This window comes from Gouania willdenowi, chromosome 14 (assembly GCF_900634775.1).
Source record: "Gouania willdenowi chromosome 14, fGouWil2.1, whole genome shotgun sequence".
Lineage (NCBI taxonomy): Eukaryota > Metazoa > Chordata > Actinopteri > Blenniiformes > Gobiesocidae > Gouania > Gouania willdenowi.
The window spans coordinates 9,754,243-9,826,331 of record NC_041057.1 but is presented as its reverse complement, the minus strand read 5'-3'; the positions used below and the strand labels follow the sequence as shown (position 1 = coordinate 9,826,331).

Below are 72,089 nucleotides of genomic sequence, written 5' to 3'. Positions count from 1 at the left end.
TCTGAGCATTAATCAAACCGTAATCTGCCTTTGCTGCCTGTGCATGTACATTTTCACACTTGTATCTTGCACCTTAAGGGGGAAGGTCACACATTTTGACACTTTGAATGTTTGCATTTAGCATGAAAGAGAGGGGAATGTATCTGGGAAGCAATTGAAGCAAATCTGATTGAACTCGCATTAGCATCGGGCGAATTCTCATCAATCAATGACGTCTTGCTGAGCATGTAACTAAAGGCCATCCATCGCCTGAGGACTGAGATGATTTATTTTTAAGGTTAAGGGTGAATAATTAAATATAAACCTCTTCAAACCGTTAACCTTTTTTTAATACTCATAGTTTGTCCTTTAACTTATCACAATCATGTATATCAAATCCAGTGCTTATCCAAAGATTTGTTGTGACATTTCTACAAAATCCTTATTATGGATGACTATCTGAATTAAAACGGTCTTGTGCGTACAGGGAATTTGCTTTGGTGTTTTAATCGCATCAATAAAACAAATGTCAAAATATTTGGTATTTAGTATGAATAATAAATTATAATTATAATGACAGGCAGACAGTGATATGGAGGAGTAGTACGGTGGACATCGTGAGGGTTTAGTTGTGATGGCTTACAGGCTTTGGTCAGAGGGTGTGTCCTGATCTTAGCTGCACACGTTAGTGGTTGAATAGCAGCCGATCACGGTCAGAGTAGATGACTCGCTGCAGGATGGGGAAATGAAGCAGCAATATAATATGTTTTTCATTGGGCACACATGAATCTGATTGTGTCATCATGCAGCATTGCAGAAGAAATAGTTCCTTGTCAGGTGTGTTAGAGCAGAAACATCCAAAGCCTGCAGGATTTAAGCTCTCGAGGATTGTTTGGATGGCCACCAGGCCTTTTGATGGATGACTTTACAACACAAGGACACACATTTAGTCTCATGATAAAATGAAAGAATCAAATTCAGAGATGACATTATGTTGGACTGTGGAAGGAAATCGGCGCACACACACGTACATGATCCATGCATAGGCCTTTGAAACAGCTCTAGTTTTTTATTTACCTTTGTTTCAAAATAATTTATTATTGTAATATTACAGTGCAACTCATGCTGCATTTGATTGCAGCCCGAAATCAGAATGATGTTTTAACAAAAATGGTGGCGCACACCGTTATGTGTAAACAGTCTCTTTCTCCTCAACTTTTACTTTTGTGTCATCTAGTTTGGAATTTGTGTTACTGAAAGTGTGTAAGTAGTGATGGCCGTATAGTTCAATCCATTCTTTCTACTGTCTTTGGTTCAATGATGCATGCAGGATTTTCTTTGGTGCGTTCAAGTCATACTTAACGTGTATAATGTTTCTCTCCGTCCTTAGCCTCAATGAGCTAATATATTTCCCCAAGAGGTATTTTTGCTCCTCGAAAGATAGAAAAATAGACCAGCTTACTGTGGCCAGTCATGTTTTCCGAGCTTAGTCAATAAAACATATTTACCTCGGAGGTTGAAATCGACGACGCAGATTTTTCTGGTGTCACGTGTGTGTAACCGTACTGAGATTGTAAGACAATACGCAGCAGTCACGTACTAAGATTGTACCCGTGGTGGAATTTACTTTGAATATATACTTTGAAATTGAATGAACAATCTCAGGACAGCGGAAGTAGCAAAAATGTTCCAGTAGTGAGCATGCTCAGATACAATCTCAGTACGTGACACCGGGTTACGAGTGCAATCAAACGCAGTGTAAACCCCCAGGTTTTTTTTCTGATCTGCCACTCGGGGGTATTTTAAAAAATGCCTTGATTATAAGCGTTGCTCCTCAAGCAGTTAAGACACGCCCAGTCACAGCAGCCCCGCCCCCACACCGCTGCACAGTTCTGCATGAAGCTGTACATCAATGCTCACTGAGGGCCGTGAGAGGAGGAGACCTAGTTCCTCCTCCCATTTTTTATAAAAAGGGGCGGGAAACAAAAAAAGCAATTAGAAAAATAACCATGCTTTTATATGACTTATTCAACTCTAAACATACTTTCACACTTAGCCTGGGCATGACCTTTTCAACTCAATACAAATATTAAAAAAAATGAAAACAAACGAACATTGTGGTGTGTAGTTGATATTGTGGATTTTATTTTATTTTATCTGAGACACCCGCCCCCGCCTCCCCTTGCATAGCCTTCATACCCTCGACGATACATCTTGTGACATTTTAATATCTCTATCGTGTCGCACGATATATCATCCCACCTTTACAATCAAACTTTATGAAAGCACCTTCTAAACATGTAAGGTCATATTGAAACGTATATAATATAGGTAGTGGTAGGTTTCTTATTAATGTGAAAGTGAAGAGATTAAATATTCACCATGAGCCTGAAATATATATTTATTTCCAGAAAACCTGATTTCTACATGTTAAGTGAAAAAAGAGTTTATGCTTTCTTAACATAAAGTCAGCCAGGCAGCGGTTGGATGAGTAGAACCAGGAATATTTCGATGAAAGTAGGACTTTCTGAGGGGATCCTCGCCGCTGCTCTGGGAATGCCTCAGGAAATGTCTGGGAAGCACATTTTGGCTCTGGTTCTGTGACCTGGACGTCACATTCCTATCTAATGCCTACTTCTAAATTTAACCAAAGATACATACGTAATGTGCTTCGGTCATGTGTTTGTGTTTGTGAATTATTCCCTCAAGCTGTGACTCAACTCTGTGCTCGGGTGACTCACTGTGACCCGAGGGAGCTGCCAGTGGAGGAGATAGTGAAGGCACGCAACCACGGGCCTTTAGGAAGAGGGATCAGCTTTCCTCGACTAGACAGGTCTGACACTGGAGCAATGTCACCCCAGGGAGCTCAGACTATAGGCCAGCTATAAGGACAGGGTTGAATGGAGCCATCAACCTGCATTTGAAGTGTGAATTTATAATGTGAAGTTGTTGTAAGATAAGTGGCAAAAATATCATTATTGTGACCAATTTTTGTTTGTTGTGAAATGTCGAATAATTTTAAAGAAAATTTTGGAAAGATTTAGAGTTTTTTTTTTTAAACAATCTGGGATTAGAAATGACTTCACTGGAAAACTGGCCAATACTGTGCAGTTTAATTTATTGTTTGAGTTTGATAGTTTAAGACATTGCTTATAAACTTATTGGAGGTTCTAAACCCTGCAAGCTTCATCAGTGCATTCACCGAACCAAAAACGCATGCATTTTACACAAAAAGATATTTAATATTAATGCTTTTCATTTTAATCATTTTAAATTTAAAATGTAATATCGTAATTTGTCTTTCAACCAGTTTATCATCAAAATGTATTTTGTTATAATATTTGACTGTGTGTAAAACAAATCTAGGTTAAGAACCACTGATTTAAATATTTTGGTAATTTACACAATGTTTTATGCTTTCTCTTGTCGTTTTCTCCTCTGGGCCAAACTGGATGCTCTAAAGGGCCGGATCTGGCCCTCAGGCCTTGAGTTTGACACATGCTCTAACTAATCCATGGTTTCAGTTTCACTCTAGTTTTACTACAGGGCATTAAACACATGTAGATCTTTAAGAAGTACTTCATCAAATGTACTAAAAATATATTGTTCAATTTTTCACAAGAAACTTAGACAGTTTTTAATGCTTTACGATGGATTTGATGTATTTCTAACTGCTTCTGTATTTCATTAATTCATATTTCTACATAAATCATTCAGATTAGGATTATACGATCAAATTTACTTTCTCGTCAAATGCATTACATTTCTTATCTGCATTTAGCCCATCCCTGATGAGCAGCAGCCACAGTGTAATAGCCCCACAGCGGATTCAAACCTACAACCCTCCGGGTACAAACCTGCTTCTTCAAACACTAAACCACCACTGCCCTCAGTAGAAGAAATGATATTTTCTAAGCAGCTTTCTCACCACGTTTGACTTTGACCACAGGGTCAGTTCACAGCACAAGGTTAAGTGCTTCCTTTGCTGTGATTGGGGGAACTGGTATTACATTGTGTCACTCTCGTGCACACGCCCCATCAATCTTGTGAAAGCTTACTGCCACATTTAATCTTGAGCCCAAACTGCGACGCATGGTAATAGCGTCGGCTCGATTTATCAGGTTTTGATTATGTCTGATAGTCATTCTGAGATGTGAGGGGACTGCAGCTGATGTTTGCCTCTGTCGTGTTTCATTAATACTCGACAATATTGAACAGTGACGACAGAAAAGCTAACATGTGACAGGAATTCCTGAAGAAGTGACAAAAGAAGATGGAAAAGAAAAGAACAAGCTTCAAATTATATAAAACTCATAGAATTCTGAAATCGCAGCTGAAAGAATTAATTTAAGTATAAAGAACTTATTAAATAAGCACTGTTTGAAAGCTTTCCTGTGTGCTTTTAATCAACATTAGCCAGACTTTATTGGCAGCATAACCCAGAGCGACCAACTGTTCTAATTTCACAGATTTAGTCACAGTAAAATAGTCAGTGTGAGAGATTAGAGAATTAAACATGGCAACACCTGCGGCTTTTTCTCTCTGCAGGGCCAGGACGCTGAATAAGGAACAGGATAATATTCCTATGGTCTGTAAAGTTCTGAAGGTTTGCACCATCGCTGAATTCTCCAGCACAAAAGGAGCAGAATGACTTCAGTGAAGGCAGGTTGAAGGTGTTAATGACTACTTATAGAGTAAAGTGTGGAGTTCCTCCCACAGTCTAAAAAAAAACTGTTTTCTAAACTCTATTTATGCAACAGACCAGTGTCCGTCTCAGATTCAGACTCCGATTGGCTTTCATCATGTGAAACAGTCGCAGGAATTCAATATTTTCAACTCTTGCAAAAGTACGGATATGCATAAAATAAGGTGCGCGCTCACACGGCTAAACATCTTGACGTGTGAATCGGACCGCACCGCCACACAGGAAAGATTTTGCATCTGGGAAGCATCTATCCATTGACTTTGTATGTAATCTGGACGTACTGACATTTTGTGATGCATCCGTTGTGAACGCAGCATTATGTCGTAAGTGATTTTTTTCCATCGCATACATTTTTCCTGTTACCTCTTCCCATTGTGACAATGTTAAAGTGAGACTCTTAAGCCAGTTTCTTGTAATGTTTTTTTTTGCTCGCCAACAACATAACTTTGTAGAGATACATATCCTCGGCTTGTATAGCTGAGTGTGGTGGTAGTCCAAGGTACATCGATTGAGGGACATTGGGAATCCCATAGACAAAGATTTCCTCTATTACTTTTGCAATGTTTACCTAGAGAGGTTGGGACAAGTCCAAAATACATGGGAATGGTTGGCATTCATTCTGCCACAAAGCCTCCAGCAATGTTGAGGGCTTTTGAGCTGCTTACTTTTGATATGAGGTGTAATAAAAAAAAACCTGACTATGTTCTTCCAGCCAAATTCTCTCCATTGTCTTGAGCTGGTGTGTTGTAATAAACAAATAGTGCCATTCATCCTCTGACAATTTGAGTTTTACTTCAGATTCCCAATTTGTTTTATATACAATGAGTCAGTACCATCACAGCTTTGCAGACATTTATACAGTCTAGATACAATTTTTGAAGGTAATTTCCACCAGCTTTAGTCCTTCTCTCCAAATCATAAAAATACCGTAACTGGAAATACCTAAACAATTCAGAGTTGTCCAAGCCAAATTCCCTCTTAACTTCCTCAAAAGATTTAAACACTGTCCCTTTGGTTAGCGTGCACACTGCAGTGATTCCCTTTTCAATCCACCTTCTAAATGTACTGTCCAGTTGACCACTTCTGAAATCAGGAGAACAAGACGGCCATATCAAAAATTTACAATCACCTTCATTTTTTCAGTGTCCCTCCAAAACTTAATAGTTGTTTTGACTATGGGATTCACCTCTTTTAACTGTTTATTAGTTTTGTCGCAAAGTCGTGATTGAGGTTGGGACAAAGGGATATAGTTCATTTCAATGTGTTTCCATTTGGAATAATACTTTGGTCAGCACCAATATACACAATACCTCAGTTGGGCAGCTAAAAAATATTTTTTGAAATTCTTAAGGGCGAGCCCCCCTTTCATTTTCTCAAGCTGAAGCATTTTAAACCGAACACTTGGTTTTGCTCCTTTTCATACAAATCTACTGACTTGCTTATCCCATTTAGCAAACTGAGAGTTGTGTATTAGAACCGGTAGGGAGATAAATACTGTAAATACAATTATCTTTATCACCTCTGTCCTGGAGCTAAAATCTAAAATTAGGTTTGTCCATTTTGTCAGATCACTCTGTATTACCTCATTAATTTTACTGTAGTTAGCTTTGTATAATGTACCGAGTTCTCGTGTCATATAAATCCCTAAATATTTATTTTGTTCAGAATCCCATTTAAGTTTGTATTTTTCCCTGATTGGTTCAGCTGACTATAATTAATACAGTCAGATTTTTCTCCAAAATCTTTTAAGATGTTTAAAAGTGTAGAGAATGTGTGATCAGGATTTTGAAGATATTACGTCATCTGCAAAAAGAACTAATCTGTGTTTTTCATTAGACACTATTACTCCTTTGAGCTCTGTTGTTTGTTGCATGTACTGGGCCAGAGACTCAATAAACAGGGCAAAGAGGGAGGGGCTTAAACAGCATCCCTGCCTGCTTTCCCTGAAGAGCTCAAAGCTGTCAAAAAATATATAGTTCCAGCTGACTTTATCAAAGGCCTTTTCGGCATCAACGCTTACTAAGGCTCAGTGACGTGTTGTGAGCACTAGGGTCGGGTGGGCAGGGCGTTGCAAATCGAGACAACCAATGAAATTTCATATGTTTCTGCTGGCAAGTGTTAATCTAATAAAATCAAGCTCGTCAAACACCATTGAAGAAACTTGAACAATTATTTAATATAGCCTCCATACTCTCCCAACAAGATATATCTCATGACATGGCAGCAGATCTGTTGTTTGTGTTGGAAACACAACAACAACAACGACAACAACAACAACAACCCCGCCCACTAGCTAGAGAACGTAGTATCGGCGGCCACGTGATATCAATTCACTAATGCACTGTGAAGGTATGTATAGCATTTAGCATAGCACGGTTACGCCCAAAGGCTGTATAGCGATCTTCCTTTATACGTAAATGGTTTTCATCTTGGGGAACTGACTGCTCATGCGCAAACACATAAAAACACGCTATGGGGCCAGAGGCAGAGCAGCAATGTGCTTTTACGAGGGGGTGTGGCCTCCTCCTGCCTTACAGCGGAGTGAGACTGTGCCGCGTCTCTGCCGTACCAGGAAATAGTGATGTTTAGTGATTTGGGCTATGAAACGCACAAAATGCTGACATTTTCAAACTTATAGGCACTATAGGCTATCGGAAATAAATAAATCATTTATAATCATATTATAATTAAATATAGGGTAGGCACTGTCTACTTTGCCTTCCCTGACTGCACGTCACTGCTAAGGCTGTTGGAAGATTGTGTTTTTTAAGCTCAATTATGTGTAAGGTACGTCGTATGTTGCCTTGGCGCCACTTAATAAATCTAGTGTGTCCTTCTCTATTAAATCAGGGAGGAAAGACTCTTTTCTTTTTGCTATAATGGAGGTAAATATTTCATAATCAACATTTAAGATGGAAATGGGGCGGTACGATTCACAGTATTCACAATTTTTTTTCCCTCTTCTATAATGATGATAGCCTCCCTCCATGATGGGGGACACTTTGCATGTTTCAGGATTTAACTGAATGAGTCCAACAGTAAGGGAGTCAAGTCGTCTTTAAATACCATGTACCATTCATTGGGGAAACCATCGCTCCCGGGGCTTTTATTGCTTTTTAATCTACTGATTGCCTTATCAAGTTCTACCTTGGTAAAGGGTCTAGATAACGTCTCGTTCTGAGTAGTTCCTATGGAGGGGAGATCTAAATTAGTCAAATAATCTTCCATTTTGCTTTCATCTACTTGTTCCGAATGGTCATACAAAGTTTTCTAATAAGTTAGAAAAGTATTAATTAATTTTTCCTTCTCTAGTAGATAGATCCTTGATATTGTTAATTGAATTTCTCATTTGTTGTGATCTTAGACGTCTTGCCAATAATTTTGTTGCCTTCAGGCCTGATTCATAAACTTTTTGTTTTGTAAACCTCATTTTCTTTTTAATCTCTTCTTTTGCAAAGTCTGACAGTTGATTTCTCATCTTTTATGCATTCAGCCAATGATTCACTTTTTTCTGATTCCTGTTTTATTAGCATTCAGATGTTTTTCTAATTTAGCCTGATTTAGTCTTTTCATTTTATGCATATGTGCTGTTCTTGATTTCAATTTACCTCGCATAACAGCTTCTATAGTGTCCCATATAATTATTGGTTCTATTTGGTCATAGGGTTAGACCAAACTGTATCCTAGTTTAGGTGGAGACCTTTGCATATGAAGTAAAGGGGGTCCACTTTTGCCTAGGGTACCGAAAGACCTAAAGCAAGGTCGTACTCGTGACACTTTACTAGTAAAGTGTACTTGAGCACCAGTGAACCAAAATTAAGTACATGTACTACTATTTTGAGCACTAATAGAGCTTAACTTATGTTGATTAACATTACATTTTAGTTGCCCGTAAAGTTCATGCTGTATTAAGCTTTTGATTCCATAGAAACGGACTCTGTCTCGTCGTCGTGCAGATGTTGTTACGCCGCACTGGATTTTTGCTGTTCTATGTAACCCACATACAAACTCAGCAAACACATTTTGTCATTTTTAGCTCTCCTCAGTTGGATTACATTGCTATGCAAGTTTGACACAACATCAACCACTGTTCACTTAAAATCATCTCTGTGGTGTTTTAAAAGTACAAGTGCTTCCACGATGGCTTGTTTTTCGTTTTCCAAACCACCAGAGGCTTAATTAGCATCTAGAAATAAAGGGCTTTTCAAAATAAAAAACACAAGAGGGAGTCTTCCAACAAACTCGATGAGGATGTTTGGGACGTTTTTGCTTGACAGATTTTTCAACCTGTAAATGCACACTTGACTTGTTTGCAGTGATGCAGCCTTATTTTCCCTTCATCAGGGATGCGGCTCTATTTTAACTAAAATAAATGCATTTGGACAGAATATGTAGGTGTCATATACATTTCCTTATTGAAATGCATATTTGGTAGTTTATTTTTTATTTTCGTGTTACTACTATTTTAAGTTTTAAAAACTCTTGGTTAACTATGATTTTTGTCATTGATCTCAATCCTTGTTGTTGGTTAAACACACATTTTAGTGTGCATATGCATTTATTGTGCATTGACCTTTCTTGCACCAATGTCTTCCCTCTTTCTCTATAATACTGTGTAAAAAATCTTCCATTTTCCATTTTTATGATGCCGTTTTATTTATCTGCTACTGAAACACTGCAAATGTCCCCTTTGTGGGACTAATAAAGGTTATTTTTATCTATACATGATGTGCATCCAGTGGCTAAACTCTCTATTCATTTAAATATGATTAAAAATCCTAATGTTTGATCCTGTTTGATATTATGATAAGGATTTGTGATCCAGATTAGAGGAAACTTTTGTCAGGTGAAAGTCAAAGCTTTGAAGGGAAATTTAAAACATTGGTTTTAAAAGCTGAAACCTAAACATTAGTTTTGGGCAAAGTCTACTAAAAAAACATTTGCAGTGTGTTTAAAAACAAACCATTGGGAGATCATCCCAATAAACACATGAACAGATTATTCTAGACCTATCTGTTGGATCTGTAATCACTGTGAAGCGTTCCAGCCCAGTGTAAAGCTGCTAAGCAGGCAGTTAAAGTTAAAAGGGGTAAAGCTGGGTGGTAATTTACAAAGCATGAATGTCAGGGGTCTCCACAGGCTTTAAAGTCTTTGCTAATTACTGAAGTGAAAAAAGCAAATCAAATCTCCTCTCATTTGTCTTTTACTCGCCCTCAATCTCCCAATTTGTTCTCCTCTGCCTTTTGGCTGTGAGTGATTTTTAAACATTGTTATGGGACTTGAAGATTATCTTTTAAACCAGGCGGTAATCAAACCAAAGCAAAGTATTCGCACTAGGGGTGGGAACCTCCGGGTACCTCACGATACGGTACGATGCGCGAAACAAAGCTCACAATAACGATTATCTCATGATATGACGATATTGCGATTATCGATATATTGGTCAGAAATCAATCTACGATAATCTATGACATTAAGAAAAAGACAAACAAACATGTGGATATATTTATCGGGCGTTGAAAAACCTGAACTGCAAAAAAAGGAAGGCTGCTGCTGATACAGGGGAAAATGTAGGTGAAAGAGGATCCGAAAAGCAGAAGAAATTGAGGAGTTTTATTACTAAATGGATGTCGGGTCGTGAGTGGCTGGTATTTCACCCTTTATAATGTGCACTATATAGTTTGTGGGGAGTGGGATTTGTTTACATTAAGCATGCATGCTCGTAAGAAAAATTCTCTACAGTACATGTAAATCTTAGTATTGATTATTTCTATTCTTTCTAACTTCAAACAGTGTTCCAGGGATCCAATTTACATCTTGAGTTAAGTTTGTTTATTAAGTTATGAGAATATACTTTATTATAGGTTCACTACTCTGACACACCCAAAGTTACATATTACACCTTTTAGGCATTATTGTTACAACACTGTTTTTAAATTAAATGTTTATTTTTTTTTACCATTTTAATGTATTTCTGCAATCAACTAAAATAAAAACTATTTAAAGAAACATGAATGCTTAAATCTATTGTGTGGCGCAAAATGTAGTTTATTTTCGCTGGAAAAATACTGGAAAATCTGTTTGGCTGGTAACTTTAGTAATCTACTAGCTATGCTGGCTGGTGATCTAAAAAGTTCATTTAAAGCCCTGTACGTAACCATGCCTCAGTTATTGTGCTCACACAGGAAACTAGGCCCCCCACCCAAAAAGGGAAAGAGTGAAAACAGATCATTTGGTGCAGAAAGCGTAGAAATCCTCCACATGTTTAAGGACGAGCTTACGCAGACATCAGTCGGTCACTCATCAGTGCTGAGCGCCAACACTCCAGGCAAAGTCTAAATTAATGTGAAAGGTCAGATTCATTTCTGGCTGACATTTTTCCCTTCCCTGTGTGTGCATCATTGATTGAATAGTTCAAAAGTCCTTAAATGTCACCTCTAATGAAGTCTACTGGAGTATATTGATATATCATGTATCATTATCAAGTTATTTTATTTTACTCGTGGATTTGAAAAGAGATCCCTCATCATTCCTGTCACGCTGAAATGGAGCGTTGGTTTCCTCAAATCATAGATTTCCTCACATAACTTGTTATCAATTAGTTATTTATCCCATAATGCGATGCCTGATCCAGACTAATGTGCCTTGAGGCCTTCAGAATCTGCAGGACTTTTATCCAATCAAATTTTGAGTTGCCAACACTAGAGCAGTGATTCTCAACTGGTGGGTCGGGACCCAAAAGTGGGATCGCAGACAGCTGGTCAAAAATAAATAAATACTTTATGTTGCATGTTGGACTTTTATTTTGAAAGAAACTTTTTGTTTGACAGGCATGCTGTAAAATGCATGTTGCACAGGAAAATTAATAGATTCTGCAGGTGTCTTTTCAACAGGTTTTTTTTGAAAAACTAAATTTGGTTGGTTGAATTCTAAAAAAATGTGGGTCCCAGGGTGAGACCAGTTGAGAACCCCTGCACTAGAGTTCACCAGCTGGAAGATTAACATTGTTTTACGTCCTATTTAGAAACTGTGTTAGAAATTTGTCTTTATTATCTACTGGAAGTTTTTTTTAATCAAGTCATTAAGAACTTTTTCTAATAGGAAACATTTATTTAAAAAAAAAAAAAAGTGTTTCCTAACCGGGGGTACGTGTACCACGAGGAGTACTTGATAATTTTCACTCTGCAGGGGATATATGGAGATATTTATGTATATATGTGTGGCAGGATGTGAAGACGACACATTAAAGGTCAAACTCATACACGTCAATCTTGTACTCCTGCTAGATTTTGACAAACTTTATTTCCAAATACATTAAGCAAATATTTGCACTGATGGACAAGATGAAATGGACACTAGAAAAAAGTTTATTCCTTTGTTTTAGAGTTAAACACTAATTGTATCGAAATCAATTTGATCATCATTTAGGGAACCCAATTTTGATATCAAGAATTTCTGGCGACCCCAATGACATTTTTTTTTCTTTTATAATTAGTTTTTGATCATGTTTGTTATACTGTATTACAAATACTGAGTAGCCAGGATTAGTGACAAGTTGTGCCACCTCAGATATACAGTATTGTTTTTACTGCATTTTATTTGAACTAGATTTATATTTGGCAAAGTGAAAGTATAAAATATAGTTGTTTAAGATTATGTTTTAATTTGAAAAAAAATAATAATTTAAAAATCAGTATTTATTTTAAATTTTTTTGTCAATGACTAGACATTTCAGGCAACCCGATTGAAACTCCGAGTGGAGCAGAATTTACAAAAAAGTAAATCTCTTTAGAGGTTGAACCATGGTGGTAATTTACCAGTAATCACCAGAAATAAACAACACTAAATAAGGGTAAACCGTACTATGTTGACATGTATGAGTTACTATGATGTTCAAGCTGCATAAGAAAGTTCAGAGGAACATGAGTCATGTGAGTGTATTTTAAAAGTTAAGTTTAAAAAAAAAATGTAAACTAAAATAAAATCACTCAGGGGTCACATGTGATAAAAAAGACAAAAAAAAAAAAGGTTGGTGTAGTTGATGTAGGGGTTCTCAACCTTGGGGTCAGGACCCCGTTTTGGGTCACGAGACACTGGGAGGGGGTCGCCAGATGCCTTCAAGAAACTAAAAATAATTTTTGAACTATTTCAGCCAATTTTTGCAGCGACACTAAACTTGCCATTTTTTGACATTTTCATCACGTTTCGTCACATTTTTGCTCCTTTTAATACATTTTTGCTACAATATTCCCGTTTCTGCCACTTCTCCATCAAATTTAATTTCCTTTTCTCCACATTTTTTCCATTGTCAAGACATTTTTGACTTCTATTGTCACTTTCAACCTTTACCCATTTTTGGCCACTTTAATTAGCAACTTCTAATCAATTTCTATCGTTTTGAAAATTCCAATTTCACCAACTTTTCCAACTTTTTTGATGACTTTTAACCCCGTTTATTTCTGATTAAAACGAGGATTTACATCTTTAAGATGACTATATACTATGGCGCAAATTATAATAAACTTCCTGGATAACAGTGGATATTATTCAGATAAATAAATAAATGTGGTTATTACAGATTCATAGAACAATGGACCATCATTTTGCTGACTTTATGGATGGACCCTAAACATCTCTCCCCTTTATTCCCCCTTATAGATGGCCCTGTCTCCACATAACTGCTCTTCAATATTGATGTCTGTGTTCAACCACCTTCGGGTACAGTGGGGGGTCCCCAGTCTCTGGCACTTTTATTTTGGGGGTCTTCTTGAGAACCACTGCTGTCGAGGATAATGACACTTGCCTGTCAATGTTGTACCCATTAGTTGTAAATTCCTATAGAAGGTTAATTGGTTTGAGATTGTCTGGTTGTGATAACTCACTGCGTTTTGCATGAGCAGCTGGTATTTCAGCTGGGATAACGGAGTGGTGTCGTGTTTTTATCTTCTGAATTTCTCACAGAGATTAATTCAGGGGGTTGAAGTCCTCAAAAGTGAGCCAAGTGCATCAAGCATTATTCAGGGTAAACTATGTGCATGCTCTGCACTCAGTGAGACGCTTGTACCTCAGCTGATGAAAGGCTGGGCTTTGATGGCACAGTGCTGCCATGCGTTACAGACGCTTGTGTAATAATCAGAGGGATTCACTGACTGTCCTCTGCAGCTGCTACATGTGCCCATTGGATGGAGAGGTGCTAGTGCAGTGGTTCATCACACAAAACGCCGCTCCATTTCACTCGCCTGAAACCAGACAGAACCAGAGTAATTTGGAAAAAAAAAATGGAAAAGAAAAAAAAAAGTCCTCCTTTGAATAGAAATATATGCTTCTGATGGGAGTTATATAATACCTCAGCTAATGATGTTTGTGGTCTCACACAATAAACATAAACCAACCCTGTAGTTTTGAAAAATCTAGTGCATTATCACAGTATGGGTGCGATATGCTATACAGCCTAATGAAACATAACGCCGACTTGCCAATTATTCTGGATAGGTGCCACTAACAAACAAATACACTGTGTATTCTCACATATCTATGAGAAACAGCAGAAAAAAATGTATTAGTCTTTTTTTTCTGGTCATTTTAAGAAAAACTGTTGGCAGACACTGAGCCTTGGCCTCCTATGACTTTGGCCGAGGCTAATTCTTTCTTCCTAGATCACATTTAATAAATACTGTATGCAAGCTGGCAGCATTACAGACACAGCAGACGTCACTTATTGTCTTTAGCTGTTAAACATCATCTGAAATCTGTTAAAACATGAAGGAAACAGTGGGCAGATGTTGAAAATAATGTATAATAATAAAAATAATAATAATAACTAGGCAAGACCTGTATTCACAAGGTGAATACGTATTTGGCAATTGAAAAGTGAAACTGCAAAATGTGTGAGAAAAAAATTCTATATCATAAAACTGGTTAAAAGTACACATTTGTTTTTTTTTTGTTTTTGTAGGAGCCCGGCCCGTCCGCACTGCGGGCCACCGGAGAGGGTAGATGGCACTGCGGGCCCCAGGGACGCGCCGAGCAACACAACTGGAGACCCCCCACGGCACCCCCCGAACCATACCGGCCATACGGAGCGCGGCGGGACCCCCCCCCCCAGGCGGACACGTTTCTGAAATGTAAGAATTGTTCATGTGAAAAACATCTTATTGTGTGTATTTTGTTGATGAGTAATGTCTCTTTTACGAATTAAATTGGAAATAATAATGCAGGAACTGACCTTGACCTTAAATATGACCTTGAGCGAAAGTCATGGTCAAACATTGAAAGGAAATGTTGCTCAATGTAGCACTGTATTTCAATTTATGGCCAAGTTATAGGGAAATTTGTTTTTTTTAATTTTTATTCTGACGTCATGAACTTTGACCCCTACCGTTCTTTTTACTGGTGGGTCGTACAGTTTTAGTCCAATGAAATCAAATACTTTTCATAAATGTAAGCATCAAATAAATAAAATAAATATTCATAGACATATGGAACATTTAGGTTTTTGACCTTGACCTTGACTTTTTGGCTCCAAAAAAGGTTGACTGCACATCCTTGACATTGTCATTAGTGCTTCATTTATAGCCTAGGAGGAGTTTTAGGACTAAGGAGTTGTGGAAGAAGAATAATAATAACTCCTATTAGAACAATATATTTGAAGATGTTCAATTGCCAAATGAATAGATCAGCCATAAGATGAGCAGCTATGTAGAGCAAATAACAGGTGATCTTTAGCAAAGAGTTAAGTTTGTCCTCATGGATGTGTTGTTTGATCATTGAATCTTCATTCAGAAAAAAATATAAAAGAATGGTTCACCAAAAAATAAATCAATTTAGTTTGAAATGCAATTGTATTTTTCTTTGATTAATTTGGTTGATTTTTATTTTCTGTTTCTTAATTTAAAAATGAAAATCTTGCTTTTTGCTTTTAACATCCTTTTCCAAACAGAAAATCCAATGACCAAAACATACACTGACCTCTCAATATGGGGGAAAATGGACGTGAACATGAAGTTTTGGGGCGCGTTCATCAGAAAATTGTTGATGGTTGCATGTTAGGGTATCTCTAGAACTGCAAGTATTTGATCTTTTTCTAGCACTAAATCAGTTGTTAATTAATTATTAAATTATTAAAGCACCGTTTGGTTGAAAGTAAGTTTGTGTCTTTAAAAAAACATCTTTAGGAAGAAGAGCATGCTTGGTACCAGGTTTTATTTTTAGTTTTTTACACAGAATATTGTATAATCACCCAAACGTTGCCCAGTCTTCACTGGCAGAACTATACTAATAATAATAATAATAATAATAATAATAATAATACACTTGTGTGCAGACCTTTTCAGTTACAATGGGATGGAACCTGATGAGCATGATTATTTTTTAATAATATGTAAACATATGAACATATTGTTAATATGTGATAATATATATATATATAGAGAGAGTAATTACTATTGCAACAACACATCAGCCTCATGACTGTCTAAAACCAGCTCACGTTTTCTTTTAGTGGGTGATAATGTTAAAATATGAACAATATGTTGATATGATACATATGATAATATTAGTGGGTACATGTTAATATATTGCAAGAATCTTGTTGGAATTATTACACGGATGCCAAGGAAACATCAAAGCAATCGGCAGACGCCTCTGACGAAGACTGGCAGTTGTGAGTCAAAACATGTCAAAGTGGATTTCCTGATGAACAGTTTTCTGAATAAATGAAACCATAACATAATATTTAAAAACTCTCCCAAAGTCATTTTTTGCCATTTTAAAATTGAACCCATGTAGAAACAAGACCTAATTGTGACAGTTAATTAAATATTTACAAGAAAAGTTATTTTGATACGTTTCGTGATAATCATCCTTTGACAGCAGTAGCACTATTAACTATAGACTAAACCGTATTAACATTAAAACATGTTGACTTTAGTTTTAATCAACACTTGCTCTTGACAGGGACAATACGCTGCGTGGCTTTTGTTGTAAACCCTTCTCCGTCCTATTACTGCTGATGTGTTGCTTCAATTTGCAGTGAAATAACTAAAGCGTGGCATTGTGAGCTCCTGAGGACACTCAAAGAGAGATGTTTAACCCAAATGCTGAATCAATGCTCTTTAACTTTCAGTTTGGTGTCTCGCCAAGGGACACTTTGGACGTTAACAAACTAGATAGCCATGGGAAAAATCCTCCAGATTGGTGGACGAGTGCACGTATAAGAACATAGAGAGACGCAGAAAATGAAAATCTATCACCAAATACCAAACACAACTGAATAAGTTAAAGAACAGAAGCTTTACGCACCGACATGTGTCCGACTGGCAACCATTTTTATTGAAAAATTCCACAGCTATGTGCAATTCCCTGATGATAAGGACTTCTTTCATGACATTTATATAATATTATGTAGACCAAAACAGAATTGCAGAATAGATCGGTTTCTAATTTTTACAATAATCAAATATACACAGATGTCATACAATACATAACAAAGTGCAAATGGGAGTCATCTGAAATGAACATTATCATAGGCTCTGTAATCCCAGTGCTTGTTTTCATATTTTCTGCAGAACATAAACAATAGAAAATGATTGCATCTGCAAAACCACCCCAGGTTTTTATAAATAAGTTACCACGTCAGTACAGCCAAAAAAAACCAAACCTAGATGTAAATGTACAAATTACAAAAAAAAAAAAAAAGAATCTTTGTAAATAAATTCGTCATGCAACCCCAGTCCCTCCCATTAACCAGTACCAGTATATATATATCTGAGGACGGTTCTGAGGCATCATGAAAAATCTGCCATCTTTAAAAAATAAATAAATAAATAAAAAAAGCCACAACATGCTTAGAGATATATTCGAGCTGTCCCTGATACAGGAGTTGTATATTTGTGTATTATGCGGTTCAGATGCTTTTGGTTGAGTATCATACGACGTTTGCATTAAAACTAAACAAAGAATGGAGAAAAAACAAAATCACAGATAAGATTCTAATCAAATGTGTCAAACACTCTGTGATTACAGCAACCAAATAATGTAATACATGCCAATAGGGAAAAAACAATTGTGTAATTAAAATGTAATAAAGCCAATGTAATTGTTTATTGGCATTAGAAGTCACGACATTATTGTATGTTATGTAGTAGGTTTATCATATAATAATACAATTATGCAGCCCTCTGAATTGATCGACAGATGCTCTGCTTAAAAAAGTAGTTTTTTTTTTTTTTTTTTTTTGCTTTGGTATGCAAATATATAACTTCATTCAGTGTCAATTTTTGATATTCCATATTTTTATTACATTATATGCTTAATTGTATCTAACATGGCAGGTATTACATTAATGATATCTGTACATGATTGGTGTCAGCCAGCGATAATGTGGTTTAATGTCTTTTTCAACGGACGTGTGTTGGTTTTTGGCACTTTGAAGCAACACACTCACTCACTGCAACTATTAACACACATTAACACACCAGTCCTAACTGCTACTGACACACTTAGGTCTGTAAAAGTGGTGAGTTATTGACTGGTAGTTAAAGAACACAACAGAGGGACTACCAGTAAATACAAACAGGGCAGTAACCCTAGAAACATGTTATTAGTGCATACATTTGTAGCATCATGGTAATAAATGCGGTAATTTCACCCGATAATCCCTGTGCATGAGGCTGTGGTTTGGGAGCCGCTTAAGTTCATGTTATTATCTTATTTTTTTTTTTTTTCTTTTCAAGAACCAAGTTTACTATTAAGAAGCTGCACAACAGATAATGTAATGCAAGTCACTAATTGAACAAACAATTTGACAGGCTTCTGTGAGAACAGTGCACACTGATCACAACATAGAAAAAAACACAAGATAGATAAGATTAAGTTCTAACAATACACTCAACAAAAATGTATTGGCAATAGTGACAACATTCTGTGTTTCTTTTCAGGGGTGATATAAGCAATCAATGCAAATTTTTTTCTTCTTTCATTTAATTAAATAGCATTAATGAATAAATATATAAATACCCCCCCCCAACAAAACAAAAAAAAAAAACCCTTCAAGGGAGTTTAAAGATAGTTTTTAACAATTTATGTACAAAAAAAAAGTTTATAAATTGTTCTGCAGCACAATCTGAACTCTGGATGATCCGAACGGGGAAGCTTTGAACATTTTTGCAGTTCGAAGACTTTTGAACTCCACACAAAGATATTAGACGTCTACAAAACCCTGTCAACCAATTTTGGCTCCACGTTGTGATTCTATGTTCTCTGGAGGATGTTTTTGTCGCAGACGGGGAATTGCGATGCTCATTATGAAGGACTGCACATCTGCACTCGACACAAGCGAACGACTCGATCACTTTTTTTTTTTTTTTTTTTCAGATTGTGTGTCTGTGTATATTTTGGGCTGGAAAGGAAATGCCAGGGTTGTTGGAAGCTGAAGTCTAACCTCTGCTGCAGTTAACCCTGTGATGGTTACAGGGAATGATTACTTAGAACTGAAACACCCATTTTGTTTTAGTAGAGCATCACTTTATAACAGCTTGCGTAACCCAAACACAATTGCAGTGTGTCATTATGTAAATGTGCACTTTCAACAGCAAATGGGAGAGGGGAAGAGGGGTCAGTGTCATCTATGCTGCACACTAATGACTGAAAGAAAAACAAAACCATTTATCTGGCCTGGACGACCCAGTTGATCCTCCCACTCATTTGCAAAACAAAAAATAATGTCCTCAACCTGAAAGGGATGAACTGTACATATCCAAAAATGGTCCTCCAAAAAAAAATTCACTCCAGGATAGAAAACAAGGATGCGTTTGTTCCGTTATGTTTTGATAGCCATCAACATGAGACCAGAAAGTAAGTTTCTTTTTGGCCTAAAAAGTGCATGCAATAAATGTAAACCACTATGTAACAGTAAATTATATACAGCGTCTGTACAGTGAGCATGAACTGCATCCTTCATTCTGACCACACGTAGAAAGTGAATATCTATGCTAACATGTTAGCAAAATGATTAAACCTAAGTAGCATTCCAGTCGCAGTAAAGTGCTTTCTTTGACTGTGTAGAACGCTTTAAAATAAATCAAACATACAACTGTTATGTATATTATGTCTCATGATATACTTTAGGTTTATGGAACATTATTGTGCTTTCTGCATTGGTGATCCATCTAAATACTAACATTTTGCACCTGATTTAAATGTAACTGATAGTCATGTTGATCAATGAGCACTTTGCCTGATGGACTTGACAGTTTCTACATTTTTCCTTTGATGTTTTACTTGATTAGCGCTAGCATCACTGATTGACAACAAACAACTGAAGTAACTTAAAATTTCATTGATCACTTACACAAGCAATGTTTTGTTTCCACACACATCTATGGACATCTTCACACCACGCAAATGTAATGCTACAACATTTCCAGTGCCAGCTAAAGTTATTCAATAGAATAAGTCAAACTTAAAAGGATTCCAACAGTAAAAATAGAAGGATTTTATTTTCTTCTTCAAATAAATTCTCTAGGTATTTCAGTGGGTCCTCTTCCTTAAAAATGTCACTTCCTGGCACAGAGCTTATGTAGAATGCAATGGGCTGTATGATAAGGCTGAATAAACACCCGTGCCTAGAGATAGAGATAGGAAACCCAATAGACGAGGTTGAACAGACCGAAAGCAGTGGGGAAGAATATGCGAGCGTATGAGTCTATCTTGGCGATGCGGATGTGCAACCTGCCGTGCCGCCACGCTCCCGAGCGGCAGTCCTCGAAACAGCAGAAAAAGCTGGTGCAGTCTTTTCCGTCCAGGCACTCGTAGCCGTACTCCTCGTCCCGCTCGTGCATGTGTGTGGCGTTGTTCATCTGTATGGCCGTGGCGGAGCGTGGACGGATATCCACCGTGGGTGTCTGCTTTTGACGGGGCGGAAAAAGCCAAAATTAGCCAAAGGAGGACTGGAGTCAAAGTGACATAGAACCAAGACTATGAGCTAAAAAGCTGGGGCTGTTTGAAGCTACTGTATGGTTAATTTTTGTCATTAGTAAAATGCAATTATCACTTTTATCTTTGGCAAATTGACCCTGTTAATAATACAATTTACACATACCACCCTCGATTGTAATTAGTGAGGATTAGAGTAACAAAGGTTCAATCCTGGTGGAACTCAATGTGCAAATTACATCAGTGAGCAGAGGTGAAACTGGCAGCCATAGCATTTCTAGTATAAATTCATGTACATTTTTCAGTGAGCTAACATCATGCCAGACACTGTCTGTTTTTCTTCTTGAAACTTTTTTTTTTTTTTTTACCAATGGTGTCAGAAATGCTTTGAAATCACTGTTTGTACAGGATTATATTCTCAAAAAGGTACTTAAACTGTAAGTTAATACCCAGTGATTCGACATGATGTTGCAATTTGGACACTATTGACATTGTAAATGTTTGTTTCCAGAAGCATATATGAAACACACTGTGTGTTGGTGCAGTTGTGTAAGGCATCATGAAGCAAAGCTGGGGGTGGAGCATGTGTTGGCAGATGTGCGGCACATGGCTCAGTATTTTCCAGCTCCTCTATCTCTCTCCAAGTGTCTTAAAATAAACCTCATTTTCTGTGATCACCACTGGAGGGCACATGCCTTTCATTTACACAGACTTCTAAAATAGGACAGTGACTCTGTAGTTCTTAAAGGGAAACAATTAATATTCAAATAGATCATATTCATCAGCTTTTATCTTGAAGTGCCATGCTACCTTTGGACAAACTTGGATTCAGCCTGTTTAGTAGATAAATGGCATCCTTCCATCCTCTGGAGCAAATGAAAGGTTCTCTGACCTTGCTGATAAAGTGGAGTGTCAAGCTCATCTTTTAGAAAAAGATAGGGTTGAACGTTCTCCAAGGAAAAGTTCCAAGAATTTCACACATTAGCTTTCCCTGAGGAAAAGTCTGTGCCGTCACAATACAGTTGCAATGGCGTCCTCATTCTTTGATACCTGAAGCTCAGTATATCAGGAAAAGTCGCACCAGATTTATTCTTCTTCTAGTTTTGAATGAAAAAGCCTGTGCTCAGATCTTTTGCAACACATATCAAAGTTATTTTCTACTTTACGCATCATGCACTAAAGAGGCTAAAGAAATTCCTTCTATTCATTTCTTTCAACCACCTGATCACACAAACCTGCTAGCCCTTTGAAAATGATGCATAACCTCCACAAGACAACATCTTGGTTAGTTTCAGCGTATTTGCTTTTAAAAACAGAACCATAATGAGTGGATTAGCAGAGCAGGTTATGGCTCACTTCTCAAAGGGGAATCGGTTGCACTAAAGGAAAAGCACAGTGGAAGCTCAAGCAGAAGGAGCACTTAACAGCTTCCTGCCGCATGGCCTGATCAAGCTGGGGCTATGCTGAGTTAGTGTTAGCAAAAAAATAAAAACAACCAATCAACACAGTGGCATTAATAGCTTTAACTGGCTGAAAGTAGACAACCATGTAGAGACAATCGTATCAATGAGGATTTCCAGGATTATCTGGTAATTATTCAATAAATGTAGACCAGGGGTTCTCAACCTTGAGGTCAGGACCCCACTTGGGGTTGCGAGACACTTGGAGGGGATCGTCAGATGCTTTCAAGAAACAAGTAAAAAAAATTTTTTTTAACAATTCAAGCCCATTTTTTCTTATTTTTATCCCTTTTTCTGCAACTACACCATACTATTTAAAAGTTTGAACCTATTTTCGTCACTTTTTCATGCCATATTTTTGCTCCTTTTAATGCATTTTTGCTACATTACTACCATTTATGCCACTTCTCCATCAAATTTATGTGCCTTTTTTCCATTTTCAAGACCTTTTCGGCAAATATAAACCCTTTCCACCACATTTCCCACCTAATGTTGCATATGTTGACCCCTTTTCACCATATCTCATGCTTATTTTTCCAATTTAACCACATTCACAATTTTTCATGCCCATTATTTGCCAGTTTAAATTAATTGTTCCTATAAATTGTTACAATATTGACCCCTTTTACCACTTTTTCTGTATGTTTTTGGCAACTCTAATTTGCCACTTTTAACCAATTTCTGTGGTTTTTAAAACCCATTTCACCCCCATTCGTGGTCACTTTTAAGTTAACCCTTTTATTCCTGATTAAAACAAGGATTTATATATGTAAGATTACTGTATAATATTAAACTTCCTGGATAACAGTGGATGTTATTCAGATAAGTAAATAAATGTGTAGTTATGACAAATTAATATCCTTTATTCACCTTATAGACAGCCTTGTCTACACATGACTGTTGAGAAGGTTGAGAACCACTGATGTAGAGATTATATATATTTTCTTTACACAACGTAAAAATGGTCAAGTGGTGACAAATTTTAATGTGAAGTAGAATGTCAAATTCATAATTCTTGCCGCTACTGACCCATCATGCTGTGGGTGCCTGTGCACATTGCACACGGATTGTCTGTTTCAGTCTGTTAAGGCTCTGCTGACTCTGTAGGAAGCGTCAGGTTTGACAAGCCCAACAAACACACGGGTATAGATTTTCTAGTTGGAGAAAGGAAAGAAGAGGAAGCTATTGTAATGGCTGCAAGTTGACAGTGATAACAACACAGAGTGAGACAGGACAGAGGGAGCCAGAAAATGTCCGCATGGGGCTTGGACTGTTGAAATCTTCATGGACGTGGTGGTGGTGTGTGTGGGAATGCTTTTTGAATTATTAAAAATCTGCATAAGCAATGTCTGGCTGGCTGCCTCCGCACTGTGCACTGCAGAGTGCCCCTTTTTAAAAATGTTATCTCTGATTCCTGTTCAGTATCTGAGGAGGTGTACGGTAAGAATGCAGGTAAATACAGAACAAAAAAGGGTGGGAATATAGAGGAGTATCTGCTGTAGAATGGGTAGTAAAGCAGTGAGGTGTCGTGGGCTTAAAGAGCCAAAATGCAGCAGACACATGCAGTCAGACACAGGCAATATACCTTTGAGGAAAAGAGCCGCAGGAGCTTTTGTCCAGACAGGAGAAAAATAATAAAAAAAGGGGGAAAAAAAATTGGAATTGAAGAGAACAAAAAAAAAACAAAAAAAACATGTAAACAGAGAACAAAGACAATAACCACAAAAACAAAGATGTGTGAAAGTTACTGTACAGTCTAACTTAAAATGACAAGAGAGGATATTTACTGTCGAAAGACATACATGATTACGGACACAAGGATAATGCATGGTGGGTAAATGTACCTCCGATTACAGCTACAGAATTTCATGTTTACAGACAATGTGGTCATTTTCTGTTAATGATATGTATTCATAAATAAATATTATACAAACTTACTGTAACTAACTTACTGTAAAAAATGAGGGCGACTTGTATTAAATGCACCTAGAAACCACAATTTACAAATTTCTCTAATTTGCTCCTATAATGTGAGTTCATAAACAGCCTCTGAATACAGTATTTAAAATAGCTTTACTTGATGCTGTTGCTATGGAAAAGTATAAAAAACCACAAGATAAATGATGAGTTCATTGCTCTTAAACCAAGCTGCCATGGGATTTAAGGCTTCTATGAGGACAAACCCTAATGTCATGTGACCTGAGTTTAAATTAAGACTGTAACAGATGTGTTCTGGATTATTAAAGGGTTAGAAACCCATGCTAAACTCATTGAATAAATTCAGATGTGGCCCCTGGGACAATGCTACCTTAGGGATACTTAGCGTAACAATGTATTACTCAGGAAGCACTGGACTTGAACCTCAACCTATGACATATTACACAATTCTGTACGTTTAGCATATGGACATCTTTACTGTGAAGCTCTTTGTTGCTAAATTGCCGAATTCTGAGAATTTTCTTTAAAGGATACTTACGGGGTTTTTCTTCTTCTTGTCCTTTTTGGCACTCGGCTTCCTGTTGCTGACAAAGTAATGCAGTGTACCGTACTCTATAAGTGCGGCAAACACAAAGATGAAGCACACCGACACAAAAAGGTCCATGGCCGTCACATATGACACCTTCGGAAGGGACTTTCTTGCAATGGTACTCAGCGTGGTCATGGTCAGCACAGTGGTGATTCCTGGGCATTTAAAAAGATGGGGGGGGGAATTAGATCCTGAATTATGGTTTCAAAAGAAATTGAAATAAACTATTAAGTGAATAATCAGTTTTTTTTTATCAATCACTAAACATTTCAGGTGACCCCAAGGTTAAAAAACACTGAAGTAAACAGTTTTTAAAAAGTTTACAGAAAAAGAATAACTCTGTGGGTGTTGGTGATTAAACATTGTTTAATTTATAAGATAATAAATAGTGAATTACCAAGAAACAAATTTAAGCTTTACTTTGTTAATCTGCGAGACAATGTTGAGTAAACATCATCTGTGTTATAACTGGTTGGTTGCGCTTTGATGACTTTGTGAAACTGATTGTTTTCAAGCACTCATCAGTGAAACAGACACATGGGGGGTGGGGTGGGGGGGTAGTATAGCGAGCAGCTGCTCCGCTGTCCCCTTGATCCACATACTGATTTACAGTTCAGCTATCATTGACCAGCATCGTGACATAGTGCGTTCCTGTTTTCACCATCTGCTTAGCCTCACTGCTCACCCTTTCACTCACCCTGTTGGTGTGTTGTGATGATGCAGATGGAGGCAGAGTGATGACACATGACGAAATGTGTTTGTAAGTACACAGATATGGCAGATTAGCAGGAGCCACCGCCGCCTCCTCACATCCCCAAAACACCAACAAAACCAACACACTGGTGCTCTGCCTTTAAGGAAAACTTTACATTAAGCTGCATTTGCTTTCTATATAAATGGTGGTTTGTGTTTAACGTATGTCTCAATTTACCACAGTCTAAAACAACATTGTAGTATCATAAGTGATGTATTTCTGGATACCACTGATGGATTAGGAATGATGTCATCTGCAGTAATCTGCTTCACATCCATCCGCTTGTATATGTTTGCACCTCCTGCATCATCTTTCAAAAGGAAAATAGAGACGTTTGGCTCCTGATACAAATTTAGCTTGGCCTTAACAGCGTTGCTACTACAGCAGCATATCCCGTCTGGAGAAGCAGGAGTATATGCAGAAAAAGAAAACAACTTATTCTTAGAAATAATAATGGCAGACAAAATAATGATGATGGTTGGGTAAAATAAAGGTTGCTGCCTCCAGGGTTCGTCATATTTTCACGTTCGCTCTCTAGTACTTCCTTTGAAAAATCACAATAAGTGGACTTAAGGTCAAGTTTTCGACCCTCGAGGGGCTAAAGCAAAAGCTGAATAAGGAATATGCATCACGAGATAACTTCTTATGATGTCCACTGGAAGCCAAGGGCCAGATCAAAAGTTGATGAATTTTCTGGAAATTCACTTTCTTTTTTGCTGCCTGTCCTGCTTTTGCATTCCATGAAGATGCCACCTGCAAGCATATTGTGCTGAGACAGCATCTCCTCACCCCCCTGCTGTACTGCATAATTAATGTCTCGTTAAGGCATGCATGCACACATATGTGCCAGTATAGGCTCTTCTAAACACAATGCACTAGATTACCAGCTGATGCTTGGTCTCCAAGGAAACAGGAAAAAGGGAGAGTTTTTGAAACAGAAAACATAAAATTGGTGTGTGTGACCCCCCCCACAGGCCTCCTGGTGTGTTTTCACATCAGGGAGTAATTAAGTGCAGGGTGGCCTTAATGAACCTCACAACAACGACGAAGAAAAATGTACCAAGATAAACTTTCATCAAGACTTTCATTAGGTTTACTCAATAGTACAAAATGAAACATCTACTTGTCTTTGCTAGGAGATTTAATCTTTTAAAAGAAACAAAAAGTAACAATATCTTATTGTGGGAACATTACATTTACCTAATGATGTCCTGGCAGGTACTGCGTCCTTGTTGATCCAGAATGAGACCCAGGAGAGGACAACAATGAGTGTGCAAGGTATGTAGGTCTGGATGGTGAAGTAACCCATTCTCCTACTCAGGTCGAAGAAGACGGTCAGAACCACATAATCTCCTGGATAGAGAAAGAGAAAAAAAAGCGACACACACATGGTGGTGAGGACACAGTGATCAGAAGTTTCACAAATTAGTATTTTAGGATAAAAAAGCCAAAAGTGGGCTACACTTAAGATACCAAACAAAGGCATATTAGTAATAATTCATATTATTTTGTTGGTAAAACAGGGGAAAAAAGCAAAGCAGGTTGTCCTTAAGGCAACTCATCAAACATGGACGTATAAACCCTTGTGTCCTGCAGCCAGTCATTAGCAGGAAGACAAAGATCAGCATCCAGCTGATGATGAGCCACCCTTCAGCTGCTTGGCTGACCTAAGCAGATGTTAAGTGTTAAGAGGTTGAGGTGAGGTTAGCCCACATAGACCTGACCCTGACAATATAGATCATTTACCCTGCTTTAAACGCATGCTAAGGATACAGTCCATGCCGAGCACACACAGGCATTGGTAATTACTCCTGTGAACAACGAGTTAAACACCGACCAAACACATTTGGGTTCTGGCCACAAATTACAGAGGATTTATCATCCAAAAATGCAGTCATGCTTATGCTTAGAGCACCTGCTGTCTTATTTAGCTTTTAGCTCACTCCTGCTGTAGCTGTCTGTTTTTGTGAGTGCAAACACGGGTCAATACTGGCCTCCAGCTCAGTCAAGATGTTCACTAGTTCCTCTAAACAATAATGTGGAGATAACTTTTGGGGCCGAAAAAATTGTAAATCATACTGAAGAGTTGATCTACAATACATATCAATGTTGTATATAACCCTACGTAATGATGCACAATATCGGTATTGGCTTTGGAATTGGTCGACATCTAACAGTAGCTATTACATCAAATGCTTGGATCTTGTAAAAATGTCATTTTTTCTACCACATAAATACAAAATTTAAGTAGATAAGTAGGTAGTAACCCTTTTGGGTAGGATAGGCTGCAATGAAACATGTTTTGCGAATCATAAGTTAAGGTATTTTTCTTATTTTGATGTGACGTAATTTTTTGCTTTGTCTTACATCTGCATTTTCCAGCGGACCAGCATGATAGAGAATATGCAGAATATTTGAATAATTCTGTTCAGTGATTCCACTGCGATCTCTGCAATATAATTTGGGGGTAAAAAATATTGGTAACTGTTATCGGCCAGAGGATGTAAAAAGCTACATATGAGATATTAACCAAAAATCCAATATTGTGTGTGCTGTGAATATTTTATAATGTACTTTTGTTGGGTATAGATTAAGCTTAGGCATTCTGTTTACTTGGCTAAGGTTAGGGTAATGGTTCTCAAACTGGGGGGTTGAGGGTAACTGAAACGTAACTAAAAAAGATAGTAAACCATTGCATGACTGGGTAACATAAGATGTCAGTGAATAGATGTGCATCCCGCTGTACAAATAAGTGTGTTTGTGCATATGTGTATCTAAGTACCCATGACACATTAAGCAGTCTACAGCTGGGGATTGAACAGCTGGCTAATTATTTCCCACACAAGACAAAGGCGCACGACTCAAAACAGTGCACATCTGTATGTTTGTCATGTAATGAGGGTCAGAGAGAGCGAGAGGAAACTCAGTGGTAAAAAAAAAGTCCCTGGATAGACATTCACAGCTTTCATTCATCATGCCATTGATAGCATCATTATAGAAACCAAGCGCAATAACCCTGGCAGCGCCGCCATTAGTGTTCATATCACCACGTGTTTTCTGCTGATGCAGGCGAAGGTATGGGATATTACAAACGCGGTGTCTGGGTTAGTAGGTGTATGAGAAACCCATGAAAGCTTCTCTCCTGGGTCCCACAGCCAACAATTTGGTTTTTATTAATGTTCCATTAGCAGGGGCCCAAAACCAAGACCCCTGACAGCAGGAAAAATGCCAGCTAATACACTTATTCCAGCTTGGTCAGCAGTACAAAGCTTCCTCCTTCACATTGCCTCAGCCTCTTAATGATAATGGACTTTCCACCACAGGAGTGAGGTCGGTTTGTATGAGACCCTGCTGCCATACGCCTCTTGCTCTTCATCTGTTTGCTAGTTTCATTATGGACCACAGCACTCGCCAAGAAGACACATTTAAAAGGTGTTATCGACTGATGCCCTCCATTCTGGCAGGATGATGTATCTGTATCAAATCCCTGCCATTACAGCCCCAAAGTAATGCATCAGTTTGTTAATGACTTCCTGATTCCACTTCGAACAAGATGGTTTCCAGTTCCCTCACTAGCTTAAGTGTTTGTCAAGGAGCATCGGATTAGCAATCCCAGTGTGAACCCTACTACTACTGATTTGTAGTTGTATGTATTACATAGATTACAATGCAAAAAGTATTTTGAAATTTAAAATAAACCGGGGTTGATTCTGTATCTGTAAACAAAAGCTGACCGTTAGCTTTAGAGTTGAGCATTGGCTTAAAACAGAAGTCGCTCTGCTTCATTTGCTTTAAGAAACTGACATTTTGTATTTAATTTTCTAGAACAAAACCAAAAATCCATGAAGCTAACGGCAAGGCATGTGTGTCAAACAGCAGTACTGGAACCAATGCTGTCCTGAGTTTAGATCCAGAGTTTGACACCCCTACTGAGACTTTAGACCACAATAGACAAGTGCTAAACCAGATTAATGCCTTGCTGTGTGTCCTCATTGTACATCTTGAACCCCCTCTTGACCCTGTAAAACAAAAACCATGCAAATAAAGTCCTTGTGATGGATCTTGTTTGAACATGTTTGCAATTTGTGTTGTAGACAATATATTTATATTGACAGTGCAAATGTGAGATTATTGATTAATTAAAAAATACATTTAAAATCAAACCTTTTAGCACATTTATGACTGTTCCTACTTTATGAACCATACCTTACTCTATTCACAATTTCACTCTTATAAAGTTCACAATAAACCAACATAATGTACAAAATCATTTCTTAGAAATACTGTGTCGGCTTAAATACATGCTGCTATTTTTAAAGCTGAAGAGACCATAATCAACCAAAAGAGATGCATACGTTGGGGAAAATACTCTTAATAATAAAGAAGGTAAAACCTCAATGAGGTGAAGACCTAATGATTGATGGTTTACTTAGAAGAGAGACATCTAATACTCCGGTTTATTTCGGACCTCCGGTTTTCCATGATTGTAGAAAACGGGTGAAAATTACAGAATTCACTTCTTGAAATGGGAATATCATTATCAAATTCAAGCAGAAATGGCTAAATATACCCTCACACAGTTTTCCAAGTGAATGGGTGGGCAAAGAGACAGAAATCAAATCACCTCCTGAAATGAAAATGACTATCTGACATAAACTAAACTCTCATCAACCTGTTTTGGAACAATATTGCACTATTTCACTCATTTTTCACCTTATAAATGGCAACAAATATCTAGCAAGTTTAGCAAATGAGTAGACGTTAAATCATGCGTGATTTCGGCCGATTGCTGCAGCACAGAAATATTAATCACAATGGTTAACTCAAATAACCATTTAGGCATGTTTGGCACGATTTCGGGAAGTTTAATAGCCAGCAATGATATCTTATTTAGGGACAGCTGATAAAACAAAAACGAAACGATAAACGGGTAAAACGATGCAAAAATTACGCTAAAATGAGTACATTCAGAAACTCGGAAGAAAATTGGAACTCTATTTATTTTTATGTAAGTGTTGGACTTGCATTTCCCATGTGGCGGCACACAATGGCAGGATAGCCACATGAGAGTTCATAAAAATGGAACATGGTAATTCACGATTGTTGACCTGAGGAGAAAAAAAGTCATATTAAAGTACTATTCAGCTGGCAGCAAAGCAGTAAATTAGTGTGGAAATAAATGGGCGGGGGAATCCTGAGGCACATGCTGGCCAACAATAAAAGACAACAATCCAGACACATGGAGGAGCTGCTGACAAGCTGTCTCACTGAGCTCCTTTCTTGTCAAGGGCCAAGTATATAAGAGATGACAGAAGATGCTGTTGTGCTTGCCCGTGACCAATGACTGTGGATGTTGTTGTTGTTGTTGTTGTTGTTGTTGATCGACAGGGTCACTAATACTAGCAGAAAATGGTCACGTACCCCTTTCTATGGTAAGACTAGTAGGGGTGAGTGATTAAATAGTTACCATGGTTTTGCCTTTACTCCCACAAGACATTACAGCGTATCCTACCCCAGTGCGGGAGGCTGGATGATATTACAGAATAAAAGAAAGAAAAAAGAAAAGAACAGACACAGCATTGTCATGATGAGTAATCGTGACTACACAGCAGCATGATTCAACACCAGACATGAACCATCAGTGTTTGATAACCTCATGATTAACATGGTGCTTACTGGGATGGCGTGAGATCATAATTTATCCCTCATTCACAATAATGCATCTTGATATATTAGTAATAAAGTTGGCTAATGAATCGTAGCTAATGGGAAAGATCTGCATCAGTGATTATTTTAACCTTATGAGACACATCGGAAGTTTTGGAAGAGACTTTGAAAACTTGAATTAAAATTTTGGCAGCTTGATTAACGGGGAATTTGCAATGATGTTTTAAATGCTCTTTGTTGAACACTTACAGTATGTGAGCTACAAAGTGCTACATTTAGAAACACACAAATTCCTGATCTTTCCAAAGTGAATGGCCAAGTGTAAAAAAGAAAGTTTAAAATATTACGAGCTTTTCACATTTATGTTGAGATATATTTATTTTTAATCCATTCTGGGGTGAATTAGAACAAATTTAATACAAAAAATGAAAAATATTAGGAGTTTATTATGTTGACCGTTCCCACCTGAACAAAGATTTGAAGCAATTTATTTTCTCTAAAGGATTTTTTTGATCAAACACGATTGGAAAAATAAAGCCTAGACATCTCTTGCTTTGTGTTCACTCTGTGTGCCAGTTTAGCTGATCTAAAAATGGCTTCATTCATTCTCATTCCCACACTGAACAGTGACGCGATTCACACCCATTACATAAGCTTCAAACGCAAAAATTTCAATTCTCACGCTTCATTCTTTTCATGTTTAATACATCGCCCCTTTTCCTTTTGCTCCTGTTATCTGTTGGATTCACTTTGGCCAACGGACAGAACTTATCATGATTGAGCAGTCGTGACACTGATGGAAGAAATGCTTTTTTAATTTTTTTATTTGAACTTTTTTAGTGAGGACAGAAATTGCAGTGTGGAAGTGCTTTGGTAAGCATCTGCAAAAAGACAGAGAAAAGGTATCAGGCATTGCTGAAGGTAAAACAGGACCAATAGAATGGTAATCCTCTCTAATAGAGTTTGGGTTTGGAGGGCTTTAATTGAACATTTATTATAGCCTGTTTTGAACATTTCCATATTCACACTGATACATTACAGTATCTGTGACATGAGGTTCTTTTAACATATCTTATACGAGCCACGAGAACAGATTAAAGGAATCCTATCTCAATTGGAATGCGAGTATTGGTGTCTATCATCAGTTCTGACAGCAGAATACAAATATAAATCATATTGTAGTTATGTTGATCTGTTTCTAGGATTTTGGGATATGTTTGGTAGAATGTCATAATTATGATTCATGTGAGACTACTCTGTTTTTAATAGCTGTTTGAGGTCTGTCCTCTTGAGCCATGAGTTAGCCAACCAGACACAGAACACTCCTACATCCGTATTGCTAATTACTTTAAAATCTGGGGTTGCACATTATTACGCAAAGGCTAATAAGCTGACAGGGAGGAATAAGTGGAAACGTGGCATGAAACTTTACAGCACTTTAAGCAATGAGGGTTGGCCCTTAGGGCAGCTGCTCCACAGAGGGACATCAAGGCTGAATTTCTTTTAGCTTATGGACAGGCTTAGTTCATTCAAAGTTTATTTAGCGCGGCCCCCTTCTAGAAGAAAAATGCATATTAAATAGCAATTTAGATTATTGCAGCAATGCCTGATTAATAAGATTCCATAAGCAGCCCTTTCACTAATGAATAGTGGTGTCTTGAATGCTTAGGAAGCTATATCTTGTGCTTTAGCTTTGAACCTCTGCAGTTTCCTGCTGCTGCTGCTGCACTACCACTGTACAATATTGTCACACACTATTTGAACACTTTTTAATTTTACCAGCATTATCATTTTTCATCTTTATTTCTTTATAGTGAAAGCTTTGATAAAAAATGTGTTACTCATGAAAACAATTCATGTCTTGGAATCTTTCCGACAGTATGCAGGGGCTTTGATGGGTGTTTGATTTGATAAAGGGATTAAATGTCTCCGTAACAATCAAACACACTGGCATTTTGTTTTATTGCTTTTGTTTTTCTCCATCCTATTTATTTTTTTTATCAAACCAAGTAGTCGGTGAAAAGAAATATTGTCCCGATTGTATAAATATCCTGAGCAATTTTCTTTAAATCGTCCCTTCAGTTTTGTGGTAGAATATTTATCATCTCATAACTGTGAATCTTTGAAAGCCTATATGCTGTCATTTATTTCATCACATCCAGTTTAAAGGGGAATAAACAAGCTATGACTTTTATGGTTAAATATCATTCACCTGCAAATGTTGGATGAATTGACATGACTTGTGATCTTTGTTCTTGTTAAACATACAATAGATATAATTCCACCAAGGTAATTTTATCTTCTTTTTTGAAACAATATGTTAAGGTTTCGTTTATTCAGACTACTTTTTTTATTTGAAATTAACTTTGATATCCTGACATGTTTTAACTGCCAACAGTCAGTCTTCCTCGGAGGCATCTACTGATTGCTTTGAAAAGAGTTATTTTTGGGCGCGGCCAACTTGACAGTTCTCTCAGGCTGGCCACATCCCCTGGAGAAGAGAGTCCCAGGTGTGGGAGAGAAAGAATGTTTCCTCATCCCTGTTGATGTTAAAGCTCCGCTTTCCGGTCTCGATGACATCTTTGATCCAGCGTTTGTGTTTGTTTCCTTCAGTCCCAATTATTTTTGTGTTGTCGCAATCCATGACGTAATTTTGTGTTCTGCAGTGGTCTGATATTGCAGATCTGAGATGATCCAGTTGTGCCTTTTCTTTCCCCATCCTTGTGAGTCATCCTGCTGTCTCCTTTTCACACTCCCTCCGCTGTTCATTTTTCCTCATCTTAAACATTCTTCCTGTTTCTCCTATATATGTGTATTGGTATGACATGCATGGAATTTCATATGATGTTGCATTTTTTTTGTCTTGTTATATTTTATCTTTGGGTTGAACTAGCAGCTGTCTGAGTTTGGTGTGTGGTTTTATGGCCATGTTCCTTGCATGTTTTTTCATTGCTGCTGTTATGCCGCCGATATTATTGTTATCACGTCTTTGTAGGTGTTTTCTGATTTTTGTGTGTGTGTTGCTTTTTTTTTTTCTTTTGGTTTGTTGTCCTTGTTTTTGACCTGTTGTTTTCCCTTATTGATAGCCCAAGTCGGGCACTAGCAAGGTTGTAGTGCTTGTTTGAAGTTGGCCACACTTAGAAAGAACTCGTAAAGACACATCAAACTGATCACTTGATGCTTTTGAGGAAGAATGACAGTTGGCAGTCGAAAAATGGAAAAGTATATTTCAATGTAAATTTCCTGAAATAAAAGTCTGAATAAATGAAGTTTGAACATATTATACAGTAGATAACAGTGAAGTATACAGTGATATTGTTTTTTTTTTCTTCTTTGAAACCCAAACAGAGTACAAATACACTAGTCCAAAAAATGTAGCTTAGTTGAGGCACGGGGACTAGAGGATGTTTCACCTGTTGTCCAAGAGGTTTAGAACTAAAGATGCCTGAACTAAGCTACTAGAATGACTTGGATGACTAAAAACCATCAGACTATGGACTATATTTTGTTAAAGCACACTGAGATGACTTAGTTGAGTTGAGTATAAATATTCAGGGTATTAACTTACGTGGTATAGGAACCCCTTTGGCCACTCAGAGGCATTAAACTGACCTAATTGTGTTTATATAGTGTATATCATGGCACATTTAGATGTATATTATCCGTGTCTTGGTGGTGTTGTTTCCTTTGCTTATTCTTTCCTCTGGCCAAGTCACTTCTATTCCAACACGGCGCCTCCAGATTTGCCCCGTCAAATAATCGTCTGCACACTGTGGCGCTCCATAATCGGGGGATGGCTACTGATGTGTCCCTGGGCTTTCTCCACTCCAACTAAATCACACAGGCGGTCGCACACAGACAACTGGGCTGCACGAGATGGCTTTTGGAAGGTCACTCTAAGAATAGCTTCCAATACATAAAAAAGGGCTTCAGTGGAGACCACATACAGAAACATGCACGCAAGCAAATGGACATAAAAACATTCAATAATTAATGGACAAAGTCAAGGGCCACAGCACTCCCTCTGTCAACCACACACACTAATGTGCACCAATGCTTGATGCACATGGGGGATCTTTGCACTCAGCTAAGAAGGCAGAGAATCAACATGTGTCCTGTTCACAAAATCCCATTATTTACTGCTAAGGAAAATGGGACGAGATGCAAAAATTGAAAAAACTACAGTGAATAGGATCAATTCATTTTTTTGCTTGGAACAAAGATGTCTGCCAACCCAAGTTAAACGTACTTAGTTGAGCTGATTTATTTGACTTAATGCTTATGGTGGTTAATGGCTGCAGCAAGAGCTTTCAACGGTATCGGTCTAGCCAACCTGACTGTTCCGCACAAGCTGCACACAAATCTCTAATTTGTCTGAAAAAAGCACTCATTGTAAAATGTTTCCAGCTTCTATTCGGTCAAAAACAAATTTGCATCCTAAATCATTTAAAACAACTGCACTGCTTTTGTTAGATGCAAAATAGTTGCCCTGTAATGGTCATGTAGTTTGAATAACAGTTTATTTTTTTGTGTAAAGAGCAACTGCACATAAGGCAACTGAATTATTTTCTTTAACTTTAGAAACTGGCCAATCCAACCTTCATATTCTCAGTATAGTACGAACTAGTAGCATTCAAAGTTTTTTTCAAGACCAGAACCGGCAAAATTTTTAATTCTACCCTTTAGAAGCTGTAGGGTGAGTAGTACATTTTTCGATTTTTTTTAGAAGGATCTCAGGGACAAAAGTAAATTACTCTTAATCATCACTTTTTATTGAGAAAAATGTGGATACATTTGCTTAATTGTGTTTCCTGCTCTATGTGTTTGAATAAGTCTCCAAGCAGCTGAGATAACTTACTCCCCAGTTGGTTAAATGCAAAGTTGATCATTTTAACAGTGCTGTTATCTAAAGCTGTCTAAAAACTGTTTTTCTTTATCTACCATAGCATTTCAAAAGTACTCTTCAGGGGTATTCTTTCAAGGGGTCCCTTTCTTGTGTTAAGAAACATTGCTATTTCATTTATTTATCCATTTTAGTGTAAGTATACAAATGTTTGTTTTCCCACTGCAGGTAGAGGCTTTAGGGCAGTACAGGCAACTCTAATGTGAAATGACAGGCTGAGGAACCACGCCTTTGGACAATGACTGAGTAAAAGAAGAGGGGAAAAAAATGAAACAAAAAGAAAGCCCAAATATTCCTATATCAAAGCATTCGGTAGCCCATTAAAGTGCCCTCTTAATACGAACAACGATGGTGGGAGATAGAGTTTTAGTTTAGAGTGTCACAGGAAGTAGAGATTTGCTTTACCCATAAAACGAGAGCCACTCTATTCTTCCAACAGTCATTGTCTGAATCAGGCTCTTTCACCTGCCTGCCTGTCAGCTCGGCTTACCACTACGAGTCCCTCTGTCGCCTCATTTGGCCTTTTTCAGCTCAATCCAAGCATTGTGCTTCAGGTAGAATACAATGGATGTTTCTCTGCAAAATAAACTACATCATCATAAGGGCATTCAAGATCTTTGAAAAGAGACTAGAATATTAAAGCAAGAGCAAAGCACAAACAGCAGATAGGGTGACTCATACTATGAAAACTGGTAAAACTTGCAAGGATTCATCTGATTATTAAACTTTTTACTGCTACATTGTATAAAGTTCGGCTTTATACTGATCTGATCGGCTATATCGGATTGGCCGATATTTTGCATTTTTTGCAATTAATGTAATCGGCTATAATGTCTTAATTTGCCGATCCGATCAATGACATCATTGTCGTGATGAAACTTTCTGTAGATGCACCCATTGCATTGTTTGATCCGTCTCATTTATACCGAAGAGTTGTTTGCTTTCTGTGACACGACTTTATTTCAATCACATTTGTACACAAAGATGAAAACCTATGTTTATTCAGTCCGAGCATGTTAAAATGGAGTGTCCTACAGCGGAGCGATTGTACTCTGGTTTACTTACGCTTTCATAGCGGAGACTTCTGTCTGTTTCAGGGCGGTGATGGACACCTGTGAATACCGAATATAAGCAACAGCAGGTTTTGCGATGCCACAGTCAGGAAATATGTGTTTTCTCCTAATGCTAATGCTAATGCTGATGGAGGCTTCATGTAGTTCCAGTGTGGTCTGTCTCCACAGCTTCATCTCTAACTCTCTTGTTGTTGCTTCACAGCAGTCATTGAATCTGACATGGGACTCCGGTTTAATTCAACAGCTGCAACATTTATTTTTCCAATCACTCAAAAACAGCATACAGCTTATGATCGATCTGCCCCAGTCATACACGATCCCTCACTTCGCACATGGTTGAGCGACCAGCACATTCATTTGCAGTGAAAGGGCCACGTACCCACACACACACACTGACAACAAATGTTATGTTCAGGTCCTGTATGGAAATTCTTCAACTCTTCCACTCCCTCACAGTCACAAGGCTGCGTAACATGGTATTGTTTCATTTTCCAAGAATCTGTATCAGGTCGGTGCCTAAAAAAACAACCTGAATTCATATGATGTGATCTGTGATCATTTTTTTTTTAAACTCACTGATTGGTGATCGTGATTGGCCCAAAAATCCTGATCGTGTAAAGCATACATATGGTACATATTTATATGGAATTTAACAGATAAAATCCGGATTGAGCTTGACATTAAATGCACAACTAAGCCCATGATAATTACGTCAGATAACTGTGTAATTACATGCCCTAACTGGTTTGTCGGATGTTGTGCTCATCATTCTTTAAGCGGGTCAGATACCGAAACTGACTGGAACATGAAACACGAGGTCTCTCAACCACAGTCGAGGTTCTCCGCTCTGACAAGAGAGCAGATGGTTGTTTGTGAAAATAACAAACCAGATCAAAGAAAAAAAAGGACTCATGCTGATTGCACATAGAGGCTTTTCATGTTGCTCAAACTTATTCTGAAAAAACCCCACTTTTATCTTGTTTCACATCTGTGACTCTGCATATGTTTAATGCACATCACAACACTCCATTGCTTTTGTGTGTATTCTCAAATGTGCATTGCGTTACTGTGGCTCTCTGTTGAACTGTGACAAATGCTCAGTGTATTCAGTGATTCATGTGGTTGCACTAAGAACTAATACTACAAATGCATACACATTTTTGTGAACTTGGACTAATCACCCTGACTTTGCAAATAAGACAGTGTGATTGATTGTTAAGAATAAAATCCATGAGTAAACAGCATTGAACAGGCCACTGATTGTGTTGCTGTCACTACACAAAACTTATGCAGTAATTTGATCACATTTCTTTCCCAGGAAATTGTTTTTAGTGCTTAAAGGGATATTATACTTGAATACACATTAGAGTGACTCACTTTAATTGTTAGTCTTTCTAGATGATTCATCTTATTTAATGGGAATGAACTTGCCCCCAGCTAAAGCTAATCTTTGTGGCCACTTTTCCCTCATTTTCACTGCACCAAAGCACCAAGACTGCAGAAAATGAGACACCTTTATAACAGACACAGATATAAGCAAAAATACATTTACTCCATTAAAACCGGCCATTTGGACTCTGCGTCATTGGGTATTGATTAGAGCAACTACCCACATTAATTTTTGATTCCATAAAATCTTAGTGTGTGTTTCAGAGATCAATGAATTAAACTTAATTTACTTCAAAAAGAAAGGAAAAAGGTGGAAATTGTTGCTCGAACGTTTTTCATCTCCACCCCTAAACACATTTTTGTGCATTGCATTGTGGGATGTGTAGTCATAGAAGTGTTTTTGCTTGATTCCAATATCACAGGGAACAAACTAAAACCAAAGTTATGTCGATCAAATCATTGTACTCCTTGTCTGGTGAAGAAACACAGGAAATCACTTTATGATTGAAGTAATGTTTATGGTGGAAATAAAAAACTTTCTAGCAGCAATTTCAACTTTTTTCCTTTGTTTTTGGAAGATATTATGTATAATGAATTGATCTATGATGCATGCACTATTTTACCTAATAAAATGGTTATCAGGGGTAGCAGCTTTAAGGGTGAAGCATGTGTTTTACAATTACTGTTGCATTAAAGAGACCTCATGACTGGTCTCGTGGCCCGAGTTTCTGTGTAACACCATTAAAAGTGGAATGCATTAAAATTCAAACCAAATCTTTTAAAACAATTATCTTACCTGAAACAGTCCTGACAACCTCTGAGGTATTCCTCAGGCCCACAAAGGAGAACTGGTACAACCTCCAAGAACGAATGTCTCCAACCTCCACTGAGCTCCTCTTCCATTTGTACACAATCTCCTCCCTGGGGTAACCATCTGAAGGGGAAGGTGCAGAGGGAATGTTTCAGAGCTATGTCTGCTACAGGATGGCATGATATTTTTGAGCCCCAGACACATATTCCTTTTAGAATCATATTTTTAAGACATTGACTGATTACATACTTTGTTATAAACAATAGCACAGTTTTAAAGGGTACATTGGCTGTGAGGATAAAAATGCACAAATATGCTTTGATGTTTTTATTATATTATTATAGAGAAATCCATAAAAATGGGGTATTGTGCTGCTTTTGGGTGTCATTTTCAGTCAAAGGGAAACAAAGTCCTCACAGCTCTATGTGAAAAGAAGATACGTAAGGAGTGGGAAATAACTGTCCCATAGCATTGAGCCAACTAGCCAACCGATGCTCTCAGGTGGTGCTGGAAACAGAGACTGAAGCCTGATGCCTACAGTTTTATTACACAAATGGACAACACATCCTCGGGAAACGAGTCTCCGCTCAAGGGCAACAACCTGCTCCAACGGATGTCGGCTGTGATGGTGAACCATCGTGATCGACCGCGATCATGGATCAGAAAAAAAATTTGTGATGGAATTAATTTAAATCTGGTGGCAGAAAGTGAAGTTCCTTACACAAAAGCTCTCCCTATCGTTTGCCATAGTGCGGCAGTTGCCACACAAACGACTTTAGCCGACTCTTGTCCTCTTTACGCCAATGTTTCTCTTTAATTTGAAGCTAATGTTGTCTTGTATCGTGTTTGCTTACACCTCTGGCGGTGGCAAAGCTGACAGGATTCTGCACCGTAGGGTTAAATGAGTGGGGGCTGAGGGCGGGAAAAGCACTTGACATCACTTCCCAGGTAGCTTTGCAACACAACCAACAATGGCAGCCTACAATTGAAAATAGTTTGTCATTGTTTAACAAACCTCGATATGTTGAGTGATTTTGATCCATTTTTGATATAGTGTAGCTGGTACAAACATTAACCAGACTGGACAAAAAACATCCTGGTGGCCCAGTTTCCCTTTAAGTAATCTTTATCCTCAGAGTTAGCTATAGCATTCCAAAAAGAGCCGTTATGTAACCAACTCCTGCACAACATGTTGACACAATATTGGGTCCATCTGTGAGGAAAAACTTCTTTTCACTAAAACTCTGAGCTGATGAGGGGGGAAAAAGACATGTTTAAGAGCCAATAACAAGATCAATTCTAGCACACCCAGTGCATGAGCTGTTTGTGAAAATCTGATCAGTTACCTTACATGTCTCTTGCTGATTCACTCTGATAGAACGATCCATTATGAGTAATGCCTATGAGTATTGAATTTCTGTCCCAGTTAAGCAAAAAGGGAATTGTTAATCTTCTTTGAAGCTAATAGAAGTCTGAATAAATGCTCCCCTGTACGGGTGTTAAAGTCTGACTGTAATGATTTTCAAGTCGGCCTCTTTAGGTTTCAGTCTAGTGCGATCTTCAGTCTGCCGATGAGCTGTGTGAGGAGGGAGTGGCCTGAATAATGCACAGGAACTTTCCTCAGAGCAACTTTAAATGATTTTATGAGTAAAGTGCATTTGGACGTCCAGTAAGCGAGGACCTCGGAGGAGCAAGGCATGAAAGGTGCTGCCCATTTGCCATATTATGGTCAGCCATGCAGCCAGTTGGCCTCCACACTGGTAATGCATCCAGGAAAGCTTATTGATTCATTGTCCTTTTGGGAAGCAAGAACTACAGTGTTCCAAGACTTTAGTATTATAAAATCACTTTGAACCTTGTTCTTAAGAGAAATTGAAGAAAATGAAACACTTAAAATATAGTATGAGCAAAATTATATTTTACACTTTATTATGAAAATGTATAACAGTGAATAGTCTTCAGTGTTTATCAGTTATTGCTCCCTAAAGAAGATCCAGCCTGAGATTCCACAGTCTTACCACCACAAATAAGTATGTTCTTAAGAGTGGAGTGGTGTAGTAATCTACTTTAATTGTATGTTGTGTTGACTGATTTTTCACCATAAACTGGTGGACACAGAGAAGGAAATGTCAATTATTGTGCAAAACATGAGATATGTCAGCTATATGACATAGACCAAACCGATCATGCATTCATATAAAACTTTCCACCATAAAACGAGGGGCCTAATGTGAAGCAACTTTAGCAAACAGACGTAAAATCTTGTGATTTTTAGCGGGTGCATTTGATGCAAATACAGCGCAGAAATATAAAATTGATAAAAGTATACTTGATTAATCATAGTAAGCATGTTGGGCACAATTTCTGGAAGTTTCAAAGCCTGTAATGACATATAACAAGGGAATGGTGATGAAACGGGGACAAAATGGAAACTCTCACATGGAATTTGTGAAATTTTGAAACAGAAATTGGAGCCTCTTCATTTCAGTAAAATGTCATTAAATTCAATAAGCCATTAGTTGATTGATCATTTCAATGAATGGCAACTGTTTCAGAATGAACATGACTTTTATTTAAATGAGACTGTTAGGATGACTAAATGCCTAAAGTTCCTTAAGTGTATTTGTTAAATTTCATATTTTCCTCAAAAATGTATCCTGCCAATAGACTGTTGTGAAGCATAGAGGGGGAGGATGTGGTCAACACATGGTCAAACTTACAGCTTGAGAACTCCAGAGGACAGGAGTGCTCATCCATTGGAAAGTTGTTTAGTTTGAGCTGGCACTCAGCATCAATGGTCAACCTGCAGAGTGACACAATCTTATAAGATGTAATACTTAAATTAGTTTGAAAAATAAGTGAACTTCTTCTGACACATTGAAATTAAATAAAATATGTGGCTGGCTAATGTAAATCAAAATTCTCACATTACTAACATTTTATTTTTGAGAATTTGTTGGCTAACTATCTCTCATACTTTGTGTGTATATATATATATATATATATATATATGTCATGGCAAGTTTACCTGAGTGTGTAAAGTATTCGGCCATCATTCCAAATCCTGAGCATTCGATTGGGTGTGGTGATCCAGTGGGCGTCCGCCTTCTTTGAATTACGGAAAAAAGTGTCTGGGATCCAGATTTTCCCAACCATGTTGCTGTTCAGACGGAGAACCTTCATCGTACTGTTGAATTTTAATCTTCTGTCGTACCAAGTCTGAGCGAAAAAGATGTCAATGGTGTATTCCTGTAAAGATAACACACAAAAAAAGGAAGTGTTATTCGCGATGTCATATTTAGTATATTTCTAAAAACAATTAGGACTTCTTGTAAGTTTGTTCAGTACATAATTTGTTGAATTGAGTGCTTTAAAGTAAAGGCAGCTTCTGGAAAAGCAATGAGGCCATCCTAAATGTAGGACTCAATGTAATCTACATTTCAGCTTGAAGATACAGTATGTTCTTCATTCCAGAGGAAATATAATTCAGGGACCCTTTTTTGCCCGACAGACAAGACGGTGTCTATTCAGGCCAAGAACTTCTTTTGTAATCACTCACACAGTTGAAATAGACCATCTTGAAGCCTTCAACCTGAAAATGAAATGTTCAGCCAGGCAATTAATAATTCCTTTTGCTCGACTGAATCATTACCCAACCTCAATACGTGCCGCCTTGGCAGTGCTTTAACAAAAACGAAGTATGACCACACTTTCTACTTCCTATGGAGTTCTGTTGCAGCATTACAGCATATATATAGGCAACAGTCACTAACAGAATGTAAGATGCGATCAAAGGTGTAAGAATAATTAGTTATTGTTTGTTTTGTTACTCGGATTGAGATAAAGACATGATATATCTTAGAATTTGTGTACAAAGAGTGTAAAAACAGATCCTTCTGATAAAGCTAAAATAAGGTCTAAAACCACACAAAAGAGATCAAGAAGAATACATATAATTTAAACAAAAAAAGACATTTCCATTTGTTTGTTTTTTTTTCCCCCAAAGATCCAGACTTGGATATATATTGTATAATGATTTAATTATTGATTCATTATTACATCGTCTATACTTGCTTCTTGTCCTGATCAAAATGTAGTAAATGAGAATATGGAGCGGAAAAAAACTACAAAAACATAAAGAGTGAAATCAAAGTGAATAAGATTTGAGCCAACGTAAACACTGTACCGGAATCAATGGCTTGGCATCACATCCAGATGAAAATGACCCATGAATTGTATTTTAAAGTATAAAATAATTGAGAAAAAGTACCTTAAATAAATAGATGTGCATATTTTTTGTTTATTGGTAATATAATACTCATTTTATGCTGTATACATTTCATAATAGATACACAATAGGTATTTGTATAATAGGTACACTCGAAATCAGTGGTTCTTGAATGCACCGATGAAGCTTGCAGGTTAGGAACCACTGCTCCAAATGCTATGATGCATAGACTGGAAGCAGTTTTTCCACAGCTGATCTGCCTCTCTCTTCAACTTTTACACTCACTCAGTGTGTAACTCCACCTTACTTTTAATAAGTCTAATGCATAATTATGAAATCAAACTGGTGTTAATGCACCCACGCACCACCAGGCTATTCTTTTCTTTATAGGAAGAAAAAACTACTACATTCTGCCACATTTATCACTTCATGGTGTGAATGCATGCGGCCAATCCCACATTTTACACATGAATGTGAAGCAATCAGTCAACCTTTCATGTCAGTAGAGTGCCCTCTTCACACAAATGCAGTCATGCATGTGTGTAGACTCGCTAATGCAAGCACAAACACACATTTTCTAACAGATGCCATCAGTGATTCTCGTTGGGCACCACTGTGGCTGTGAATACTAAGAGTGGGAGTCTTAGCTAAGATCAAGTAAGAGAGAAGCATCATGGCCATGTAAATCAGAATGCTTGTAGAGGCACAATCCTGGTTTCCTCTCTGCAAAGACAGACAGCAACAGAAACTATAACGCTGATGTGACAATTGCTAGTGACAAGTGTCACATCTGGGCAAGTTGCCTGATTTATTTTTCATAATCATATTCATGGACTTTTGGTGTCTAAACAACAATATTTTTATTGCAACTATTGAACAAATGATCTGATGAATCTACCTGTAAGATTGTAAATTGACCCTCTCTATAGAATATAGACCCCTGCAATATTTGCATTAAAATGTTAATACTTTTAACAACATAACTAAATATGACCAATGAAAACAAAATGCAATAGGTAGTGAATAAAAATGTTATCATGGATAAAGTGAGAAAGTGCTTGCACATGTTCTTCATAAACATGGCTCTGCCTGATGGGGGACATAGTGATGGCTCATCTGGTGGCCAGCAGTAACATTTGCATGTACCATTTCATTTATTTCTTTTCCAATTTTTTGTACCATTTCAGACTTGGTTCATGGCTGTCATAGTGTTGAAATATCACTGAAAACTCCAGTCAAAGCTTTTGTCTCCACACTTGATTTTATATAATAAAAATATTTGGAATGATTCATTGCCTGCCAAAAAAAACATTAAATTTCATATGCACATTATAGAGAAACTGTCATAATAGTCATTCCTAGTCAAGAACATTTATTTTATGTTTGTCGGGGGTCCATATTCTATAGGGTGTAGGATCTGGACCACCTGAATAAATTGTGTATTATAATATTAATACAATGTCAATTTACTATGACATAGAAACTGTACCTTGTATTTATTGTGTATAATAGTGTTGGGGTCCAACACCTGGGTCCATATTCCGTAGCTGAATTTTGACCCCCGATCCATTTACAACATTACACCCCCAATGGACTGAAAATGGCCAGGGAAGGGTTTCATATTCTTCAGATGAGGTCCGAATTCCAAAAGTCTAAAAACACATTTTTAATCCAAAAATGATGAGATTAAATTAAGTTTTTAGAGCTGCTACCCAAAATGTTCATTAGATAAAATCATTCTAGTACTAGTTTGTTCTCGGTAAAACACTTCGATGCATTCATCACCGCGACTCCACAACCCAAACTACAATGATGCAATGAAATAAAAACCTTCGAGAGGCAACTTCAACCATTTTCCTTTCTTTTTGTAATAATGATGTTCTATTTATTGATCAATGAGGCATAAACTATGATTTTATTCAATAAAAAATAGTGTGGGTGGCTGCTTTAAGTGATGCAGAGCTGTAAAACAATCATATCAATCTTTGCATTTTGTGTTGTGCCAGTGCATGCTGTTCTCAAAGCTTAGCTAAAGTCTGAACTACCTTTAGGCACTAGGAAGAAAGACCCATGCTTAGAATAACTTGTATCTGATCATTAGGATGATGGTTGGACAGACAGGTAAAATGTTCTAATCAGTTTTGGGGCGAGCGTCAGGACATAGGCCAATGTGCCATTTGCAGTGGATATAAAGTTTATGAAGATGTGATTTAGAATGTGAAAGTTACAAGCCAAAATGCGTTTGCACCCATTATAGTGCCAACTAGTTGAACACTTTTTGGTATGGGTGGTCTGTATGCTGTTCTATATGTTCATACCCTCAGTCACATGCCAACCAAGGATCTCAGATTTGGTGTTGTTAGCATTTATTTTGACCGAAATTTGCAACAGTTTGCGTTTTTATAGCTAGCTAAAAACATTTATTCATTAATAATTTGCGCATATTTTGACCGAACAAAATTCTTTACTGAACTTTAGATCAGGTCCAACTGAGGACTCTACATGCCAAGTTTCACAATGTTTAGACAAAACCCCAAGGAGGAGTTCGAAAAAGTAGGTATTCTAGTTTTCACGATTTTGCTCTGACAAACTCTAGGCGGAAATGGGTGGAACCTAGCCCAGGTGATTCAGTGCTATTCAGGGAGTCTGTGGATATGAAGTTTTTGAACGTGCGACATACGGTGTGGAAGTTATAGGCCAAAACGTGTTGACCTTGGTTATAGCGCCACCTGTTGGTGGATATACTTTTTGCATCCAAGGTAAGCTGAGGGGTCTGGACCCACCTCTCCAAAGGAAAAATAATAATAAAAAAAATAAAAAATCCAAGCAATAACAATTGGGTTCCTAGCACCGCTGGTCTTGGAACCGCTTATGCTTACATACAGTATGCGGTCCCCAGGCCCCGCGGGCTTGGCCCCCTAAAAACGGCAACATCAGTGTCTTCAAGGAGCAAAATGAGTTTGTACATTTTTAAAACAAACAAGAAGAAGTGTGAACAGGTGACGCTTCAGATTGTCGCTGATGCAATTCTTGGCAAGTATAGTGTGAAAGCTTCTCAGTGTTGGCTATGAACGAACCCAACCAAGCCTTGTGCAAACACGCTGCAAAGAGATCAGCCTTGTTTGTGAGGTAACAAAACACAGCTACTTGTCAATCTTACAAGAAGCAACAAAATTCAGAAGCATCTGTTTGTTCAATAGCCAGAGCGGCTTAGAACGAGATCATATGCAGTGCTGTGAAATGAGGGAAAGCACCAAAATAAACTGGGTCAATAACCCCACTGTTTAAAAACTACATCCTGAGCCAAACAATTGTGGGAACCAAGAAGCAAATATTTTTACATTGAGGTTGTGCTGTATATAAAACCATTGCAAATCTGACTTACCATGTTGATGGCATTCACTGGGCCAATGCTGTTGACAAACATGTCTGTGTGGATCACCGTTGGTTTGACTGTAGAGATTAAAAAAAAAGAGGACATTATGTTAAATGTAGCTTTACAAAGAGAAATGATGAAAAGCAACATTGTTGAAATAATTTATTATTAAAAAAAAACACAATCTACCCCATTTTGATGCACATGTCAAATGTATTTTTGTATGTGTGTTGCAAATTCTGCATTCTTAGTGTAGTTTGGAGCAGAACGGTCTAATTTTGTTTTGAGTGCTCCTCAAAAAACGTCTAAGGCAATGCATGGACTTGTCTTTAAGGTTTTCCTGATCCGATGTTGATATCGTTCTGATATAAGCAAAAAATAAATAAATAAAATCAACAAAAACAATGGATATCAGATTGAAACGGCCTGCATCTAAAATCAGATATAATATATTGTTTGTTTTTTTTATTTGTTGAGGTTGTTTCTCAGGGTTTATGCAATTGTCGAATATTCTTATTTTTAAGGTTAAATTGTATGTAAACCATTGGTTAAATATAAGTGGGTCATTTTTTCTCATACTTACTTTTAGTGACAACTGTTCTGTTTAAGCTTTTTCCTACTTTCCACACTCCAAAATAAGTAATAAAAGTATGTGTGATTCATGCCGATAATGCTTCGGATCAATAACAGTATTGGCCAATAGAATAACCAAGGCTCTCATATCGGTATTTTATTGGAAGGAAAAGTTGCATCAGGACAGCCCTACTTTTCTATTTACCCAGGCTAAACTTTGCTATATAATGTTTGTGAAGGACTGTTTGTCTTTAAGTCATTTAGAAATGAAAGTGAATGCCTTTAAAATTGAAATTCTGTAAGCATGAACAAATACATACACCATTGCAAAGCTTAAATTAATGTACACTCATTTTTAAAAAGTTGTATATTTTAATGTAGGACGTGACTGCCTGGAGGAAACTGGCCAAAGGAAGAACATGCCAACTTCACACATTGGACTAAGATACACCACAGGAATTTATTATCTTATTTAGAAATGGTGGTTTTTATGGCAAGAAAACTTCAAAATTTGAATTACTCTTGAGTTTCGACACAAGTTAAAAGAAAATCATTGTTTTCGTAAACATTGAATAACAGAGGCAAGACCAAATTATAGTCTAAGACGCAAAAACCACCTCCATAATAAGAGGCTGATTAAGACGGGTCTTTGTTTTGTGGCTGTTTTGAAAGAAAAAGAAAATAATTTATTGCATGAATGTGAACACATCATATGCACATAATTTATTCTTTATCATTTCCTTCTAACTTCTTGTATGTACAGTAGATCCAGTCGTCGTTAAAAATAAATGAGTCACAATTAGTTTCATAGAGAAGATGCGGTACAATCAGCAGTCATTTCAGCACTTTGAGCAGTGGAGAGGAAACTTCACAATGCTCTGGAATTTTCACTTGACTGGCAGCCTAGATGACAGTTAAAGCTGCTAATTATTACTCCTACAGTGTCGATGTGTAGCTCACTAGCAGATGGAAAATATGCATAGCAAGAGCAAGATCACAGCACATTTGAAAATGAAGGCGATGACGCTAGCAGTTGCTGTATACTGTATATCAGCCACTATCTTGGTTTAAAAACTACACTTCAAGGAAGCTCTTTTATTCATGACCGAGGACCACTTTTTATGTCTCAAAAAGACTTCAACCATTCTCATGTGTTGTAGTACAAAGACCTCAAAGTGCCTAAAGTGTTTTTTTCATCGATTCCCTCAATTGTTAGTTAGAGGGTGATTTGCTCCTTTCTTACTGCAGGGCGAGCCCAAACACCTCACTCCAAAATGATGACGCGTTCCCACTTTGATGATGAATTTGACGCGGCACTGAGCTGGAGAAGCCACGCCTCCAGGAAGCTCTCTGCCGTGACTAACATGTAAACAGACACCCACAAAGATGAGCATTCCAGCGTCCTTCGTGCAGTGCTATGTATGTATTTTCTACAGTCTATGTATGTACCAGCGAACGCCCCGCCCCCACGCTCTCTTGTGTTTATAAAGCAGCATGAGCTTGGCTATGGAGTGGGTGGGAGGAGGGTGGGCCGTCATCTGGCCCTACGTCACCGTGCAGGGAGGAGGAAGTCAGTGTCCCATCTATTGACACGCCCACTCATGAATATGCATAAGTAGGCCGCAAATCAGCCTGTTTGTTTAGAGTTGCTCAGAAAGTGACTTTTCAGAGACTAAAACTTTGGAAAACAGGCAAATTTGGGAAAATAAACCTCAAATACTATGTTTTTGGGGTTCTTAGAACAAATGGTGATGGGTGAAAAATAGCATGATAAGGGACCTTTAAATACACATTTTAAATGAGTTACAAGTAGGGATGTAACGATTCACTCAACTCCCGATACGATTCACGATACTGGGTTCACGATACAATTCGCTCACGATTTATTTTACAAAATGGGACTGGAGACAAATGATGACTGAAAAATATTACTTTATTTTCTTTGGGAAAAAACTAGAAAATACTGTACTGTTTTCCTTTTATTTTTCATTGTCAAAATAATCCGTTGATAAACTATTCAAAACAATGCAATTTAACTAAAAATATATCTTGAATGAAATAAATAAAGGAATAATACAAATGAAGAAGAAGCCTATTCATTTAAATTCTGGTTCTATAGTAAACAATGCAAAACTGCATAATAGTTCTTTTTCTTTTTAAAAGTGCAACTGAAAATGTATTTTGTGGCTTAACAATTGGACTTTAAAAAAAAAAAAAAACAGTCATTGCACTGTATTTAGGTCAGATATTTGTTTGGACCAGCAGCGGGCGCTGGTAACCCAGTGGTCGGTTGGCATGCAGCTAATCTAGCAGTGAAGAAGAGATGCTATGCGCTAGCAGACAGAGCTAATAGAAAAACGTGACTTTTACAGATATTCACGTAATATTACAGATATTCTTTAGGTGCTAAAGGGGTAAAGAATCATTTATGAACATGTTTAAGAGTAGAAGGCGGCCAGAAATAAAGTCGTAGCAGATTCCACCCGCCGCCAACACTTCTGGATAGCGCCCCCTGCTGTTTAACTGTTGTTGTTTTTAACTGCCTTACGATTAATCGTTACACCCCTAGTTAAGGATTTGTAACTGTCTGTACCATTGATTTACCATCATGTTTATTCCGTATTGTATTGTACTAGATAACGTAGCCTTTTGAACACGTGCTTTTTGTGTGTTTTAATATTGTAACAGGTTTTTTGTGTTTTAATATTGCAACTGGTACTGTCATTGTTGTTATTGACTTGTACATGTATTGTCATGCTTGTATTTTATTGCCTTTTTACATCTTGGCCAGGGGACTACAGATGAAAAATAGCCTCCTGGCTAATTCTGGCTTTTTTTAACCATGTTTGTTCATAGGTTATATGAAATTGCACTGTCCCCTTTCAAATAAACCAATACAATACAATACAGTGATCTAATTCAGTCTTTGTTGTCAATTAATTGGCTCTTCTTTAAACCTTAAACATTGTCATAAGTTTAAATAATCACAGAAATAACATCTAATTGGCTCAATTTCACTGGCTTCATTTCATTTTCACTTCACTGGAAAGCCAGTGAAGGATCTCTTTAGCATGGAAGGAAAGGGGAAGGCAGGTAAGCAGATTAAACTTGGAACGGAAAGCATTCAAGTCTCAGTAGGGGATCGTGAAGAAGCAGGTAATGAGATTTTGCTTTCTACTCTGAGTCCACAGTGGCAAAAATATTTAATGAAGTAAAATATGAAATGAAAGGTTTGTGATTAAAACTAAAGTAATGAAAGCTTTGGATATTTGAGTATGGTATGACCATATATTTGTGACTAAAAACTGTTGGAAATTTTTGTTTTTGAGTGTGGAGAGAAGTGTATGGCTTTGTCAATTACAGGGTACTCAGACAAATGTTTCCCCATATTTTTACGCTCATAAGTGGTGCCATTTCCTAAAAACTACAATCATGGCTGAAATAGCAAAGATTCCACACCCACCAATCAACAGCAGTTCTTCCAACCATTGAGTTTAGCCTGTTTTTCTCAGGCTAATTCTGTCTAGTAGCATTCAGCAGATAGGTGTGACGGCCTTGTGTAGACAAAGCAGTCCAAAGCTTTAACTCAAAGTGAAAGACAATAGCTACTTGTGTACAGTCTAAACCCACAGTGACAGAAACAGTTTTGACCATAATACACACAAACGCACACACATTTAAAATGACTACTGAGTCTTATGTTGGTACATTTTAGCTTGTAAACAAGACATTTGGGAAAGTGTTAACTCTTACTCATAGAAAACATTGCTCTTTGTGTGTTGTGCACTCAAGAGTCATTTGTCAGTGGTGGTTCTTTATGTAAACTAGTACAGTGCCCGTCGAAAGTATGTATTCATATAGTGGGGGCTTAAGTCGAGTTGTCAATTATGGTCAAATGAGTATGTGTTTGAGGGTTGGATGTACAAAGAGGTGTACATACTTACTACTCTGTAGCGTTACAAAGGGGTATATTTGCGGGTGCAATGTAAAATAGTATGTGCGATTTCCCTGGTTTAATTGTAAGGGACATACACATGATACATTTGTTTGTTTTGTTTTTTTACTCATTTTTATATTTTTGTCTTTGTGTATTTTTCTGTATTGTATGTTTTTTGGAGTCATTATTTGTATTTTTGTATCGTTCTGTTGTCTTTTTGTGCATTTTTTGTACAGTTATTGTTTTTTTGTTGCCATTGTAGTGTGATTCTGGAGTTATTTTGTGTATTTTTGTATCTCTTTTGGTGTAGTTTTGTGCATTTCTATTGTCATTTTGTGTATTTTTTGTATAAATATTTAGTTTTTTCATATTTTTTGTTGTCGTTTCCTGTATTTGATCAAAACATTTCTGGAGCCTATACAACAGGCTAATTTCTTCTCCACTAATCGCATTAAATAGATACATAACATTTCCACTTTCACAATTGCTAATGGCCGGAGAAAATCTGGTAAATCTCCATGGGAACTTAAGCTCAGGCATTTTGGGAATATTAATTTGAAATAATAAATTGCCAAACATACATTTTGGCATCCATTCAAAATAATACAATTAAAAAAACATAACAATTCACTAGGGTTACACAATTATGGGAATTTTCAAAGTTGTAAACATTCCATTAGAAATGAGCAAAATTAATAAATTGAGGGTTGGTCATTAACTGGGATGTGAAATATAGTTAGGAAAATATATTTTAGCATCATCTAAAATTTCAGCAAAAGTTATTTAAAAGTTACTCCCAATTTCCGGTTAATTCTAGTAAATAATTTCTCATGAAAAATTAATATTTTGAATATTCCTAAAGTTACCAATCTCTTAGAAATCTGCAACCCTAGTTATGAGTTTCCACACCAAACTGCAAAGTTGTAGTCATAAGCTTTTTGGCTGCTTCTGGCACTATCTGTGTCTGTAAATGTCTGTATAATGACATGAGATGACATACGGAAAAACCAGGACCCACCTCCAATGTCAGGTCTGAGCTTGTTGTCATAGCCATCTAGTAGGCTGTTCAGAATGTGAGTCACGTCACTCTCGTACACTTTGGGGGTCAACACCCACGTCTTGTTAGCCACCTCATCATCGTCCTCAGACTGGAGCGAGCTGGGGTGAGAGAAACAAAATGAATCCAATCAAGCTTTTCTCATTAGATAAGAATAGAGCATTTCCTTTCTCAGCATGCTCCTTGTGTTTAACTCAAAACTGACATGAAAATTGATTGATGGATGAATAACTTTTGGTTTTCTTTAATTTCTAGTGCAGTTATTTAGTGCCTCGCCAAAAAGAAAAAATGATGAAATACTGCAGTGAATCTCACTACTGTGAAATATAATGCAATATTAATGCGCAAAAATTCACATTGTAATACAAATGTTGTTTGTAGTTGTGTCATAGTGTCTTCAAACATGTTTGTAATGGATTCAGAATATTTTTATGCAAGAAACCACAAACATACTTCACATAAGGGACATTTTGCGGCATTAAGAACAAACAGTATTCCAAGACCAATCCCATTATGGATTTAGACTGCATCCGATAAGCCACAGCACAAACAATCCGTGCTCTATCTGATGTGAAAATTAGACGAGAGGCTTGAACTTATTTGCTTTAGATCTTAACATTTCTTGCATGAAAATGACATGAGATTTCTTCCCTCATAATACTTGGTGACTTACTCCCACTGATGGTGTTTGCAATTTGCATATGATTTAAAACAAACAACATCACAAAGCAGCAAAGCCTCCCAATTGACATCATTGTTATACATACGACAGAGGTGGGCAACTGTTATTGTATCTGAGCTGAGGGCCACGTTTTCAAAATTCATACAAGCATTTAGAGTTGACAGATTGGAGCATCAATATAGTAAAGAACAATAATGTCTGTTTTAATTTTGTATATTTTTGTCATTTTGTGTATTTTTGTTGTCACATTGAATATTTTGGAAGTAATTGTGTGCATTGTTGTCATTTTGTGTTTTGAAGTCATTTATTACATTTACCTTTGGGGCTGCAAAAATGTGTTTGAGATACTGCATCTGGCCCCCGGGCCGCCAGTTGCCCACATCTGCAGTCTGATGTCAGCTAATATCCTCCATTTAATGAGACTCATGAAGCACAGCACTCCACAAAGTTAGACTCTTGATTAGTGTAATGAAACACTACCACATCAGCAAACTTCAAATCATATTCATCCATACGTTCATACATTGTAATGCACTATTCTCACAAAAAAGCTCTATTACAAAACTATGGTTTTGTTTTTTCACTACAAGATTATTATTCATATAATCATTTTTGGCAAAGTGTTATATCTTAAAAAAAATACAACATATTATGTATTACATAGATATAATATGTTATAAAAATATATTCTTTTGGATGTTATTCTACATTTATCCACTGAAGTCTATCTGTAAATCAGAGTCATTATCCCATACCAGTATTATTGATAATCTTGAATTAAAACTAAACAAACAAAATAATATTTTTTCCACATGGACTCTGCTCTTTGTGCTTTATATGAAATACTTATTTTGCTCAATCTGGTATGAACAATTATTCATAACAGGGCCCCTTATCCCTTTTGAATAAAAAAAAGAGAAGAAAAATGATCAGAAGAACCCATTATACATGTAGGTCACATGACACATAGGTTGACTTCTTTTATCTATAACTCTATAAACCCAACTGATACAAATTAAATAAATTTACATCAGGGTAATAAAAATATGAATCCTAAAGCAGGGGTGTCTTTTTTTTGCATCACACGATCTGATTTTAGGGTCCTCATGTTTCTGTGGGGTAGAATGTCCCAAGATGGCAATATCTTCCTGGAGCATTGAATTTTTGAACTATTCTTTAAGAAAATAACTTTTGTAAATGTTTAAATCAAGGTAATTTCCTTTGATATTTGTTGTCTTTTTTTGGTGTAGACCTATACATAAGTAGACACAGTTGTAGTAAAGATTTCAAGCCCTTAAAAATCTTTTACTGAATCTGAACCAGATCAGGTAGATTAACATTACTACACGAGACATAAACTAAAATAGAAACAAAAGGAGAAGCCCCAATAAATTAATAAGGAATTTCAGAACCTGTTAACGCAACACATGGAAATAGCAGCCCTGAGAGCTTTCTTATGTTCCTGGATTCACTGCGGCATATGATGCTCTGACCACAAGTCTTTCTTGGACTGCAATAAATCTATTTCAACTATACTGTGAAAGAAGTGACTCAAACATAAAATAAATATTTTAAAACTCTGCTGCTTCTTAAGGATCCTGTTCTGCTATCATCCATATTCATCTTGCAAAGTATTTCTGTTTTTATGGTAATGTTCCCAACATGAGCAGATCAAAAGAAGAGCCATGTGTTCATCACTGCAGGCAGATCTAAGGCTTGCCTACTAATCTGGTACATGAAGGTCCACGGAGGGTTCTACGCGAGCATGATGTGTGAGCACATCTGTGCTTATTTGTGTCTTCATTTAAGATTATATAAAAGTGTACATGTAGTGGTGGTGATAATGGCAGTGATAGAGTTGGATCTCAATTAAAAACTCATTTAAGGTTTCATGTTGGGGCTGGTGTGGGCCCTACAGTTTTACACGTACTGTATATTCATCAGAAAGTTTAATGAGGGTAATGACGGCGATGGAAACAGCCGTGAGCTTCCTGCATAGAGTTTCTCTGAGTATTCATCTTTGAATGTTTCAAAGTGCAGCTACCAAATCTAATGACTTGGACTCCTCATTAATAATCAGCATTAACTTAGTCAGGCACTTTTGGCAACAAAACAACAATCCACTTTTGAAAATGAAACTACGATACTGCTTACACAAGCAGCCAATATTTAAGGCTTTTCTCCCATTCAATCAATTTGCAGCATTGAGGAAAGTTTATCGTAACTGTGTTTATGATTATTTGTTCTGGCTATCAGTTTTTAGAATAGAATACAAAAGAATAGAATATACTTTTAGTGATCCCAAGAGGGCGATTCAATTGTGACTATTAACAGTAAGGATGTTGGCGTATAAATGTCAACAGAATTCTCGTCGACTGCCTGAACACCATCCGTATCGTATTACATCATTAAACAAAAACGTATCGTGCACCATGTTTTAAATATGATATATATGTGTAATATATAAAGCAATATGTGAAAACAGCCACAACAGCAGCATTTTTAAAACACCACTGATTGTGCATTTCCACTAGGAAATGCACAATCTGAGGCCTGAACGCATGAGTATGCAATGGAGCTGCTGAGACGATGGCTAAAAAGAAAACTAGTGCCATCTGGAAATACTTTCCCATAAAAAAAAACAATGTTTTATGCAAACTGTGCATCACAAAGCTTTTATACTATAATTCAACTGAAGAGCACCTGGACGTCACGTTGTGCGCTCACGTGATGTTAGCAAAGGCTGCACAGCTCAGCAAGCTAACATTAGCATGTCATCTTTGTTTGAGATAGATATATGTATGATCTTGTGGAGTGGGTGCAGGTTTGCATGTGTGAAAATGCACGAGAGAGTGAGTGGGTAACAAACATTAAAAGTGAGTGTACTGGAGGATTTTAGGTTTTTCAAATCCAAACGTGAGCCTATCTGCCAATGATTACATGACTGCATGTAAAATTAGTGAGCGCTTCACTACTCTGTAGCCTATTTAGTGGGTGGATATCTTTCTCCATCTCCCAGTCCCCTGTTTGCCAAAAGTATGGCCTGAAAATGTTGGTGAGAGCAAAACAGTAATTCTGATGACTATTTATAATTTGAACAACGTTTATTTGGTTGCTTTTTTGTATATTGTCCATAGTTTAATGTATATTTTTTATGTTGCTACTGCCTGCTCTTTTTGTTGGACTGTAGTGCTGTCCAACACTACAGTCTAATGTTTGTTAATAATGATAATAATAATTCATTGGATTTTATATAGCACTTTATCATAGACACTCAAAGCACTTTACAGAAATAAGGCATTCTTCCTTCCCTCCACACTTAGTGGTGGTAAGCTACTACTGTAGCCACAGCTGCCCTGGGGCAGACTGACCGAAGCAAGGCCGCCATAGTGCACCATCGGCCCTTCCGACCACCACCAACATTCACTCACACGCCACATTATTACTAGGCAATGTGGGTGAAGTGCCTTGCCCAAGGACACAATAACAGATACCACTAGAGTGACTGTCCCCCACTGTAGCAGCTGGAATTCTCAGTGGTCTCCCATCCAACTACTAACCAGGCCCAGACCTGCTTAGCTTCAGAGATCTAACGAGATCGGGGAATAACAGGCTTTAAACTAAATAATTTGCCACACATTGATTCCAGTGGTCATTGGTTTGTTTTAGCTGTTATTTGCTCCCTTTGATTCTTCACTGAGAAGATAGCTTGATGTTGTCAGACAGTGTGCACATCTCTCAGTTGTGTTATAACTGATGTTATAGACTCGTCAATATAATAAGGAAACAGTGTAGTCGGCAAGGAAAATAGTCGGTTAGCAACATCCCTAATTTGCAGTTATTTTACTCCCATCCAGGGGGGTCAATTACCAATCACAGTGGTGTGAAAAAGTGTTTGCCCCCTTCCTGATTTCTCACTTTTTAGCATGTTTTCCACAATTAAATGTTCCATATCATCAAACAAACTCAAACATTTGTGAAAGATGAGTGGACCAAAATTCCTCCACAGCGTTATAAATGACTCATTGCATGTTATCGCGAACGCTTGATTGCAGTAGTTGCTGCTAAGGGTGGCCCAACCGGTTATTAGGTTTAGGGGTCAAACACTGTTTCACACAGGGCCATGTAGCTATGGATTTTTTTTCTTCCTCATTAATAAAACCATTCATTTAAAAACTGCATTTAGTGTTTACTTGTGTTATCTTTGACTATTTTTTTAATTAGTTTGATGATCTGAAACATTTAAGTGTGGAAAACATGCAAAAAAGTAAGAAATCAAGAAGAGGGCAAACAATTTTTCACACCACTGTATATAGACTTTTATCATCCACCCTGACTTAATCATTCGTGGTTGAAAAATAATTTGTCGCTTAGTGTCAGGCAAAGTGAGCACTGATCATGTTGGGGAACTGCACAATCTGCACATTTTTTGACCACTACCTGCCTCATGCATGCATATTAGTTACTGTTAATAGCGATACAATGGCCGCTTGAAAGAAGACTAGCTTTGAATGGAAATACTTTGGGCATTAGCATCTAGCATTTACCTGGCAATGTGAAGGTTAACTGATAAATAAGACAGGCCAACACAGGAAAACAAATATTTATCTTGTTAAATTTATCGTTAATGATTACAATACTGTACCATTTGTATAATTAGGTAGTCAAAGCTCTACTACTATTTAACTACATAATTGTATTTAGATATCCCCACTTACATCTCTTTGTCCATTTGCCTGTGTTTGCTTACCTATATGCTTAATGAGGCCTGAATGCAATTTTAGAGACCTTACCAATAATTCTGATTGATTATTTATTTTGAAAAAAAAAATTGTTGCCTATGGTATAGTGAGTTGCCAACATTTAATGTGATTGTTGGTCATTGATTATTAACGTTACTACAACTTATGGATTTATATCCTTCTTTAAACTAGATTTAAATAAACTCTCTTAGTGCTGCCTATAGAGAACATGTTCAATCTTTTGACGAGTTGTCTATAACGTGAGCTTTCTTGGGGCCTTTGAGCCATAAATGACAGTGCAAAGGTGATGGAACCAGGCGTCGATACTCATGGAAAATGTCAATGAGTCATTAAACATTCATGACGAAAAACAAGGCCGTGACACATTTCATAAGTCACAGGTTTCATTAGTGTCATACACAGTATAGCCAGTAGAAATGCTAGTTTGAAAAGTGTAGAACATTTTAACTAATAACTGCAAAAAGCTTGAAGAAAACATCAATAATTTACAGTTACACATATTCATGTTAATATATATTTGGGCAAAACTTAGGGGGACATTGGCCTATCCCCAGTCCACAGATTCACACAAATACACTGCTACAACACACAGCTTGAGAATATTTTATGACTTCAACAAAATTAATACTGTACATTAAAATCCATTCAAGTTTCTTGGCAAACATCAACTTGCATGATGTAACATAATCCAGCATCGACACTGTTTGTGTGTTATGCAAAGCGTTTTATTATTTGCTCCACATATTCATTATGTATTTGCTCTCTGGGCAAGAGACTCTAATAAAGCTCCAGAAGTTTTCCATCCCTGCATATTCTAAATGTCTGCCTTTTCCAACGCATCTAAGTCTATCAGATGAATCATGATTCAAAGAGTAACTTAACCCCAAGATTTGGGCGTGCTGTCAAAATATGCCTTGATTATGGGCAGGGCACCTGGAGCAGTTAAGACACGCCCATTCTACACGGTAACATCTCAAAAGAGCAATCTATGCTATGCTAACTGCCTACTCAATACTTACTACACTAGGAATGTGCGATATTTTATAATTTATGATTTATCGTCAAAAATATTCTCACCGGTAAGAATATGTCATCCCACGATATAAACGATAAATTACCATGTCGGAAATTAGCGAGGGTTTCAATTTAACCAAGAATGCCCCTAAAAACCTTGTTCCACGGCCCAAAACTATCCCTGTTTGTTGTCAACTTATTATTCTCTGGAGCAAAACGCTGTTCACGGCAGCTCCGTAGTGAAGCCTCTGCGGCAGCGGTGTGCACCACCGCCGCTTCCGCCCCTCAACCCTCACACACCCACAGACCATGTCACGGCTACCTGAAGCTGCCGAGCTGTGATACATCATGGACCACTATTTGGTTAAAACCAGACAACCATCCAACAAAGTGAACCAGTCCAAGTTCCTCTGTCAGATCCACCCAAAGTTCCACAAACACAGGGACAGAGATGAACCCGCAGCAACTATTATGAACTGGACACTCAACTAAAGTTAACTATGCTAAGCTAACCCACCTACACACAGACTGGTCTAAGAGCTAACGCCAACCACTCCATATAAATAATAGACCGAGTAAAAAGTACACATCTTACCGTCATAAAGCCACAGATTTGTTTATGGTCAGATTTAATACTTGTATGGAAGGATAAAAGCTAAACATGTCACTCATTGTGTGAAATAAATGTTAGCATAATATTAATCTCACTATTCATTCGTCATAACTTGTGAAACGCAATATTTTTTAATTATATTTCACGTGTTCACAGACAAAGCTGGTCCCATTAAACTAATGTAACTCTTGAAATGATTACACCTAAATATACTGAATGATTAAATCATCATCTGGTTTAATTTTAGGAAAACAGTTATTTATCAACCATAACTTTATGTAACTCATAAGATAAATGAAACAAGATTCAGCAACAGTAAAAACACTGATGAAGTAATTTTTGCTTTTCGTGTGCTTTTTTTTTTTTTAAGAAAATAATATTATTTTAAGTGAGGAAATAAATGATCCACATGCACTAATATATTCCATAAAATATCAGCTCATGAACTCTTTGAGTCAGCAGCTATTGTTGCCTTTTTAATGTGTCTAGTGTTGATGTATTCAGATTTATTTGTGTTTGTAAGGAACCCGTTTACAATATTTTTGTACAATTTTTTTTATTTATCGTGATGTTTAATACCAGAAATTATCGGGATAATTTTTTTAGTCCATATCGCCCATCCCTACACCCCACCTCTCTTTTTACAATCCTCTCAATCCAACCTACTCACCACAGGTTGCAGAGGCCACAGGTGCTAGTTTTGATGAAAGGGGCGGGGCCAACAGTAGTGGTTTGTGGTGTAAGAAGCCATTATTTTGCCAAAAGCAAAATACAATTCTAATAGCAGGGTTTCTAACCATAGAGGGCAGTCACTTTTACATTTGACAACAAAATACACCAAATTTAAATACTTTGACTAAAATGTCAAGAATTGGTCAAGAATCAATCAACAACATTACTTCATACCCAAATATATTTGTTTTCAGCAAAAAAAAAAAATGTTTTTTGGGTTTACTCTAATGTTGTGGTGGATCCACTTTAAAAAAATAAATAAATAAATAAAAAACCTACATGACAGCAGTCGTGTCAAAATCATTTTAGTTCAGGGGCCAAATATGGAGCAGTTTATCTAAAGATTTTAGGCAGGAAAATAAGTAATTTAATCATTTCTGTCCTCTAGTTTGCACTTCTACGTATAAATAAATGTAAAATATGTACGGCACTGATAATATTAAAGCTATAAGTGACAGATATCAGTCTCTTCACTTTCAATTTATTTGATTGGTGTGACCCATTTTTGTCATTGAAAATTGCAGGATTTGGGAAAAAATTCTGAGTTCTTTTAACAATTTGAGATTAAAAATGACTACCATCATGTGATGAAGGTTAAAGGATGGGGGAAAATGTGAACCTTGCTAATATTGTGGAGTCTCGTTTAATTTGTGTATTAATTTGCAGATACTGTATCTAAGCTGAGATATTTACAACTGAATTATTTCGTAATTTACACAAGGATTTTACTTTTTTGTTTTCTGCTGCGGGCTGAATTGGATGCTCTAAAGGGCCGGATTCGGCCCACAGGCCTTGAGTTTGACACGTGTGGTCTTAAGCCAGTGATTCTCAACTGGTGGGTCGGGACCCAAAAGTGAGTCACGGACCTGTACTGGGTGGGTCGCGGACAGCTGGTCAAAAATAAATAAATACTTAATGTCTCTCATGTTGGACTTGACATTTATTTTGAAAGAAAACTTTGCTTGACAGGCATGCTGTAAAAATGCATGTTGCAAAATGTATATATATTTTTTTTTTAAAAAAAAGGATTATATGTTTGTGTTTTCAACAACTATTTTACATTTGGTTGGTTGAATTAAAAAAAAAAAAAAAAAAGTGGGTCGCGATTTAATGACCGCGACAAATTGTGGGTCCCAGGGTGAGACCAGTTGAGAACCCCTGGTCTAGACCATGATTTGGAATACTCATGCCAGAGTACAATAATCTTCCTGCTCATGGCTTTCATGGTGTAGAGTTGGCCTTTTGCACTTGTCTCTCTTTAATCTGTCACACTTAAACAAGGTTTACTTGCCCACTACTCTATTACATTCCCTGGTTTACTGAGGCATGGGCATAGTGTAAACTGTAAACTAGTGCATGCAATCCTGTTTGCAGTGGGCTTATAATGTTGGCATGGGAAGTGAAGTGAACCCCTTTATCATGAGGCAGACAGTGATTGAACATGGTCAGATTAATATTCCTTCATTTTTCACGAGAAGCAAATATGACAGACAGAGTGAGATCCTTGTTTCCTTTTCATTGCACTACTATAGTACCAAGTCCTCAATGTAGACAACCAAACAGCTTAAACTACAAAACGTGAATCAGAAAGGGAGGGCATGGATCAATCCATCCATCCATGAGTTTCCTTTTCCTTTTCTTTTTTTTTTTTTTTTTGCATTTACAATAGACTGCCATTTTGAAATGGGTTTTTATTTATTTCTCAGACATTTTCCTCCACCTTCACGGATGTCTTCTTTATGGCTATGTTGTCATCATGCTCGTTTCCTGTCCACCACCGTCCGACATATGCCGAACATTACCGAAGCTTTGGCTCCCAGAATGAAGCTTGATCTTTAAAGACAGCTTAGCTGGGACTACATGTAGCCTTATCTTCACCTAACTTAGCCTGCCTCTGTGCTATTTCTAGCCCGGGACAGATGGAGATGCAGAGTAAAATGTCTCACCACGGAAACCGTTATTTGCAATGAAGCATTGAACATTTGTGTATAATTGACATATTGTGTATGTAGCGTCCATAACAAACATACACCCCAGATGTTACCAATATTGATAATTAGCGGCCGCCTTTTGTTGAGATAATGTGATACAGGCTTCGGCTACACAATGAATGGGCCACCGAACAAATGTCAATGAACAACGATAAAAAAAAAAAGAAATTGAAAAAAAAAACTTTAAAAAATAATCCCACCTTGAAATAAGATTGATGATAATAAACACTCCGAGCAGCAGCTTCACGGGGAAGGAGGGCTTCGCCATTGGTGTCGAGCATTTGGAAGCTGATTTTGGTGAAGCCATCGTCACCATCTTCTCTCTCACAGATGGACGTGGCCGTCTATTTACAGTGTTTCCTCTCCGCAATGCATTACGTTCGCTAGCAGCAGCATCAGCCCCAGCAGCAGCAAAAGCAAAAGCAGCAGCTTTGCAAACGTAGACCCGAGGCGAGGCGGACTGACGCGTTGTTTGAGTTAATATTCAGCCGAAGATGAGACGAGACGAGACGAGGCGAGAGCAGGGCTTCGTCTGTTTCCGTGCGCTCGTGTCAGAGCCGAGCAGAGCAGAGGGCCCGCGAAGACGGACAAACCAACGAAGAAGAAGCAGCAGCAGCTCGGAGGAATGAGCCGCGCTTCAACCCGATCCGAGCAGCGGCGGAGAAAGCTGGCGGAGTCACGGTGGTGAATGCAGATTAGAGCTGGGTCAGAGATGAGCGGATGTACGCTGCTGCAGCACAGAGCAACACATGCGTGCTCTCAGCCAACGGAAGGAGAACCCCAGCCTGCACCGGGCTTTCAACTAAGAACTAGCCTGTTGTTATGGAGTGAAATACATCATTCCACCATCTATCTATCTATCTATCTATCTATCTATCTATCTATCTATCTATCTATCTATCTATCTATCTATCTATCTATCTATCTATCTATCTATCTATCTATCTATCTATCTATCTATCTATCCATCTATCCATCCATCCATCCATCTTTTTTTTATTCGTGATCTTTGTCCATAATTTATACTTCAATATCAAAAATATCCATCTAGGGCTATTTCTTAAATCACAAATTAAGCCACAGTTTTTTCAACCTTGGGGTCGTGACCCCATGTGGGGTCCCATGGAATTAAATGTTTTAGTAATTAATAAAAATAAAAAGTTACTTACGAAATAGTTTTGTTTAATATATATATTCAATATGTAATTACAAAACATAATCTTAAACAGTTTTCTATACTTTCACTTTCTCAAATATGAATCTAGTTAAAATAAAATGCAGAATAAAGCAGGCACATCTTGTCACTAAGCTTGTCTACTCTGTATTTATAACAGTATAACAAACATGATTGAAAAGTAATTCCAGATGGAAAAAATTGTCTTTGGGCTCACCAGAAATGTGTGATATTAAAAGGTTGAGAAGCGCTGCATTAAGCTTACAGCTGCAGCATTATGCTGAAAAAATTGATTAATCACGACGATATTATTTCCAATTATGACAAAACATTGATGAATATACATTTTTCAAATTGTAATACAAAACCAGACGAGTCCTCCTAAATTGGATTTTTTAATCACACAATACAATATTTTAGGTGGTCTTTTGTATAAAATGATTCAGCAGCTGACTGGTGTTGAATAGAAGATGAATCCTGCGGGGCCCTGTCCAACATGTTTTTAGATATGTCTCTCTGCTCCATCACACCTCAATCTGATATGTGTTGTGCTGCTTTGCAGAAAGCCTGATTTCACTCCACCTTTCTAAACCAGGTGTGGTGGAGTAGATAGGCACCCGAAACGTGCTGAATAGGTGCTCCCCAGGGACCAAATTGGCCAGTCATGTCCAGGATGATAACTTTCAAGGATTTCAGCACCTTGGATAGCTCACTTTGCAAAGTGAACAGATCCGGTCGGTGCTCGCTCAGCTTTCTGGAATATGAGTCCCTGTCTTATTGAATAAACTAAATCATATTTGCAATGGTTTGACTCTGCTGAAGTGTTCTTTTGAATATAATCTGTGTATTTATTGTTCCAATGGTTACATGACTCAGTGAATTAACTGCACGTCCTTGCTAAAGGATATATTATGTAGGCCAGGGGTGTCGAACTCAATGTAGTTCAGGGGCCAAATATGCAGCAGTTTGATCTCAAGAAGGTCACAGATTTTATGTGGGAAAATGAGTAATTTCAACATTATTGTGCCAATGTTTGCCCTTATACGTATACATAACATACAAATATGTCAAAAACTGACAATATCTAAAAAATAAGTGACAGATATCGGTCCCAAAAGGGTCTTCATTTTACGTTTTTTTTGTAAGATTTTTTACTTTTTTTCAACAGTTTAACATTTAAAATTACGACCATCATGCAATATAAGCGCCAGGAAAACTGTGAGCCCCTGCAAACATAATTCATGTTTTCTCTTTCATGTTTACTTTCTCCTGTGGGCTGAATTGGATGCTCCAAAGGGTCAGATTTGGCCCCCGGACCATGAGTTTGACACATGGATGACATTCATGTTATGAATACAAGTAATTGCCAGATAACCAATATATTAGGTTATAGTTAAAATACAAATTAGCATAAAAGTATCATAAGTGAAAGTTTCCTCTGTAATTTCTACTTCCTCATGTATGCGGGCCGAATTGGATGCTCCAAAGGGCAGAATTTATCCCCCGGACCTTGGTTTGACACGTGATGTAGGCTAATGATATACATGTACAGGACTTTCTTTTTTTTGTGATTTTATTTCAATGTAAAGTTGGTCATTGCAACTATACAAAACTATTTGAACTCTATTACCTAATTTAACACACTTGTGTAAGTATGCAAATGTCATTGCTTTTAATGTAACTTGTTCTGAAGGAGACCTTGAAAACAAGTCAGAATAAAATCCCACACACATTGTGTAGGTTTTTCGCAAACTGCTTCATGAATTATTGTAATACTACAAATGATTCACTGTTATTCTTTTTTTGTCATTTATCCACAATAATGTACATTTTTAGAAAATGTATAGTTTTTGATTCAAGTTTCTGTAGTGTATTAGAGGTTGTGAAACACATGCACAGACTTCATTTTGTTCATAATATCATAAATACTGGTGATGTGAAATGTTAATTACAATAAATTTTGTTTCCCGCTTTGACTGATATTAAATGTTGATAAGCCGACTTTCTATTTCAGTGTGACTGATTGGGAAACATAACGTATTTCCTCCAGGTTGCATCAGCAATGCTGTGATCTATTGCAACTTGGGAAGGAATTATTTCAGCTGGACTACATCATTGTTTCAATATTTGGTATTATCTCTTTTTAAAAACTGAAAGTCAAAAAGTAACGGTGAACTCAAGTCATTTAAATAATTGCTTAGTCACAACCCTGTCAAAATCCATGTCTGAACATTTGTTCTGCAGGTCTATGAACTGAGTAATACTCCACTATATGAGATATTATTCATGGGAGACTATGAGCACCTTGATTCCAAATCTTTGGTGGTTTATTAACTCATTAATTACTCATTCCTTCTCTCATTCCAGTGTTTACACATTTATTATTAAAATATGACTTTTCCCAATGAACTCTAATTCCAGCTGAAACCAAATAAATGAGACATGCATGAAATATGAAGTGTGTCTTTCTCTGGCAAGCAAAACCGAACATAATTACTTGATAAAGTTAACTATTCTTAGTAATGTTTTATCAACCATGCCCAACTTTAATTATTATCATTGTTCAAAAGAATGGAACTATTTTACTGTGAGACATGACTGTGTGCCAGATCTCTCTCCCTCTCTCTCTCTCTCTCTCTCTCTCTCTCTCCACTGACGGCTGCTTTGAACATGTAGGTCCTGAACCACACAAAGGCATTAGTGATGCAGGATAGTTAAGGAGGATATTGATCTACCAGTGATGGCGGTAATTTATATTGTTTACATGTAACATAGTTACTATTAATTACTATGAACTATTAATTACCTTAAAGATGTGTGAAATTATTTCATTTTGAAATAATTATATATTATAGGTTTGTGTATATGTGCTGGCCATGTGACAAACTGGTGCCCTGTCCAGTCTTGTACCCCAGCTTGTACTGGTGTAGTCTCCAGCAGACGCCCATGTCCCAGTACATATGATGGATGAATGAAACTTCCTGAAAAAAGTGTCATTTCCTGAAAAATAGTTGTCTGAATACATGAAACCATAACATTTTATTAAAAAAAAGACAAAAAAAACTTGCTGGAATTTTTTTAACGCGAAAGTCAAGGAAACATCAAAGCGATCAGCAGACGCCTCTGAAGAAGACTGGCAGTTGACAGTCAAAAGATGTCAGGAAATTAAAGTACATTTCCTGAAAAACAGTTGTCTGGATAAATCAAGCCCTAGCATGTTATTCAAAAAGACAAAAAGCACTTGCTTGTTTTTTTTAATTTTTTTACACAAAAGTCAAGGAAACATCAAAGCAATCAGCAGACGCCTCTGAAGAAGACAGGTCTCCTGACGTGTTTCAAATGTCAACTGCCAAAGTACATTTCCTGAAAAACAGTTGTCTGTATAAATGAAACCCTAGCATGTTGTTCAAAAAGAAGACACAAAGAACTTGCTGGAATTTTTTTACTCGAAAGTCAAGGAAACATCAAAGCGATCAGTAGACGCCTCTGAAGAAGACTGACAGTTGACAGTCGAAACATGTCAGGAGACCAAAGTACATTATCTGAAAAACAGTTGTCTGAATAAATGAAACCTTAACATTTTATTAAAAAAGAAGATAAAAATAACTTGCTAGAATTATTACGCGGAAGTCAAGGAAACATCAAAGCGGTCAGCAGACGCCTCTGAAGAAAACTGGCAGTTGACATTCAGTAGATCAGGGTAAATTTCCTGAAAAACCGTTGTCTGAATAAATTAAACCTTAACACAATGTTCAAAAAGAACTTGCTGGAATTGATATATAAAACGTTTGGTACAGATATGTATCTGTAGGTTGAGTTTCCTAAGATGCAAATTAGAGTACCGTGTTGTTCTGTGGGAAGAAAGGGTTGTCTTTTTATAAAGGCTAACCTGTTTTACACAAAGTAAAAATATATGGCATTTTGATGCATCCTCGCTGTATTTAAAAATCAAAAGGTTAAAAATAGGCATTAACCTACTCATAACATTTGAGAAAAATCATCTATTAATTTCACCTTAAATGGCTGCCTTTCACTTTCCAGACTGAGACATCTGAGCCAGGCTGTTTGACTGTGTCTGGTCATCTTTTCATGAGTGATGGGAACGTACAGTCATTCATAATAATTGAAGTGAACACAGATGGCCAGCCAGCAATACTACTATTCATGTTCTACATCCCATGCAGTCACAGCCCCACTCAGTTAGCATCAAGATGTGGAAGCAGATCGATCGATAGATACTGCAAGCGCAACTGGGTATGAGAAATCATCTGGCATTTAGTTCAAATGATGCAACATCAATACGCAATCCTGAAACCAACATAGACAAATTACAAAATGGAGAGATATTACTCTGACTGTGCTGTGATACTAAAAATAAATCCACTTCTGCTGGTGGGATGGACTCATTTGGTGCAGACAATGTGGTCTGCTTTTAATCTCAACAATTGTCCAGCCATAAGCTTAAAAGACACCATACAACTCAAATCAATTCCAAAAAACATCCTTCCATAACATCTGGCTGAAATTAATTATGTATATTGGTGTCTATTACTTAATACAGACATCAGATTAAAATTCTACATCTAACTTTATGCTGATACCAGGGGTGGACTGGCCATCTGGCATACCAGGCATCGTCCCGCTACGTGGTTTTTTTTTTTGTTTTGTTTTTTTGACGAGCGAGTAGTTGCAGATATGTTAACAGGTGGCCAAAAATGGTCCAAAAGTGGCAAAAATGTGGCAAGAAACAGTGGGAACCAGGTGGTATCTAACGGCAAAGTAGGGCTGGGCAAAAACATTGATTTAATCGATTTATTGAATTTGTAGATAAAAACAATTTTTATTTTGCAAATTCGAGTTCAATATAAATATATATATTTCTAATATAAAAAAAATCCACCAAAGTTTTTTTGGCCTTTTTTGCATGCCGTCCTTGTGGGTTACCATAGCGCGATGTGAGCCAGCCCCCTCTTTGTTTGCCCTTTGAGTAGGCTATGTGTGTGCCACAGGCATTTTTAATGTTTTATTTGCACTATGCTGAGATGCTAAGGGAAGAGTTTATTATTTTTTAATTGTAATATTATAAAATATGTAGTTATCTGATTTCTTAATCAAAAAATTGAAGCTACTGTGAAGTTGCTGTTGCACTTCTGCTTAAACCTTGATTAAAGGTTGAAATTGTTGAATGACAGAGCCTCATTTACTTTTTTATTTTGAGATTGTTCTATGCATTTTAACTATTGAGGACAATCACAGCAATAATGTTGTACTTTTGACAATAAATCAAATATCTGCAGTCATTTTTAAGTACATGGAAAAAAATAATTGAAAATTGAATGGAAACTCAGATTTCTCTCTGAAAAATCAGAGATTTTAGTTTTTTAGGCGAAATTGCCCAGTCCTATATATGGCAAAGGGTAGATTTAATGAGCAAAATGTTGCAAACTAGTGTGAAAAAGAGCAAAATGTGACCAACAAAAAAAGGCAAATTGTAAGGCAAAAATTTAACAAGCGGTATTCAGTTGTCTGAATAAATGAAACCCTAACTTATTGTTCAAAAAGAAGACAAAAAGACCTTTTTTTTTTTTTTTTTTACACAAAGTCAAGGAAACATCAAAGTGACCAGCAGACGCCTCTGAAGAAGACTGGTCTCCTGACATGTTTCGAATGTCTACTGCCAAAGTACATATCCTGAAAAACAGTTGTCTGAATACATGAAACCTTAACATTTTATTAAAAAAGAAGACAAAAATAACTTGCTAGAATTATTACGCGGAAGTCAAGGAAACATCAAAGCGGTCAGCAGATGCCTCTGAAGAAAACTGGCAGTTGACATTCAGTAGATCAGGGTAAATTTCCTGAAAAACCGTTGTCTGAATAAATTTAACCTTAACACAATGTTCAAAAAGAAGTTGCTGGAATTAATATATAAAACGTTTGGTACAGATATGTATCTGTAGCTCGAATTTCCTACTATGCAAATTAGAGTACCGTGTTGTTCTGTGGGAACAACATTGAATTAATTGATTTTTTAAAAATCAACTAACTCAATAACAAAAATAAATTCTCATAAACAACATACAAAACATGAATTATCCAAGCATCCATAATAAATTAATGTAAATTCATTCCCCTCCAATGTTTTACAAATCATAACAAAAAAAATTAGACAAATACCCCTGTGCAAATGGTTTGTCCCAACACCAGCCCACCAAACACCCTTATTTACATGACTTGGTTTAGTCCCTTTGGTTTCCTGAAAGCTAGAAGTAGTGCTGTGGTAATGGTGGTGAGTTAGCTGCTAACAAATGAACAAACAAACAAATGCTGGTAGGCCTTTCCCTGCACAGTGGAAGAAGCTTGACCAGTAACATGGCTATTGAAGAGGGTGCACAAGCATAATGAGACCAGAAACCAGAACAATAATAACAGACAGATGAATGGAAGGATGATGGCAGTAGCAACAAGTCAACAGATGTTACGCTGCGGGCAATAGCTGACTGTGCCGGCTGACCATGACAGCTGGTCTGGACAGAAAATGCCAGAGCTGAATTTTGTTCCCTGTCCACCCCTGGTTGATACTGTTTGCTTCTTATTTCTTTCCATTGTTGTAATCCAAATAAATGAGATCACAGTTTCCCCTTTTGTACAACAACTTATGAATGTAAATTTCTGTGTAGATTTTTGCATTTCTCAAAAGCCAAATTTGCAAGAGTGGTAATTTGTTGTGATAAGCGTTTAAATACAAGAAAATGCTATTTTCTTTGCATGTTGACATATTACAGTGGAATATGTTTGGTTTGCATAAGGTTAAACATCTCATCAGTCCAGCTTAAAAGGGCAAAGACCACCAAATCAATCAGTGCTTGGTAACTAAAGCATGCTAAATAGATTTTTATATTCTTTCTCTTTACATTTAACCTCTGCACTAATGAACTATCATATTGATCATATGATATCATATGCCCTGATCTATATTTCCTCATCAAAAAGCTAATAGGCCTCTGGGAATAAATTGATCCTCCATTTAAAAAAAAAAAAAAAAGTCATAATTTTTGTGAGATTTAAAAGGAAGGTCACAGGTCTAAAGCAAGGTGAAATATTGGCTTAGTCCACATGTATTGTTTTCATTTATGCTCAGTGTACGTGCAGTAAACATATTTTTAAACAAGAATAGCTTCAATCGGTTTAGTATTGTATAGATGAATATTTTAAAGCACAGAACATTTTAGTGGGAAAATATCGCCAACTTTCAAACTCCGAACAAACGAGCTTTTCCTCCTTTTTCTGATCCCATCAGTATTTGGGTTTTTTTTCTTTCTTTATTGGAAGCTCAGTCTATACATTTTCATAATCTTTGTTTTGTATTACACCGTCCAGCCTCAGACCTCTTGACCTGGATTGTGTGAGAATTTAGCTGATTGTTTTCACACTCTCTGAATGCTATTTGGTCTGCTTGGTGTTAAGCTGGTATTATCTCTCCTCCCAAAGGAAGATCGCAGAGTTTCTGCTTTCAGCTCTGGTATTATTTGGGAGGATTTTGTGTTCTCTCCAGAGTCAAGGCTTTATTTAAAAAAAAACAAAAAAACACACAATTGATCTTGGACTCATCAATGGATAAATTGGGGGATTGACTTTGAGGAATGATGCTAAAATGAAACGATTTGAGTCAAAGATGCATCTAATATTGAGCAAAACTTGTTAAACTCTCTTTTTTTTTTTAGTAAAATCATTAAAGCATGAAATTACTGTATCACACAAATGTCCCCAAAGATGCAGAACATTTTCTGCTTGCTGATGACAACATTATCTTCTTTTGAAATCTACATACAGTACAATGTTTCTATTTTAAGATTGCCAAGTTATTCCCCTGGATTAATGCTAATGCACATAACAATTCAGAGATGCTCTCATAATTCTTACTTCCCTAACTTCAATTGTTGCCTCTGATAATAGCGTCAAGATCTTTAATGATGATAATTCATCAATATATGTACCTGTATCAGTTTTTAGATGCTTGAGCAAACAGGTGAAAAAGAGTGCATGCCAATCATGAATGCTTCATTTATTAATTTATTTTTTTTATTAAAAGTCCAATACCTGTTTCAGGCTGTTTTCAGTGGATTTTTGTTTACTTTCATTGTGTTGTTGATGTTTTGTCAAGGTAATTTAATCACACTGGTTCAGGTTTTCCTATCTCTGTCTCTGTCTCTGTTTTAACAGATCCTCCCTGGTCAATAAGTGTGTATTGAGTAATGGACAACCTGTCACCACCCAGGAGTTTCCAATCTCCTTAAAAGGATAGTTTGGACACTTCTCCTTCTTTCACCCGTGCCAGCAAACAAAGCAGAACCACAGCTAAGAAAAGGCAGCCTGATCCATTTACACTGCCTGTACAAAAGATAACGTAATGTAAAGAATCTCAAACAGGAAATGAGAAGAAGTGTAAATCCAATAGGTCTAAGATTACTGTTGGCATTCCTAATGGTGGGCAAAGGTGGTACCTCAAAACTAGTCAGGACGGAAAAGTAAAACGAGCTCGATAAGATAATTTTCTCCTGTAGCAACACTAAATTTGTAAAAAAAAACAAGTTTTGTCATTGTATACTGCTGAATAACCAGTGTTTTTGTGTGAATATATGCCTCCTGTACTACATCACTGTGCATCGGATGTAGATGAATGCTTTAGCCATCACTCTTTTGTGTCTTCACTGAGATGGTTACATAACATCTTGTTGAACCCAAGGC

The 72,089-nt window shown here is 37.2% G+C and overlaps 1 protein-coding gene across 4 annotated transcripts; it reads right to left on the bottom strand.

Annotated features, from left to right (window-relative positions):
* Window positions 1-17,887: 17,887 nt before the first annotated feature.
* Window positions 17,888-62,933, bottom strand: gabrg2 (gamma-aminobutyric acid type A receptor subunit gamma2). Of its 4 annotated transcripts, none has more exons than XM_028466264.1 (10): window positions 62,368-62,933; window positions 52,334-52,473; window positions 46,815-46,882; window positions 42,230-42,450; window positions 41,922-42,004; window positions 39,187-39,324; window positions 26,559-26,711; window positions 24,554-24,759; window positions 23,663-23,686; window positions 17,888-20,589 (listed from the first exon to the last, which is right to left on the bottom strand). In XM_028466264.1, exons 1-10 carry the CDS (start codon window positions 62,481-62,483, stop codon window positions 20,308-20,310), a joined length of 1,431 nt encoding a protein of 476 aa, XP_028322065.1. In that variant the 5' UTR covers window positions 62,484-62,933; the 3' UTR covers window positions 17,888-20,307. The 4 variants fall into 4 exon arrangements, with proteins under 4 accessions (XP_028322065.1, XP_028322066.1, XP_028322067.1 ...); XM_028466265.1 differs by having other exon boundaries at window positions 17,888-20,586; XM_028466266.1 differs by lacking the exon at window positions 23,663-23,686.
* Between the last annotated feature and the right edge of the window lie 9,156 nt (window positions 62,934-72,089).

What these genes read in the sequence shown, in the direction of transcription:
- gabrg2 (XM_028466264.1), bottom strand. Translation starts at nt 62,483, where the DNA reads ATGGTGACGATGGCTTCACCAAAATCAGCTTCCAAATGCTCGACACCA. An exon ending in CAGTGAATGCCATCAACATG is followed by an intron (nt 42,451 to 46,814) that starts GTAAGTCAGATT and finishes TTATCTTTACAG; the next exon opens with GAATACACCATTGACATCTT. An exon ending in ACCTGCCAGGACATCATTAG is followed by an intron (nt 24,760 to 26,558) that starts GTAAATGTAATG and finishes TTAAATGCCCAG; the next exon opens with GAATCACCACTGTGCTGACC.